This window comes from Triturus cristatus, chromosome 5_1 (assembly GCF_964204655.1).
Source record: "Triturus cristatus chromosome 5_1, aTriCri1.1, whole genome shotgun sequence".
In the NCBI taxonomy this organism is placed as follows: domain Eukaryota; kingdom Metazoa; phylum Chordata; class Amphibia; order Caudata; family Salamandridae; genus Triturus; species Triturus cristatus.
In genome coordinates this window covers 764,639,784-764,711,872 of record NC_140587.1, presented here as the reverse complement: position 1 = coordinate 764,711,872, position 72,089 = coordinate 764,639,784, and the positions used below count along the sequence as shown (strand labels likewise).

General features: G+C 43.6%; 1 protein-coding gene across 1 annotated transcript; it reads left to right on the top strand.

Moving 5' to 3' along the window:
• The first annotated feature begins 15,806 nt into the window (after positions 1-15,806).
• Positions 15,807-66,804, top strand: LOC146831443 (histamine H3 receptor-like). Its single transcript, XM_085603913.1, has 4 exons — positions 15,807-16,056; positions 16,435-16,604; positions 62,272-62,898; positions 66,733-66,804. The coding sequence occupies exons 1-4, from the start codon at positions 15,807-15,809 to the stop codon at positions 66,802-66,804; spliced, it is 1,119 nt and encodes a 372-aa protein (XP_085460039.1).
• The last annotated feature ends 5,285 nt before the right edge of the window (positions 66,805-72,089 follow it).

Below are 72,089 nucleotides of genomic sequence, written 5' to 3'. Positions count from 1 at the left end.
ATTCATGTTTGCAGTGTCACTAAAGTGGCTGGCACAATGGGTGCTGCAGTCCACTAGTGACATTTAATGCATAGGCCCTGAGTACACGTGGTACCATATACTAGGGCAGTGCTTCCCAAACTGTGTGCTTGGCTAGTGTTGATGGCGCACCAGATTGCAACAGCATACTGATTGGGAACCCCTGCAACTAGGGACTTAAAGGTAAGTTCAATATGCCAATTGACAGAATAGCCAGTTTCCATAAGTTTTATGTGTCAGAGCACATGCATTGAGACTTGGTTAGCAGAGCCCTAGTGAACAGAGTCAAAAAGGCAAGCAGCATTGATCCCCAAAAAATGAGGGTGATCATGCAGAAAAGAGGCATTTTCCTACATAGAGTATCTGACACACATGACAGGAAAGAGGGGTACATTACACTAAGCATTTTTATGGTCGGAGATTCTCCGATTTGGTGTTTACAACCGTAAAAATGCATTTTCAGATGTGCTAATCCCATTTTAGGTGTCAGAAAATGTTTTTCCAACTCTTAAAAAGGGACTACATATGCACACCTATTCTCTATCTGGAAGGGCAGTGTTGTAGGCATCCCTTCTGTACATTGACATGAGAAGCTAAGCATCAATGCTTTCCAATAAAAATCTGGTTCCAAAACTTTGCCAATTTACTGAGACCTCAAAATAGGTGATATCCTATTCCCAATAGAGACCCGTTGACCTTTGTGAATTAAAAATGAAACTTTGTTTAGGAAGATGCAGTGCCACAAGACCTCAGTCTAGTGTCAAACAAAAATACCTTTTCTTTCTAAATGCATCCCTATTTCGTTTAAGGAAAATGTACTTCATTATAAAACACAGTATCATTTATTTAAAGGCAATAAGAGATATGGTGGTCTGCTGACCCCAGTAGGCCACCATCCAAGTGATGGCTTCCAACTGTAGTGAGTCACAATTTGACACCTAAATAGTTACTATTCATGTGGTAGCTCATATTGAGAACCACTCAATTGGAATTTTAAGAACCAACCTATTAGTACATAGATTGGTTCCTAAAATTCGTTACTGGTTGCAACAATGCTGATCACAAATTGTGTCCAGTGTTTTGCAACCAATTGTATGTACATCTGGCCCGTAATATCTATGGCTTTTTGAAGGTACCTACACATTTTGTATCTCAAAAGAACGAAAGAAAAACTACTTGCTTACCTTACTGTTCAATTAATTTGCTGCAACAATCATATTTTATGGTTGTTGTGACAAACTCTACCGTACAATCTCCTTTCATACAAAATATCTATAGGAAGTTTTAACTTGGACGTTCCTTCCCTAGTAGATTTATTTATCAGACCTTCAGATTTTTAATTCAGAGGTTTTAGATGTGTGATCACGCAAGCTAAAGAGGGTGCAGAAGATATTCAGCCATCTACATGTATGTGAGGATCTTAGCATGTACTAATATATATATATATATATTTTGTTTTGGTAATCATTGCACAAAACATGCATAATATGCAGGCTAACTGCTTTTTATTGTATCTGACCTGTGAAACTGTACTTCAATAAACAATCAGCGTATGAGCACAATTTCAACTATAAGATAAAAAAAGCTTTACTCATACAATACTTATTGTCTGAATTCAGAAAAGCTAATCATTTTTAAGATTTGCTCACGTAAAGTGAATGGTTATGAATTCTATATGTATGCTGAAGTTGGATTTGCATTAGTTAGCATTGGAATGAAAAGACACCAATTTGAAGGACGGCACCAGTGATCAGATGTACGACTGTTTTTTGCAGTCGCAAAAGGGAAATTGGCCTGTGTGAAACCACAAAATAGGTCTGTGCAATCTAAAAACCCTATTTTACCGACTTGCAAAATAGGGTTTGTGACTCGCTATTAAGAAGGTGCGTGCCAAGAGCATCCCTTCCTAATAGCGAGTAGCACTTCTATGTACGATTGTTTTGCGACCGCAAGTGCAGTCACAAAACACTTGCAGTTACCACCTACCTCAAGTAGGTGGTAAGCCACTCAAAAATGAGAAGGGGTCCCCAGGGGACCCATTCCCCTTTATGACTGGCAGCAAAGATATTTTTTAACAGCAGACAGTGTTCCACGGACCACTGCCTACTATTAAAAGATGAAACAGATACGTTTCATTTTACTTTTTTAAATGCAGCCTGTTGTCCTTTAAGGTAACAGGTAGTTGGATGCATAACTCCATTGAAAAGATTAGCAAATACCTACAACTGGATAAAAGAGTAAAGATACATTTATATTGCAGTGCAATCACTCAAGATTATGTAAAGATATTTGACTAAAAGGAGATCAAAGTTTGCAAGACGTCATTAGGGAGGGCAGGTGGATAGAGCATATGCCGGAATGTGGGAAGGAATAGATAAAAGTGCAAGAAGTCAATTCAGTGGTAATGCTGGAGAAGAGTTTTACATTTAATCTTGGAATTAAGCCAAAAAATGTGGATAGGGGAGGAAAAAATGATAGAGGAAGTGATATTTAGAAAAGAAAACCAGTAGTAGCTTTTGAAAGGTGAAAACAGGAGAAGACACTTAAGATGCATTTAATAAAAATGTAAACAAATGAGATTCAGGTATACGTATGTACCTTTTAAATTGTTGAAAATCTAAGAACCAAGAGCGCAAAGGAAAGGGGATGAGTCTTCTAAATGTATTACTAATACCCAGAAGCATTTAGTGAGAAATGCGAGGACTTGAGAACTGCCTTTAATTCAACAAGCAGCTGTATTTTTCGTTGATATAGTTCTGAATATTGCTGTTAACAAAAGAGAAAGATAACAAGGTAAATTAAAAGACTTTGGGGCATATTCACAAGGAAGTGGCGGAGCGTGGCATTAGCCGCCTTGGCTTAAAGCTGCGCTCCACTCTGCCACTTTCAAAACGCAGGGCTGCACATCAACAATCTGAAATGGCATTTTAAAACTTCTAAGGGTCACCTTCCTGCACATAAACAATCAATGGCCTTTTGCTGTTTCTATGTGTTCTGCACAACCCAGAACACACAGAAACAGCAAAAACAAGTAGAAATGAAGCATTTCTCCTCGTTGCACCTGTTTGAGACCAGGTTTTCCCGGTATAATTCCAGTACAAAATACTAATCTTAGACAATCTTTAAAACATTTGACACTTTGGGTTTGAGCTGTACAGTGCATCACACATGCAAAGTCTGAAAACTTTGGAGAAATAAACACATTTCTTCTTTTTTCTCCTGCTTCACAGAGACATTATTTTTATGTGAAAAAACCCTCTCTACTATTGTTAGTAGATTGTGTTTTGAATCAAAAACTATGAGTGGTTGCATGGGACCTCCCATGTACCACCAATGGAAGCCCCCTTGATGCAAATGTTTACTGTCAGGCAATGTTCCAGTGCAAAACACTGTTTGTGATGGAAAGTAAACTCAAAATAAACATTATATGCCAGTTTGCATTATTTTTTTGTTACACAAATCTGCTGCAAAATGTTGGTTAATCTGCCCCTTGATATGCTGTCAGTAGCACCAGGCTTAAAGTGGGCGATACATGCATTGTTTGGAAAGCTCCTGCATTTCTAACATGACATAGTAGTGTTTAGAAGGGATGCTGCTAAATAGCATTGTGGAATATCATGGTAAGTGAAAAAACGTCTTAGAGAGAATTATATGATTTTTAGCAAAAAATACTGAATTTATGTTAAAACACATTGATTATTTGGTACATATCATAAAAAGTGAAGAAGATAAACCTGGTGTTGTCATTGCAAATATCTGTTATAGATGCCTGAACTAGCCTGTAAACTATAGATTACTTTTTTGTAGAATTGTCTGAGTTTTATTATCTATTTCTATGAATATGGGAAATTTAGGAAATTTAAAAAAGAAGGAAGCAGTGGTTTTGACTGAGGAGCAAAATAATTTAACAGGCTAGGAGCCCTCAAGGACTAATTAGGAGTTGAAGCAATCTTGTCTTGATTTAACTGTAAATGCTTAATTATCACCTTTCCACCTCATTCATTTGATTATGCTTTATTACACTGAGAAGAACAGGAAACATTAGTTTTGCTTCTTGCCTGTTGAAAAGGCTAAGACTAGACATCTAGTCAATGAGTAGAAGGTGCTAATGGTAGTTTAGGTAGTGAAAAAGTTTAGAATTAAAGGTACATAATTTAACCACTTATGAAAGTTAATGTCAAAGTGTCTTGCTAGTGTGTCTTCAAGAATTAGTCAGCGGTTGAGGGTTCTTCAAGTGCATACATTCAATAGTGAGTATGTTCAGGATCAAGAAATACCGCCTATTGTCCATCTCAGCTTTCCAGTGTGGATGAAGGCAGTGGCGGCTGCTCTCAGGCAGTAGTGGTGCGGCAGGGAGAGAAGGATTAAGAAAAAAAAAAAATTAACTACCCGGCTGCCTCTCCTCCATCCTCTTCCGTCAGCTGGAAGCACACTGACTCCCCTGGCCAGTCACCAGCATGACAGAAGCATTGTGATTGGTTTCAGTGGCCTGGTTTGGTGCTCAGACAGGGAGTGTGAGCCTGTGCATATTCCCCACCCAGGCTATGCAATACAGGCCAAGATGGCCTTCCAAACCATCATGCATACTTAAGTGCACCAACCCCTCTGCCCCCTGCTTGCTGTGGCAGCAGCCAAGCCCCACTCCGCTCCAAAATTGGCTTCAGCTCAGAAAAATAAAATTATAATAACATTGTGTTATTTTCAATGTATGTTTCCTTTTTTGCATTGCTGTAAAGCAGTATGGCGAACCTCTTCTGCCTTAGTGGAGCAGCCGCTGCTGGAAGGGCCAGGACATTAAGAGGATATGGTCGAGAACTTACTACAAAATAGGAGTCGGGTAGACAAGAAGGGACTGCACGAGTTGCGGATGATTAAAGATTTGGTCAAGGAAGGATGGATAGAGAAGAAGGAAGTACCAGTTGAGTCTGCATGTTGAAACAATAGATAGTGGTCAAGGCTGTTTTTTAATGAGAGGGAGACAGGATAATTCCACCGGACATGTAGGTTTGATTTGATGAATAAAAGCCATTTGGATATGACACAGACAAAACAATGCAATAAAGGTGATTACTGCAGATGCAATAAGGAAGTGAACAAAGTATTAAGGCATTGTGTTATACATGTTTATAGTAATAAGCCACCTCTTCCCTTACTCATAAATACTTTCTTGAATAGGCACCACTGCAAGGTTATGGTCACTGTCTAATCAAGAACGTCCTCGGATTGCTGCACTATCTCAAAAGAAAAAAATCCTTTCCTACTAAATGAGTGGACATAGCACTTCTTCAAGAAACGCACCTAGATGCCCCAGAGTCCGATAAACTGTGCAGACACTGGGTGGGAAAGGTGATTCACAGCAGTTTACTGGGGAACAATGCTTTGGTCTCGAGACCCATCCGCAAATGCAGGGTAGCAATCCTCATACGTAAATCTCTCCCAGCCACGGGGACAGGGACGTGGACGGATCCGGGTGGACGGTATGCGTTTCCTAAGCTGCGACTAGAGGAAGCCAACATCTGCGTAGGATCGGTCTATATCCTGACAGGAGTGAAAAAATCATTCCTTCTCCAACTGAGCCACCTACTAGTGGAGATAGGCGCCTCACAGTATCTTATCGGCAGAGACTGGAATCTGGTAAGAGACCCAGTTCTGGATAGAACGGGCCCCATCAACAGAGGTAATGCAGTGGACAGAACCCTGATGGATGACATACTGGCGGTCAATGGCCTGGTGGACCACTGGCTCCTTTGTCACCTGGCTGACTCAGAGTTTACCTTCACCTCACCGACCCACAGCACACTCTCTCGCTTGGATTATTTCCTGGTTTCTCAGTGAACGGTGCAGCTTGTCCGGGAATCCTGCATTCTAGAGGCAGCACTCTCTAATCACTCTCCGGTCCTCCTGTTAATAGAGGTAGGGCTGGCTAGACAGAGCCGCAAGCCCTGGTGCATTAATATACAGTGCCATCGGACGCCTAAGGGCAAATCTCAACTGCAAGCACCTCCAAGTGTACCTCTCTAACATCTGGGGGTCTGTAGCCTCGGGCAGGACCCTATGGGCTGCAGCAAAGGTGACCATTTCGGGGCCAGCTCATGTGGGGTGCAGGGCAAGCCAAAAGACTAATAGGACCTGGAAAAAGATATTTTGTCTTATACCCACCTCTACACTGCACAACCTACCCTACAGCACCATAGAGCCCTGGAATAGGCCCGCATGGCATTGAATGGTCTATTCACATCCAAGGCAGAATATGCCCTATAGAGGATGAAAGGGAGACATTAGGAGCAGGGGAAAAAGTCAGGGAGACTACTGGCGATGCAGCTTCATCAACGAGAGGCGGCTGTGGCCATATCGGCCATTCAGGCAGATGGAGAGGAGAACCTTACGCGCCCCCAGGATATTGTTAACAAATTTGTTCTGTACTACAAATCCCTCTACACCCGGGGACACCAGCAGGAGGGGATAGAATGGCCACCTTCCTCATGGAAACTACCCTCCCTGTCTCTCGGACAAGGGTAGAGAGCTCCTTGTTGGTGAAATAAGCAAGTAGAAGATTGCACAAGCAATAGCCAACCTACCCTACCATAAAGCCCCGAGCGAAGATGGCTTTCTGGCAGAGTTTTATCTCTGGGCAGGAGAGGGAATAGCTGTCACTTTGCATGCAGCATTTCAAGAGGCAGAGTGCAAATCATCCTCTCTAGGCCCCATTTCTAATAGAGCAGCGATATGCCGTTCTACCCAAGCCTGGGAAAGATCCCCTACTGGGCGGCAGCTACCGTCCTATCTCACTGCTGAACTGTGACATCAAAATCCTGGCCAGTGTCCTGGTCCCTTGCCTCCGTAAAGTTATTCCCTTGCTGGTCCACCACACACAAGTAGGATTCGTACATAGCCACTTCTCCCGAAACCATCTGCGCGCCCTAGCCCACACGCTCTGGTCCACCAAAGGTCTTCGGACCAATGCACTAGCACTCTCACTCGACGCAGAAATAGTGTTCGATCGCATCGAGTGGGACTACCTCTTTAAGGTAATGGAGAGCTTCGGACTGGGTGATCAATTTATTATTTTATTATTATTATTAGCATTTGTAAAGCGCAACAGCTACCTCCAACGGAGGTGTCCCGGCGCAGGCATCCATCCAGAGAGGGGGAGAGACCAGGAGAGAGGTCAAGGAGTTAGAGGGTAGAGGAAAGGCCAAACAACCATGTTTTGAGGGCATTCCTAAAAGGTAGTTCTGCCTTTATCTGACGCAGGGGGTTAGGCATCATATTCCACAGCGTGGCTGTTTTTACCGCGAAGGCTCTGCCTCCCAACCTTGCTTTTCTAAAGCGTGGAATGGCTAGGAGGTTCAAGTTGCTAGATCGTAGAGTTCTAGCATTCTGATATTTTTGGAGCCTACGTCTCAGATAGAGAGGACCAACCTCTCTGAGCGCTTTGTGGGCTAGGACCAGAGCCTTAAACATCACTCTTTTTTTAACCGGTAGCCAATGTAGGCTTTGCAGATGGGGGGTAATGTGATACCGTAGGGGCACATTTCTGATAAGTCTGGCAGCAGTATTTTGGATCCTTTGAAGTCTCCTCAGAAGATAGTCGGGGAGACCAATGAAAAGGCTGTTGGCATAGTCTAACTGAGAGGTGATGAGCGCATGGACCACCGTCTTCCTGCATTCCATAGGAAGAAAGTGAAGACACCTGCGCAGTGTTCAGTTTCCAGAAGCATTGTGAAGATATGTGCGCTATTTGGGCCTTGCCTGTTAGTTGGGTATCAATTCTAAAACCCAGATTCCTGGCTGAGTTGACCGGAATTGGTGGAGGATTTAATTCTACTGGCCACCAGAGCTCGGATTGAGGGGGGAGAGGCTGATTAAAAAACAATATCTCGGTCTTGTCAGTGTTCAATTTCAGGCAGTTATCCGTCATCCAGGACGAGATATTAAGAAGACACTGCCTGAAGTTGGTAAAAGCATTCTCACTCTGCTCTTTGAAGGAGAAAATAAGTTGAGTGTCGTCAGCATATGAAACAACACGAACACCCAAACCTTCCACAATAGATGCCAGTGGAGCCAGATACACATTAAACAGGGATGGACTCAGGGCGGATCCTTGTGGGACCCCTTGTAACAGTGTCCTAGAGCTGGAAACATGTGGGTGAAGGAAGACTTGTTGAGATCTGTCTTCCAAAAACGACTGGAACCAACGTAACACGGTCCCTGTAACTCCTAGTGAGTGGAGCCTACTGAGCAGGATCTTATGGGAGACCGTGTCGAAAGCTGCCGACAGATCGAGTAGCACAAGCATGGCACAGTTTCCTGTATCCATCGTCTCACGAATTGACTCTGCCACCTCCAAAAGAGCTGTCTCGGTGCTGTAACCTGCCCTAAAACCCGATTGTGAGTCGTGCAGGCAGCTATTTTATTCAAGAAAATCCGACAGCTGCCTCTGGACCTCCTTTTTCCGGAATCTTGGCTGGGGCTGGGAGCAGAGAGATCGGTCTAAAATTTGTCAGCTCTGTTGGATCAGCGTCCTCTTTTTTAAGAATAGGACGGACGAAGGCTTTCTTCCATTCAGTAGAGAAGATTCCCGTGTCCAGTGAGGTATTCCAAACATTGTTCAGCGTGTTGTTAACTACGGGGGCTAGAAGTTTGAGTATTCTAGCCGGGCAGGGATCGGAAGGGCATCCAGACTTGACTTTCATTAAATCCCTCAGCGAGGCGTCCGTCTCATACCGACGGAAGTCTGACCATTTGACTGAATGGCATACCAGAGGCATCGCCTGCTCATCCGTAATAGGGAAGGTAGAGTAAGTGGCCGCAATCTTGTCATGGAAGAAAGAGGCTAGTTCATCACACAGCGGAAGAGACGCCGGGACGGTGCTTTTTAGGGACTGAGGTTTCAAGAAACTCTCCACTATCTTAAAGATCTCCCTTGGGGAGTTTTCTGCCTCCATGATTTGTTTAGCCATAAAGTCTTTTACGTTTGAGGGTATGAAATTTCCTCAGTGCCTCCTTATAAGTCTCTTTAGCTGAGGTTTCATGGTTTTTCCTCCAAATACGCTCAAGCTTTTTGCAATGACTTTTTTCCATTTGGAGTTCATTATTGAACCAAGGCGCTGAAGGCCTACTCCTAGGTACTTTACAGGATCTAATCGGGGATATCTTGTCTAGGGCAGAGGTCAGCCATGCATTGAAGAGGGAGGAATCTCTAGTGGAGTTTCCGGAGGGAGTTGGAGTGGTATTGGCTAGTTCTGACCAGGTTACTGGCAGCGGCTTTTCCACAATGATGGTCCTGTCATTAGTGAAAATGAGATCTAATGTGTGTCCAGCTGCATGAGTAGGGGATTGAACTCTTTGCACAAAATTTAAACTTTTTAGTGCATCGCCTACTAGAGAGGCCAGAGGGCAATTAGCCAGTTCCATATGTACGTTAAAATCTCCTAGCACAGTGTAGTTGGAACAGCGTAACGATAGGTTGGCGATGCAATCAAATAGTAGCGGCCAGTAGGAAGTCGGAGTGCTAGCGGGTCTATAGATTAAAAGTCCTGCCATTGAAAGATTTTTGTTGAATTTAATTTGGAAGGACAAGGTCTCAATGGGACCTATCTCTGCTATTTTCTTATATGAAATTTCCCACTCCTCTTTCAGAATTATTGCCAGACCACCCCCAAGTCTGTTGTCAGCTCTGTTGGCTATAACCATTCTATAGCCCAAGGGAACAGTCAGACAGATGTCCGGATTCGACCCTTCACGCAGCCAAGTTTCAGTCAAAAATAGCAGATCCAAACCTGAGGTTTTTAGAAGCAGCCAGAGTTCAGCAGCATGCGTGGGCAGAGATCTGCAGTTTATCAGAGCTGCTTTGATGGGTTGTTCCCCATGAACAGTATCCAAGGTATTAGCACTTGGTTTTATAGAAGTATCAAGCGATTTTATTAGGGCCGGTCTAGGCAGATTACACTTACAGGATTCACACTGTGTTTCGCAGGGGTTTCCACCCTTTGCCGACAGCCTGTCCAGTGAAAAGCAAGAAGGCCTTACACAATTCGACTTGGACAGGTCGAGCAGTTGTTTCCTAGACCAAATTTTTCTCCCCCAGGGAGGATGAAGAGCAGAGTGTCCGGCACCGGGCGCGTAACGAGCGCGGATGGGCGCAGACGGGCTTGCCTTTCTGCCACTAAATGCCCCTTTGTGCTCGGCGATTGGTCCAGGCGTCACACACCCCCTCAGCCCACAGAGTCAGTGCGCATGTGCAGAGCGCAGGCACTGAAGCTCCACTACTGCGCTGTCAACAGGGATGAAAAACGGACGCCGAGGATAAAATTACATCAAACACATAAAAGCAGGCAATCAAGTAAGAGGTATAAAAGGAATTTTTAAAAAGATGCTGTGCAAATTCGCAAATGAACACCAAAGTACGGTTGCTATACGACAACCCCATAGCAAAGGTACACGGTGGGGGCTTTGTATCGCATCCGTTTCCAATTCACAGGGGAATGCATGAGGGTTCCCCCGTCTTCCCGCTTCTCTTCCTCCTGGCCATGGAACCCCTGGCAGCCACCATACACAAATCAGCCAACATTACGGACACACACACCTCCCGATGGGAGACTCCGAAATCTATCTTTATGCAGACGACATCCTACTCACTCTCACAGACCTGCACCATTCTCTACCATCTCTGCTTCACATTATAAACAATTTCTCTATATATGATAGACTCTATGGTGAAATCTTTTGTGTGGGGCTCTTCGAGGCCCACCTGGCAGCATCTAAACTGAAGGCCCGCCGCTCCTGTGGAGGACTGAGCCTTGCATCGATAGAGCACTTCACTCTAGCCCTGCAGCTCTCTCCGTGTCTCTCCTTTTCCTCTCTAAAGCATGCAGCTGTCACCCTGGTCTTGCCCAGACTAGATTATTGAATGCCCTATATCTGGACATCAATAAGGATCCATTCACAAACTGCAGTTTGTACAGAACGCAGTGGCAAGACTGGTTATGGATCTTCCCAAATTCCACTCAGTCTCTGCGTCCATCCACAAACTGCACAGGCTTCCTTTAGGCCAGAGAATTTTATTTAAAGCCTTTTGCCTCGCTCACAAAGCCTTTTATAACCTAAGCTCCAAAGGCATTAAAAGGCTTTTCCAACAATATGTCCCTACCAAGCAGTTAAGATCTGCTAGTGAAAACTGGCTGGTAGTGCCCTAGGTTCAGGAGAGCCATGTGGGGAGGAAGAACTTTCTCTGTTGCTGCTTCTAAACTCTGGAACACTCTCCTGTTGTCAATCTGCGGACAAGAGTCCGACTCTCTTTTCCGCAAGGCCTTGAAGACCTGGCTTTTTACCACCTAAGTGTTGTGAGCATCTATGCACCTGTGACCTCTGGCTTTATCCGCAGCGCGTTGACACCCTTGTGCAAAGTTTGCGCTTTATAAGACTAATATTTCTTATATTCATTCATTCATTCAGCTCTCCCAACTGGCGTACATGCTACCAGGGACCTTGGACACTCTACAATGGACACTTGTTATCTACAGAGATGGGTCTCTCTGCCTTCTATGGGACAGGGACAAGCCGCCAGGGCCCTGCTAACATGGTCTTGTCTGCCATGCAAAGGGCACATCGTCTCTAGGGTTCTGTTAGACTTGGCAGCTTTTGGTGTGTTTTCCCTGACTTTTTGCTTTCTAACCTTCCAGTTTTGACTCTCTTTTTGCTGGTTTTTTTTTTTACAGAGTTTTATATAGCGCAAACTTGACCCGGTATTGGGTATCAGAGCGCTTCACATAGCACCATTTGCATTACATGAGGACACATTCATTTTTGTTAGGCACTGGGAGATTAAGTGATTTGCCCAGAATCACAGAATGTTCAGCATCATTGCCAAGACTTGAACCCAGTTCCCCAGATTCGAGATCGACCACCCAAGTCCTTAGGCCAACTTTCTTACTGCTGTTCAGTGTTAAACTGTAAGTGCTTCTGTTGTAAATTGTTGTTATGGATTGGTTATTCCATGATCGGTCATTTGATTTACTAGTCAATCCCTAGTACAGTGCACTGTGTGTGCCCAGGGCCGGTAAATCAAATGCTGCTACTGGGCTTGCAGCACTGGTTGTGCAACCCACAAAAGCAGCCCTTCAAAGATAACTCAGACCTGCCACTGCAGGGTCAGCTCGCAGTTTGTTACTGTCATGTCGACTTGTCAAGTGCATCCACTTACCAGGCCATACCCTTCCTTTTTCTTACATATTAGTCACTCCTAAGGTAGGTCCAAGGTACCCCTGTGGGCAGGGTGCAGTGTAGGTGAAAGGTAGGACATGCCCTGATGTGGGTGACATGTCCTGATAGTGAAATACTGCCAATTTCGTTTTTCACTATTGAAAGGCTATCTGGCCCATAGGAAAGCATGGGAGTTAATTTATAACTTTCCATTGAGACCACATAGGAAAATAAAGTTTAGTATGCCTGAACTCAGAATGTTCAAATGCATCTTTTAATGTGGGTGATTTTTACATTCTGTGTTTGAAAATACCACTTTTAGAAAGTATGTATTTTCTTGCTTAGCCATCCAGTGTGCCTCTGCTAGGTTTGTGTATTGCATGTCTGGCTTTGGGATGAGAGGGGATGGGAAGGTGCAGTGGCTCCAGAGAGTCAGATGGGTCAGGGCTGGGCTGAATAGACCTGGGCTGCATTTAGAGTAGAGGGAGGAGATTTCCTTTCACCTGACTGGGCCTAGTCTGCCTTCCACTATGCCGTCTCCACCTCCTGCCAGGAAGCTGCACCAGAGAGGACAGAACTGGTTTGGACTAAGCACAGACACTCTCTGCCTGAGAGAATAAAGAATTGTGTAATATAAATACTGGGGCCCAGACCCCAGAACTTTAGAACTCTTTTGGAACCAAGAAGACTGCCAAGAAAAAGAAGAGCTGGAGAAGCTGTGAGGAGAGACTACCACTTTGCTGCGGGATTTGCTGTGTTGGCCTGCAGTGGCTGCTTGAGTCTTGGTCAGTAAAAGGATTGAACTGAACTTTCTGCAACTTCCTTTTTGTGAGTTTCAACAAGGGCTTGAGGTAGAGCTTGCCCCCTGTTCAAGAAGTCTCAGGAACAGCAAAGACTTCATGTTCTTCTGCCATCAGCACTGGGAACTGTGTGTTTAGTGCTGCAATTGAAAAAAAAGCAACCCGATGTTGTCTACGACGCCGCTGCCGACTCCGTGTCCTGAAGGCACCACAGAGGGAACCGCCACACTTTGCACTGCAACCTTTGTCTCATCGACATCGCCACATGACACCGCACTCTGCACCGCCTCGCTTCACGCCATAGCCCTGTTACCCCGACGACACCGCTCAATGCCAACATTGATGCTGCTGCTTGCACTGTGGTTCGAGGGCACCGCGAGGAGTTCAATCTGCAACACGTGTGACTTCAAGGGCCCGTCCGCACCTGCACCGACCTCCGGAACCGAAGCCTGCGTACTGCGGCCCCTCGGGGCTCATCGAGAGGTCGTCGAAGCCCTACATTTCTAAATGTACTATATTGCGGGTCTTACCGACACCGTAGTTGGCCCGCAATGCCGCGGTCAGCCAGAACTGTTTGGATTTGTTGTTCACGACGCCGTGATAGCCCCAGACAGAGCTATGGTTTTCAAGGAACTGTATTTCAGGTCTATTTTGATTACTGAGAATTTCGAATAACTGTATTGTGGATTTTCATCGCTTTGGTCTTGTTTTAAGTATATAAAATATTGGATATTTTTCTAAACTGGTGTGGTGTCCTTTTGTAGTGTCTTCACTGTATTACTGCTGGTTATCTGAAAATGCTGTACACACAGCCTCTAAGATAAGCCTGACTGCTCGTGCCAAGCTACCAAGGGGGTGAACAGGGGTTATTTTAGGAGTGTAACTCCCTTATCCTGACTAGAAGGAGGGGTCCCTACTTGGACAAAGGTGCAAACCCTTTCCAACTAGAGACCCCCATTTCTAACAGGTTCAAACCCGCGATTTCCTGAAAGCATTGATGGGCAGACATTGTCCTGGCCCATATGGAGGGTGACGGCCACTCCCTAGACAAGCTCCTCCATGACGGCGACCTCGAGACATTCGCACAATTGAGAGAGGAATGTGGCCTACCCTTGCCACAGTCTTGAAAATTCATCCAACTGCAGCACTGCCTGAGTAAATGCCTAGGCCTGCGCCCTTGGTCCCTACCAGTTTCACCAGTGGTATCATACTTGCACACGTGGGGGAAACTCAAAGGAGTGACATCCAGACAGTATGGGGTATTCACATGCCATCTCTTCTCACAGCCCCTCTCCCGAACCCTCCGTTCCAAATGGCAAGCCCCACTATCGGTTTCCTATGAGGAAGACGAATGGGCAGAGCTCTTAAAGGGCCTGGACCGAGGCAACCAGGAGGCAAGATTGAACTTCTGCTTATTTAGTACCTTGCATGCCTGGCACTGGTCACCAATGAAATTACACAGAGCAGGCCTACTCCCGCATGCTAACTGCTTGAGATACTCTAATACAAACTGTGATACGACTCACATCATATGCCAATGCCCATTGGTGCCACCTCTCTGGTCCTATGTAGGCCGGGTTCGGAGTGCCACTATGCCCCTGCACTTGCCATTAGCCCCTGCCGTTATTGTTCTGCACAACCTGCGACACTCCCCGGAGCTCTCAAAACCACAACATTGTCTCCTCCACACGGCACTGGCCACCACAAAAATATGTATTCTGCGAAAATGGAGGTCAACAACCCCACCATCACAGGAGGCCTGGCTAATGGCCATGATCCACACAGCCACCCACAAGCGAATTATTTACAACTTCCAGGATCAATCCGACCTGTTCCTCCAAGTGTGGGCACCCTTCTTACACATGGAGGGCAATAACCAAGAGAACCCTACGAGAGGGGATCCAATCCCAGCCAGAGTAGGGCTTCCAGGCGAAGATGTGTGGCTCATGGCATGAGCAACCGTCCTGTGCATTAGCCCCACCCCTCTTTCCTCTAACTCACCAGCGCCTCCGCCGACACGTACGGCGCAATCCCCCCACCCTCTCCCCTCCGCACGCACCTCATAAAGCTCAGACATGTACAGCCTACCCTGTGCCCCTCACCCCCCATCTTGGACCTCCCAATACCCCCAAAATTCATCCACCCACCCATTCTGTCATTGTTCTGATTTGCTTCTCCCCCGCACAGCTGCCTCTCCTACCCCCCTACTTCTCACCCCTCCCCTCCCCCATTCTTTATCAGTAACTATATTCTTGCCATAACCTCGCCTCGACCTGGGGATGTGTAGGTGCTTGCTTCTGGAGTCACAACAAAATGATACTCTTTTTAAATCAGTGTGTTGAATATTTTTGGAAGAATGAACGTCCTGTTTATGCATCGAATATTTCCTTAGCTCTGTTACCCTGTAATACTTTATAAGACTGAATAAAGTAACATGAAGCAAAACATAAAATATAAGAAACCAGCACAGTGTTTAATCTCTCTCTTACTGCTGGTGCATTTAAAAAAAAGAAATGGCAAACATCTTGAGGGCCGTCCATTGTACATGTGAGGCAAAACTGTTTGGGAGACTAATATACTGCACCTGCTTAAAGGCTTAGCACTAGGGAAAGAAGACAGGCCCAGAGGTATTTATAAAGCTAAATGCTGTGCACCATACCACACCCGAATTCTTAATAGAAGTAACGAAAAACACTCATAATGGTCCTACAATGCTTGTTTTTATTTCTTGCATCAAAACAACCTGTAGGCACACACACAGACGTTATTATAACCAACGTGCCAATGACTTCGATAAACACGTCACTGCCATTTGAAGGAGACGTTCTTACCATCAACGATACCCATCTTACCAGTGACGCAGCGAAGACGTCAGACAATGTAAGACTCATCAAGGATGCAGCGATGGCGTTAATGGTCAGTGTCACTGTGACTGGCAATGCGCTGGTGATTCTGAGCTTTGTTGTAGATGCGAACCTTCGAACTCAGAGCAATTACTTCCTTCTGAACCTAGCGATCTGTGACTTCTGCATCGGTAAATCATTTTTTCTATTTATTTGTTGTACTCCTTGTTGACCTAGGTCTGAACAATCATTGCATTCTAGACGGACTGTTAAATAATTTTAGCAGTATACACAGTGGCTGCTGCAAAAATGATAGGTACTGCTTGCTTCCGCCAGTTAAAAAAAGTTATACGTAGGTAATTAATTATGATGGACATATAGGGTCAGTTTCAAGTAGCAGCATATGATAACAACAATTGTAATAGACGCGCGAGTTGTTTAATGATATGTAAAGCAATTAGAAAAAAGTTTATAATGAGTCTTTGTTTTAATTCACATTTAATTATACTATTGATCTATAAAGCAAGTTGCTGCATTTTAATTAATTGCATTTCACTAATATTGTTCAGGTACTTTTTCTATCCCACTCTACATGAAAAACTACATTATGAATGGAAGGTGGATTCTTGGAAAGTATATCTGCAAAGCATGGCTGGCCATAGATTATGTGATATGCCAATGCTCAGTTTATAATATTGTCTTGATCAGCTATGACCGATTTTTGGCTGTTACCAAAGCTGTAAGTATCCATCATTTTTAAACAGTGTGTTCGTCCCTCTACAACAAACTTGCAACTACCACCTTCTTCAACATTGCATTTTTATTGCTCGCATCGTGATGATTTACAATACTTCTCTCTCCAGATTACTTATGGTGTTAGAACTCGAGGGGACCGTTTAGATTTTGGAACAAGGGTGCAATACTGCTGGCAGATGACAGATTATCAATTTTACAGTTTAGCCGAGATATCAAGCCATCCTCTAGGAAGAGGTAATTTCTGTAGGTGCATTGGACTGCCTGCGTCCTCCATATTCATGGCCTGATTACAAGACTGGTGGCTGGAGGAGCACCAGACTCATGGTGGGGCAGCAGTGGTGGGCTGCCAACCGCCCGATTATGACTCGGGTGGTCAAACCGCCATGGGAGCTGCCATGCCCAGGAGGAGGCGCGGCGGTCGAGATGCCGCAACATGCTTGGCGGGACCATCGTGGTCTCGCCAAACACTTTACGAGTTTCTTCTCTGCCTGGGTTTTCATGGTGGTTCCTGCTCCTTGAAAACCCTGGCGGAGAGGAAAAAAAACAGGGCCCCCTTGTCCCTCACGCCCTGCGTATGCACAAAGGTGGGCTCAACTTGTGCCCGCCTTTGTGCATGCACACCAGTTCCTACACGTTCCTGCACGGCATGCAGGGAACTGTTTTTACCATTCACATTGCAGTGCCTATTTTTAAAGGCACCGCTGTGGGAATGCCAAAAACGATCACAAAACTTGAGTTTAACTCATAATCTGGCAGGTGGCCCGCCCACAGCTTTGGTGGTGCAGAAGGGGGGTGGACTTGGCGCCGAACCGTTAAAATCGTAATCTGGCTCTTAGAATGATCTGTCAACACGGCATGAACGAGGACCCTTCAGTCCAGACGGCCATAGTAGGAACACCACAAAAGATGGTAAAATTTCCATCATGATGGCCAAGTGCTATGAAACTCACCTGCACACCACCAAGCAGTGAGCAGCACCTGCTGGAACAACGGCAGACCATTCACAAACACCAATGCATAGCTTTTGTGACAATGCAAAGTCACACCAAACTCATACTGCTGGCCAATGAATGTTCATTAGGTGTTCACAGATTCTTATTTTGACTTTCCTGGATGCCATTCCTATGTATTTTAAGTTACATGGACCCTCAGTTAGGGTAAAATGCTAGTGACGCTGGACAACACAAACAATCTTTTACATGGGTTTTTAGCTTGCACGCGTGATTGCATCTTTTATGTTGTTTTTACTTTCTAGTTATGTATTTTGTCAATGTCCATATGAAAGTGTCTCAACTACCAATGTCTCAAGTGTTTATTTGAAATTACGATATGTCTACATATCGCTGTGCATTGTCTTACTATGGTGTGTTGCATGAGTATATACTTGTATACACTGAATCAATGACAATTTGGTCTGATGCTGATTATGTATAATAGTATGCTTCCCTTGGTTATTTTGATCTCTATAGGAATCTAGAGTGGGGAACTCAGCTTTAGGGCGAGTAGTAACTTTGCATTTTCAAAGTTTTATGCTGTATGTCCAGACTAACTGAGTTAGGATGCCTAATGAACAACGGTAGGCAATAAATCAGCTTTTCCTGGGGCATGCACCTATTCCTGAAGACAGCCCAGGACCCATATGGGCCTTTTTCAAGCAAGGGATGAAACATGTCAACGTAAATAAGGGTGCAGAGACATAATACCCCGGCATCAGTTTAGATACATAGTGTGAGAAATTGGGTTGTTGGTGAAGGACGTGGCCCTCTAGGGCCACGTGGGTACTTATGACCACCTGCTATGCCTTCCCAAATGAAGAGTCGATCAGACAGTAGAGAATGGAACCTTACGTATTTATCGCATTTCTCTGCAGAGGAGCCCAGTCAGACCATCACCATAAGATGTTGTCGAGGGGACTGACTCCCCAACATTCACTAGTACAAGATAATCTCCTAAGGAGACTTTGGCCACGCCTCTAGTGGGAAAGTACTGGTCTGAGCCGGCCACGAACAAAGGAGGCACAGAGAGATGAGCTAACACCTGCCAGATGTGCATGCTATCAGCAGACCGAGACCACTGTGCCGAGTCTCAGAATCTCCTAACGTGGGAGCAGAGCTACATGTATACAATGGAATGTAGAAGCTAAATAATTGTCTTGTTAGCAAGTCGAGCAGTGGACTTGGGCAGAGCAAGGAAATATAATGAAATACAGTATTCTGCTAAGGCAAGCTATTCTGAATTCTTGGACTAACATGGGCTCAAAAGAGAGCAGTCTAATAAGGATTGCGAAATACAAAATGGAGTCACCCTGGCTAACTAAAACTTACATGCTGCGAGAATAACTCAGTGGGTTGCATACAAACATGGCAGCAGCTACTAACTTAGCATATAATGCTAACTAAATATAGCACAATGCAAGAATAACACAGCTAGAGGATTTTCAGACTAATAGACCCTCCTTTTAGCATTATATGCTAAGGAGCTTTATTTGACCATCCGGTAGGGTCTTTACAATTCTAAGTGGGAAGGGACAGTACATAATCATCTAGCAATCAAAGCAAGGTAATAACAAGTCAAGCATTTCAATAATCAAACAGGCCTTCATCAATAAGCATAATTGAGTGAACTTCGTGCAACATCATATTGGAGACTTTATTAATGTGACCAGAAAATCTGGGAGTTGGTGTAAGCTTAGTAACACAGTAAGTGCAGCATACCGGGAGACAGTGAATGCACAGGCAACAAGTAAAGATGATACCTGCAATACCTATCAAGACGAGCAGAATCTTCCAACCCCGGGACATTAACAAACCCCAGAGCCATCCTTTGAGAGACCATGAACCATTGTCTTCATGTATTTCTGAGGTAAGTTTCTGCAATTTCTGTATGGCAGAATAGAAAGTCGGAGCGCCATCTGGTATGTATACACAGCAGCTGCTCCCTATGATGCGACAGGCTCCACCACGATCGGCTAAGGTAACATTTAAAAGCATTCTATTTTGAAGAAAGACAAGTCTCATAGCTTGGAGCTCAACTGTAATATTTGTTTGTATGCCTGCAGTAGTATTAATGACTCCTTCAACTACTTTTGCGAGACGACAAATGTTGTGGCTATTGAACATGAGGCCCCAGAACGGTACAATACCCTTCATTATATCAGTGAATTGTTGAGAGGATGTATCAGTTTGATCAATATCATCCGGATCAACAACTCTCTTAACTCGATGCACATAAAGATCCTTATGATACAGCTTGTGATCTTTATGTTAGGTGGAAGGTGCAATGTAAACTGGAGGCAGGAGGAAGGAGAGTTAACACCAGCCTTACCACCCCCTAGGAAGCCAGGTGTAAGCTTGTTCCCCACAGATGAAATATACGTTCGTGGGTGTCAGCAAGGGCGGACTACTGGTAATATTCAACTGATAGGTATAATTACAATGGCTCTGTCCTACTGAAACATTTCCTGTCCCTTGAACACAAAATCAAGCTGTTGCATTTATCAAGCGGACGGGCATCTTAAGTGATATTACGCTCCTGGAAACATTTAAAATATTCAGTGACATTGAATCCCTGTAAGTCTAGTACTTCATTTTGTAACCAAGTGACATTTTCATGAATTGTAAATACATTCATACATGCGTCAGGATAACCTCTTTTCCATCTGTCCCTGGCGTATACCCCTGATGTACCACTATGTAAACTAGAACCGCCTCATAATCAGCTTGTGTTCATCGCATCCGCATAGTAATGCATGTATACCATAGAGAGCAGTTGAAACCAGGCCTCAGAGCTACCTAAATATGATGAGGGCAATGACACTAATAAATCATGTTTATGCACGACTGAAGGGAGTAGCCCACACACCCAACACTTTGTGGCATTAGTGGTGCTGTGTACATGATGGAGCATCTGTATGAATGCATTCTGGGTATAAGTATGTCTATGTCTTTCTTTATGCGGAGAAAATGTAATAAACAAATGCTCAGCTGGAGTTGGGGTTGTCCCTAGCCGAGTATGCACAGGGTGTTGTTCCTCTAAGTACCAGACTACCCCGAACAGTGTTATCGTCACCAAGTTAATAAACACCACTACCACCACAACCTCCCTCAAGGGAAAGTACCCTGAACGATCTTGTCCGGTGTCCAGGGCAGTGCACCTGTGTTCTTCACTCTAATCTAAAACAGGCGCCAGAGGCGCAGCACCTGCACCCTAAACTCAAGTCCTTCCCTAAATCATGTGTTGCCCTTCTGGCACACTGTCTTTCCGTCGGGGCCGCAAATTGTACCTCGTGTGCCTAGGCACTTCCTCATCAACAAACAAAGGTAAAAGCTCACATTCAGTTGGGGATCGAGACTCAGGTGTTTGTGCTCCAGGAGCTGGGGTATCCGGGGTGGCCCTTATCTCAGGGGGAATCGCCTCGAATAAGGCCTCATCATTCTCCTTGTCGGTCCGCGCCCCTCTCAGCCGGGCATCATAAAAGGGAATAAAGCGGGGGACCAGCTCCCCTTCCTGCTCAGCGATCCCGTCCTTCACCCAGGAATCGTATGGAAGCGGGGAGGCACCCTCTTCACATGCAAAGCATGCACCCAGTTTTTCCAGCCCATCCACCTTCACAGCTGTCCGAGTGGCCAGGAGCACCTGGGTGGGGCCTCTCCACCGTGGCTCCAAGCAAGATTTGCGCTGAAACTGGCAAATAAGAACGAAATCCCGAGGCCGGATCCAATGTCCGGGACCCTCAGGCAATGGCTGTAGGGAGGTTGATATCTGTTGGTGAACATGACGCAAATCTTTAGACAAGGCATACAAATAGTCAATCAAAAGAGGAAATTCAATTTCTGAAAAATGCTTGGGTCTTGGGACGCCCCAGACATTAGCAGGGAGCCTGCAGACCACCTCGTAGGGTGACAATCCAGTCCTAGAATGTGTGGTCACCCTGGATACATCAGTGCTAGGGGCAATGCACATGGCACTGCAATCCTGTGCTTTCATGTATTTTTGCCAGTGTCAGTTTGAGAATGCCATTGTATTTCTCAAGAAGGCCGGCTGATTGAGGATGGTTTGCTGCATAACATTTTTGAGTAATTTACAAGCCCTTGCACATCAAATCAATGACCTTGGCATTGAAGTGGCTCCTATTGTCACTCCAGATCACACGTGGCAATCCGTAGCACGGGGAGTATGCCTTTAAAAGTGCTTTTGCTGTTGCTAGAGCTGTATTCTCTTTAGTTGAGTAGGCCTCAACCCACTTACTGAATGTACAAACTACCACTAGTACATACTTCAAGTTATTCACTCATTCCATTTCGATGAAATCTATATGGAGAACCTTGAAAGGGAAGGGAGGTGGTGCAAAATTACCAGCAGGTGCAGGGGTACCTTTTCCAGGATTATGCTTGGGACAAATGATACTGTGTCGACCCAAATATGCTGCAACTTTAGAGATGTTCTCATTCTGCCGTACTGGGTCTAACAACTTACAAATACCTTTAGCACTAATATGCACCGGGCAATGGACCATGGTGACTACAGGAAAAACATATTTGTTCGCCAACAACCACCTTTGCTTGTCCAACAAATCAGTCCAACACCCTTCCTTGTCTAAGCGTTCTATTCTCTTCTCCCACATTGCCAATTCGTCTGCAGTGGCCTCTCTTTGTATTTCCCTCACACTTTCCACAGTGTTCTCCAACATTCCTTTGTCTGGAACCCATCTAGCAGGATCTGCCACAAACATTTTACTCATCTTTGACCTAGCTGTTTCCTTAGCTGTCTGGTCCGCGAATGCATTCCCCCTCCCAACATTGTCCACGACAGCTTTATGTGTGCTGCATTTTATTATAGCAAGTTTATCAGGGAGCGTCAGTGCTGATAACAGTCTGAGTATTAGGGGGCCATACTGTATTTTCTGCCTGTGAGATGTCAGGAATCCCCTCTCTGCCCAGAGGCGCCCAAAATTTTGTTTATGGTGAATAATCGTCAATAGATACAGGTAAGTGAACTCTGGTGCTTTTTGGACGGTGTAATTAAATGTCCAGTCCCCAGCAACTTCTCAATTGAAGAAGTTTATTCTGTTAAGTTTTGTAGCGCAGCGAAAATTCGGCAGTCTGCAGTCGGATACTAATCCTAATCCTAATACTAATTTAATTACACCGTCCAAAAAGCACCAAAGTTCACTTACCTGTATCTTTTGACGATTATTCACCTTAAACAAAAGCTACAGAACGACGATCGATTTGACATATATGTATCAATTGTATTCTATAATTCTTGAATCTTTGGAAACACCATTCAGGGGTCAACTGTTAAATATATGATAGTCCTGAATATGGTCTCATGGACAAATGCATAGAGACTGAAACGTCGACATTCACACTCTCAATGAGAAGAAGTGTTTACAATAGTGACATTGAAGGATTATACAATTGTATTTATTTTCCTCTTGTTACATTGTTTGTATAACTGTGTAGTACCCTTGATACATTTTGAAAGATAAAACCTTTTTCTATATATACCTGTGTTTTGAATATTTATTGTTTTGTGATTGGTTCATTGGTTCTTATGTCCTCACAAGGAACAACAATATTTCTTAGTTAAAATACATTTGAATAATATCTCTTGCGAGTTTATCAATAATTCTTGCAGTTAAAAATATATATCAAATGCAATAGAATAGAGTATTTCAAATAAATCCCTTGAAGGCGCCTTTTACCCGTTTATTACCCACCTAGGCAAGCCGCACATAATCCCCACCTCTGCAATCACCGGCCTCGACCAACATGCCTCGTTCCCTAACTCCAATACCCTACCCCTCCCCAATGCCCTCTCCGGCCCAAACAGAGCAAGGGTAGAACTTGCGACCAGTGAGATAGAGGATCTACTCCTCTCCTACTCTATCACTCTAGATGTTGACAAGGTCCCTATGGCCCAAATTCAGTCCATTCTAGCCCACCCAAACAGGGTACCTTCTAACAACCACAGAGTCATAAATATTGACAGTCTCAAGCAAGTGACCATCACACAGCCCCCCACATCTCACATACCTATCTGGTTGAAGTGTGCACTTCTTAATTGCAGATCAGCAAAAAAACATGCTACCGAGATATTCGACCTCATCCAAAATAATGAGCTTGCTATCATAATCCTCATGGAAACCTGGCTAAATCCCTCTTCCACTCCTAAATTAGACCTCTTGGTACGCCTAGTCATGACATTACCCGTCTTGACAGAACCACGAAACAGGGTGGGGGATTAGCCTGTATATACCGGAATACACTATCTGTCTCTTACATTGAGGCCCCCACCTCAACAGTAGCTGAATATCTGTGCCTCAAAATCTTTAGTAACAACCTCCCAATATGCAAATGGCATACCTTCTACCACCCCCCTGGCAATAGCTTACTTTTCATCGAACAACTAATGGATATTATCTCCACCAATGATGACACTCACTATCCCAAATCTACCTTGGTGATTTCAACCTTCACTGGTCTAAGCACAATGACCAAGCGGTGATCTGTCTTAACGCTTTCCTAGCAGAGATGGACCTTATTCAATTCTATGACCGACTAACTCACAACAAAGGAGAAATTCTGGACCTCATTACCTCTAAAAGTAATGCCATCACACTGTTAGACATTTCTCCTTGTAACTGGTCCGACCACTACAGCATCTTCTTCCTTATCAATAGGGAGGTGATACCAAAAAAGAGCCAGCCCAAGAAAATTAAACATTGGAAAAGGGACCTCAGGAATATTGACACGGACTGTCTAGCTACCGACTGTAAAAAAGCCCTGTCTCCCCAAGTTGACATGACTGATGTTCATGACCTCACGAACTTCTACAACTCAACTATCTCTGATATCATGGACTCAATAGCCCCTTTACAACTAAAAAACTCAGCATCCAAATTCTCCAAACCATGGTTCAATGACAACCTAAACTCAGATGTTTTCGGCTTAAGAGCAGCTGAACACCTATGGAGATCAAAACCATCTGCCTTTAACCTAAAAGCCCTTAGAACGGTCAGAAGCTCCTACAAGAAAAAAATCAAGATGACTAAGGCAGACAACTTCAGATTTCAGCTTAGACAAGCCTCTCCCAATCAGGGATAGCTTCCAAATACATTAACTCATCAGACAAATCCCCTTCCTGCTCTGATTTGGCGATCTTCTTTATCGAGAAAACTAAAGCCATCAGCATTGACCTCGAAGCAAAGAGGGCCTGTCTTACTTCACTTGAGATGACGGTTTAGCCAGTCCTCTCGGTGATGCAAAAGCTGCTCAGTAGCAGCACTAAGAACAGTGCCACTTGGAACTCCTTCTTGCCGCTCATTGAAGATGACATCTACAAAACCCTGCTTAGCATTAACCCCTCCAATCACTTTAGCGACCCTCTGCCACCAGTTATCGTCAAAGAAATCAAGGAGGCCCTCATCCCCCTATGGACTAAAATTGTAACGCTTCTTTAACTCAAGGTAAGATCCCTGAATGTCTAAAAGCAGCCCAGGTTTCACCTATTTTTAAAAAATCCTGATGCGGACAGATCTGATCTCAACAACTTTCATCCCATCTCCAACATCCCTACTCTGGCTAAGCTATTAGAGAAATGCGTCCAATCGCAACAGTGCTGGCACATCAAGACCTTCAATCTCCTCGATCAATATCAATCTGGCTTCAGGAGTGGTCACAGTACTGAATCTGTACTCCTCCACATCATTGATGATATCTTAATCATGCTAGATCATAATGAATCCTGCCTCCTAATCCTTCTTGATCTCTCTTCTGCATTTGACACTGTTAATCACGATAAACTTCTAGCTATTCTGGAACATAGGATGGGCCTCTCAGGCTTCGTACTGCAAAGGTTCTCTTCCTTCCTTCACAATAGATCCCAAAGAGTTAAGTTGAACCATACCTTATCCCATCCGTCTGCAGTTTCCATGGGGATCCCGCAAGGTTCAGCCCTTTCTCCTATACTCTTTAATCTTTTCCTGGAACCACTAGCGAATCTTCTATCTTCCTTGAACATGCTCTTCCCTATGTATGCAGACAACACGCAACTCTACCTGAAAATCAATTCATCTGAAGACCTCTTCTCGCTCAACTCATCCTTGACGATTATCCAAAACTAGCTAACTGAAAACCATCTTCTGCTGAACACCTCTAAAACTGAATTCCTTCTCATCTCCCCCCTAAACACACCCTCAAGATTGACACCTGGACGAAACACCTCACCTCTTCAACTGCTCCCCGGTTATCATAGTCTCAGCAAAATTTCTTGCAATCACCCTGGACTCACACCTGAACATGAAGAAAAATATTAGTACGATGTGTTAGGGTGCGAAACACCAAATAAGGACTCTTAGGAAACTAAAACCATTCCTACCTCAAAAAGACTTCAAGCAGGTGGTACAAGCACTTGTCCTCCCTAGGCTAGACTATGGAAGTGCAACTCTCAGTGGCTTCCCCAAATATGCCTTAGCCCCGCTTAGGGCCTCTCTGAATCCCGCGGCCAGACTGATTACCGACACTAAAAGAAATGAGCACATCTCCCCAACCTTAAGATCTCTAAAGTGGCTACCCTACGAAGCTAGAATACAATTAAAGATTGACGTTCTGACAGACAAAGCCCTTCACCACAAATCACCCGGATATGTGTAACAAAAACTTGAATTTTCAGGGGGTAGCAGACCTTCCAGAAGTACTACCTCATTGCTACTCAAACCGCAGACATTTCGTAAAAAGAAAACGAGGCTCAGAGCATTCTCGGGCGTAGCACCCAAGATCTGGAACTCTCCCACCGGAAATTCGCAGAAGCCCCTACATGGTGGCGTTCAAGAAGGAAGTAAAAACAATCCTAATGAACAAGTTCCTGCCTTTATTTGTCCATGGCTCGTCTGTTTTCGAAATGTCCGTTTTTTTTCTTCTTTTTTATCAATTATTAATGTCTTTGACTCATTGCCTTAACTTTTATGTAATGTTGTGCCTTATAGTTTTGTATCTACATTTTTTTTCATAATTTTTCTTGCTCACATTTATGTACAATCATACAAGCTTAACATGTTAGCCTCCCTTACCTCAACGTTCCCCTACTTTGTTTCCCCTTCCCATTAATGTGAAGTGCTCTGATACCCTTCGGGGTCTTGTTCGCGCTATACAAAACCTTTTAAATAAATAAATGTGAACACCATCCGTGGAGCAATATATTGTCGCATGTAACCTTTTTACCAAGTCCAGTCCCAGTAGATTCTCTCCACAATTCGACGTCAGTAGGAATGGTGAATCAACTGTACAAGGACCAATAGTCAGAGCAAGAGGCTTAGAAATGGGGCTAATGACCGGCACGCCTGAAAAACCTACCAAAATATTATTTTGGCCAGAAAAAGCTGCACCTGTGACCAGTGAACGGGAAACAGAGCTATTCATAGCCCCTGTATCGACTAGAAATTTCTTGGTGGAGCCTTGTAAATCCGCAGTAACATATGGTCCACGCTGATCTACAGACACCAAAACTGGTCCCATGCCCTGCCCCTGGCTGTCGTAGCTGTGAGACAACCCAGTCACTGCATCCATGTCATAATCTGCATGATAGTACTGTCGGCTTCGAAGGTCAAAATAATTCCTGCTCTGCCTATTGTTAGTCGCTCTGACTGCGTCTCACCTCGACCACCTCCTCCACGTCCACGTCCCCCAAACCCTCTACCTCTAGGAGTCCCGCCTCTCTGCAGCAACTCTGGACACTCATTGCGTCAATATCCCTTTTTACAGTATACACATTGGTTGGGTCCCACGGGCGTACTTGATGCGCCACCCCTATTGGACCTGGGGCCCCGCGGGCCTGGCCCCGAACCAGATCCTCTACTACCTTCCCTTGCAACCTGCTGCATCAACACTCTCGTTTTCAAATCCCTCATCTATGATGGATGGCGAGGATGGTGTCCAAGAACTCTCCGAGGCCTGCAGTCGAGCAGCAATCTCAGGGAGTAAATTAGTAATAAACCTGTTCACAAACAAACAAATGCCACCCTCCTGTGACAAATCCTGACCACTGATATCTAGAAACACCCCTTCAAATCTTGTAAAGACATCCGACACACTGTCATCCTTCTGATGACACACAGTCAACTTATCCCAATCCACTTTCTTCGGTGGGATAAGGGAGTGCATGTAGGCAATAATATGTCCAGGCAGGGCCAGTAGCTCTGCCTTGGGCTTCTCCCCTGGCTTGTGCTCCTTATCCCAAGCTCTAATCTCTTCCCATGTGCCACCCAGTTCCAGTGCATGGTCCTGCGTATGAACTTGTCTCCATATATCTACCGGAACCAACAAGCCGAAGAATAACTCTATGTCAGCTAACGTCATCACTGTGAAAGAGGCCGCCTCTGTCAATTCCTTATAGTACGCAGTTAGGTTTTTTTCTCGGGTCCATTAACTGACTCTTTAGGGAAAGGACCTCACTCCTTTTCCAAGGTGTATAGAACCAATGTTCCTGAAACCAAGCATCAACTCGCTTCCTTATTACAGTATCGATAGAGTCGCACAATTCTGGTATTTCAGGATGGTAAATAAGATGAACTTCCCGCATTTGATGTTGTGCCCCCAGTGACAGAACCTTCTGATGTAATCTGCCTCGATAACCCACTAAGGTGGACACATTACCAAAAACTTCATTCGGGCAATGTCCACAACATATACTCGGTCTCGTATCTCATAAATAATCTGAGGTGCGGTACCCTGAAAACACTGCTCCCATAGTTGTATCAGAGTGGTTGACATATGTTTAAGGGCATGTTGCTGTACGAAGGGCTCATAATCTTTCATCACACTCCACACATCCTCCACAGTATAAATCAGGTGTCAAGCCCACTGAGCTTCCTGGTGCGCTGCTATCTGTTTTTCCTCAGTGCCCACTGCAGAGCACACTAATACTTTATTCATGCGATCCTGCACTGCTGCCCAATTGGTGTCAGAGAGCCTACGTGTGGGTGTCTCAGCATGCAACAGTGTTTGTGGCGTAGCACCTGCAGAGGGAATAGTAGATACCAAAATGGGTACCAACACGTAGGGTGTCAGAGTGAGGGGTGTAAGGGGGAGGGTAGTGAATAAAGTGGAGCTAGGAGACAAGACAGGAGAGGGAAGGGACAACACAGGGGAAGCGGTGGTGCTCGTTCCTGTTACCGGCGGGAATGCGAGGGAAGCAAGTGGTGCCGAGGCTGATGCAACAATGCCGGGAATATTGGAAGGAGTAGCCCCAGAGGCCATAGCTGTGGAAGTGGGGACAGTGGGGTATATCTGCTGCGGGGCGTAGGGCGGTGGAGGACAAGAATCCAGAAGTTCCTCAACTAACTCATCTCCTTCCTCCCTAGCAACATAACTTTTATCAGTCTGCAGTCTAAACGTTCTGTCTTTGCGCTCTATACCTTTCTCTATCCATTCTCTATCATAGGCTACTGCCTTCTTCGTAATTGTTTGCGTCTCTTTCCTTCTAGCCACCTTCTCTGCTCTCATGCGCCGCTGCTTCGCTTCCTTCTGCCACACCCTAAAAGAGTTAAACATAGACTGTCGACTCCTCTTAGCAAACAATTTATCCTGCAGGAAATTAATTTTCTGTTCATGGAAAGAACCAGTAAGTGGCCATTGCAGCTTAGTATTGTCCCTCGTATATTTATTCCACAATGTGCTAAACATAATAGGGCCAATACCGTGTTTGACACATGCCAAAGTTCGGAGTACCCTCCGGCGGGGCGGCCTGGCTGTCCTCCAACTGCGCATTTTTAGAACGGCATCGGCATCCGAAACACCAAACTTACAGAAACAAGGCATCTTAACATAAGACACACACCCTGTCCCTAACAGAAAAACAACACCCACAAATGTAATACAGATAAAATAAAGAAACAAAACCGTTCACAAACCAGGACCACTGTCCGGAAACCACAGTTACTACTCAAACAAGCATTTCACTAGCACCACCACCAACGTCAGTCCACACACCTCATACACCAAAACACCAGACTCCAACCACAAGTCAGCCCGTAGACTGCATCAGACCAACACAATAAAAATAAAAATAAAAAATTGTCCAAGGACCCAACTAAAACAATTTGAAAATTGCTCCCTACAGTCCAGAGACTGTACCCAATTCAATTAAGACAGGAACCACCTCAGGCATTTTCGGGTACAGTCCAAATTTCAAGTTGGCCTGGCAGATTGTTCGCGTACAGTCCCAGACCTTTCCGAGCATGGGCCAAATTTCCAGGTGGCTGGGTAGACTGTTCCAAGGGTCCGCAAACCCGTCAAGTACAAACCAAGACGGTATTAAACCGCACCAAGACACAGCCCGTCGACTCGTGTCATCCAAGCAAGGCAGTTCGTAAAATGCATCCAAGACAGTCCGGAGAGAGACTGCACCAATACAAGAGGACAGGCACCGGCCCCAGACCTTTTGAAGAGTAAAGCCAATTACCAGTTGGTCTGGCAGATTACCTATGAACCGTTCCAGACCTTTTCACAAAGTGGCCAATTACCAGTTGGCCTGGTAGACTGCTCCCAAGTGCTTTGTGTCCCTCAAGGGTCTGCATACCCACCAAGTCCAAGGCAAGACAGTCCGCACACTGTACCAGGACACACAGCCCATCAGCTTGTGCCGTTCAACCAAGACAGTCAGTGACTGTACCAGGACACAGCCCGCAGGCTTGTGTCGTTCAAGAATGGCGCCATTTTCCCAAGAGTCAAATCTATCACCTGGTGCACACAGGTTAAGCAAGTTATTCTCCACTGCCAACTCTTCAGACCAAACGGTCAGCTCCAAGGTTTTGCCTTTTCGGGTCCCCAGCCAAGGGCCACTAGCCGGAGATCCATCTGATAGGGAGGGCAGGGCAGCTGCAACAACAAAGCTCGGTCTTGTATGTGAGGGGCCCCAATCCACCCGAATGACCAGATACCACCCTGGCCCCTACAAACCCGGTTATGGGTGAGGGGGCCCTTTTGTGGGATCCCTGTTCGGGCGCAAACTGAAGGATGTGGCCCTCTGTGGCCACGCGGGTACTTAAGACCACCTGCTATGCCTTCCCAAGTTAAGAGTCGATCAGACAGTAGAGAATGGAAAATCACGTATTTATTGCATTTCTCTGCAGGGGAGCCCAGTCAGACCATCACCATAAGATGTTGTCGAGGGGACTGACTCCCCAACATTTGCTAGTACAAGATAAACCCCTCAGAGACTTCGGCCACGCCTCTAGTAGAAAAGTACTGGTCTGAGCCGGACACAAACAAAGGAGGCACAGAAAGATGAGCTAACACCTGCTATATGGGCATTCTATCAGCGACCCAAGGCCACTGTGCCGAGTCTCAGCGTCTCCTAACGTGGGAGCAGAGCTACATGTATACAATGGAATGTAGAAGCAAAATAATTGTCTTGTTAGCAAGTCGAGCGGCGGCCTTGGGCAGGGCAAGGAAATTTAATGAAATACAGTATTCGGCTGAGGCATGCTATTCTGAATTCTAGGCCGAACATGGGCTCAAAAGAGAGCAGTCTAATAAGGATTACGAAATACAAAATGGAGTCACCCTGGCTAACTAAAACTTACATGCTGCGAGAATAACTCAGTGGGTTGCATACAAACATGGCAGCAGCTACTAACTTAGCATATAATGCTAACTAAATATAGCACAATGCAAGAATAACACAGCTAGAGGATTTTCAGACTAACAGACCCTCCTTTTAGCATTATATGCTAAGGAGCTTTATTTGACCATCCGGTAGGGTCTTTACAATTCTAAGTGGGAAGGGACAGTACATAATCATCTAGCAATCAAAGCAAGGTAATAACAAGTCAAGCATTTCAATAATCAAACAGGCCTTCATCAATCAGCATAATTGAGTGAACTTCATGCAACATCATATTGGAGACTTTATTAATGTGACCAGAAAATCTGAGAGAATAACTGAGTGGGTTGCATACAAACCTGGCAGCGGCTACTAACTTAGCATATAATGCTAACTAAATATAGCACAATGCAAGAATAACACAGCTAGGGGATTTTCAGACTAACATTGGTTCAAGCAACAGCCACAGTTCCTGACAGGGTTAACCACTAAAGTCACTAAGTTAACCTGTGCTTAATCATCTTATAGCTTGGCACATAAGCAGTGAGGCCAAATTTGACAATATGTAAAGTATTTTGCAGCACACAAATAGTAATAAAGTGCCAAAAAAACAGATGAAAAAGTTGTGGTGAAGATTTCTATGTTTGGACTCGGGCCTGATTTAGATGTTGGTGGGACCGCGATGCATTGGGATTTTTTTTTGGCGGCCTTGCCTGGTGGTCCGCCTGTCTGATTTAGATGCTGGCTGGCAATGGCGGAGAAGACCTCCACCTCCACCAGGATTTCGACCCCGTGTCTATGGTGGGATGGGCTGCAGGAGGTGGCAGCTGGACTCTAGCCAGGATTCCCGCCCTCCAGATGTGGATGTGGGCTGTTTCAAAGGCAATTTCAGCAGGAATCCCTCTTACTTTGAGTTGGCGGAATGGGATGAAAAGGGGTGAAAACTCACCTTTTTTTCAGAGTACAGCCTGTGATTTTGTCCTCTACTCCTTCACCCAGGTCCCCCCTTACCTGCTGCACCTTGACCGTGACAGACCGGCACCCTGTTTCGACTGACCTGAAGGTAGATTTTTGTGGTGTGTGCGGGTATACATTGCATTAAGCGTGTAGGTTGTGAAGTGCTATCTACTGCTAATTCCCCACAGGACATTTATATGTTATGTTCATTCCTTGGAATGTCCAGATAATGTTCTAGATACATATAAGACTTTGCCATGATCTGTGCACCATTACGAGAGTTGCCGAAAAAGAATATGGTGTTTCAGTGGTCATGTGAGTGTGATGAAAGTTTAAAAAGAATCAAGCAAGCCATTAAAAATGCTTCGGAAGTGGCCTACTTTGATCCCAAGCTTCATACAGAGGTTAAAGTTGATGCTATCCCTGTGAGGATAGGCTCCATTCTTGGCTCTCTCAGGCCAGATATATTGACATATTCTAAGAACTTTCTTAGGAGTCTGGACCCGGAGGGTGGGAAGGCATGTTGTCCTAGGTTCATGCCCAGTGTCGTGCCGGGAGATTTGGCAGCGGCATGTTCCAACTGTCATCGACCCCTCCCTCACATTTTGGCATATCCGAGTACATTTCCCTTTAAGAAGTCAGAGGGCCCAAAGAAGCGCAGTGAAGCCGCTCACATTAAATGTCTGCTTTTAAATGCCAGGTCTTTGATAAAACACAGCCTGGAGTGCTGTCTTTTTATCGAAGAACACAACATCATGATGGCATTTATAACTGAAGCATGGACGGACAATGCCTCAGGACCTGATATTGTTAAAGCCCTGCCCACTGATTTTCTATGCCACACGCTGGACAGACCTTTAAGAAGAGGTGGAGGGTTGGCTGTTATATATCATAGTAGCCTTGAGCCCACATTCTCGAAAGCCTCCAAACAAGCCTGTGAAGCTCTCTCACTAAGTGTATGATTCTCCCCCGGGATACTTTTAAAGCTATGCTGATATACCGTTCTCCAGGCCCAAGAGGCACTTTTCTTGTCTCGATTCGTTCTCTTCTGGAGGAAGGGATGTGCGCAAACTCCTTCACTATCATGGGAGACTTCAACTTCTATCTGGAGAACTTCTTAGATCTGGACAATATGAGACTGGAGCAATTAATTAGCAGAGGTGGTCTAGAGCAATGGGTAGTTGGCCCTACACATGTTGCGGGGCACACCCTGGATGGCATATTTTCTAACAACACCGGTATTGCCACTCACATGGTAAGATCATGCGGCCATTATTTTTACGCTTTCTTCAAACGCCTCACAACCAGTCTAAATCCAAGCCCAGGGAGAGCATTGCTACACGGGCCTGGAAAAACATAGATAGCACTGATATGGGGAATATTTTGACGTTAACTACTCCAAACCTGCCAGCTAATATAGATGAGGCTACGGTGTTGTTCTCGAGGTGGATAGAGACTACTTGTGATACATTTGCTCCAGCTAAGTTACACACACCCAAGCGAGCCCAGCCCTCAGCACCTTGGTTTTCTGCTAACCTGCAAAAGCACAAAACAGACTGCAAGAGGTTGGAGAGGGCCTGGAAGAAAGGGTACAACATTAAAAACAAAGAAGAGTATAAAGAAAGCCTCATTACTTATAAAAAATTACTCCTAGAAACTAAAAAAGCTTACTTTGCGGGGCGGATAAAAGAGGCTAAATCCTCGTCCAGAGAATTGTTCAGGACCATTACTAACCTCACAAATCCAACCAAAGCTAGCTCGCACAGTAGCCCAGCATTGTGTGAATCGCTAGCGTCCTTCTTCCTTCATAAGGTGAAAGTTATCTTCTCCTCCTTTTCCAACTTTTAGGAGAGGAGGGTGATGCAGCAGCTAGCCCCAAGCCGGAGGCTACCTCAGGGTCAGACAGGCTAGAGGGTTTTAAACCTCTGGAGATCACGGAGGTCATAAACCTTTTGCTGGCATCTTGGTCAGGGTCTCCGCAGGACCCTTGTCCAGTGGTGGTGTTTAAAAACATTCCTGAGGTCGTGCCGACCACCCCTACACACTTGTTTAACAACATCATTGACTCAGGCCAGTATCCCAAAATCTGGAAATCCGCTTCAATACTTCCACTGATAAAAAAAACGAATTTGGATAAGAACGATCCCAACAATTACAGACCTATATCTCGACTCCCGTTGCCAGCAAAGATGATAGATAATGCCATCAATAGCTAACTCAGTACTTTTTTTCAGAGTACCAATGCGCTTGATCCCACTCAATTTGGCTTTCGTGCAGGTCATAGGAAGGAGCTAGCTCTTATTAAAGCCACGGAGGAGGTTAGAGCAGCGGTCGATCAGGGATGGGTGGCGGTCCTGATTTTACTGGACCTGTCAGCGGCCTTCGATACGGTCCATCATTACGTTCTGATGGACCGATTATCGAAGGCGAGGGTGCAGGGTAGGGCCTGGAGCCTCTTGAAATCTTTTCTGGTAGACAGAATTCAGACAGTAGATTTGGGGCGGGATAGATCTAAGCCTTTCGCCCTCCCCTGCGGGGTGCCACAGGGGTCCTCCCTCAGTCACACGCTTTTTAACATATATGTCAGTCCGCTGGCAGCACTGATAAGACTTTTCGGACTGCCACTTACATCTTATGCAGATGACACACAAATGTTGTTGTCCATACAATGAGGGACTGAAGCAGTTATGGCCTCTAGATGTCATGATTGCCTGAAATATATCTCTAGCTGGATGGCCTCCAACTGCCTGTAATTGAACGCAGGTAAGACCGAGGTCATTATATTCGGGAATAATCCCAATCTTTGGACACCTGACCTATGGCTCAAAGTAATGGGCAAGCCGGCAGCCCCCACAGTTAAGGCCAAGAACCTTGGAGTGATCATGGATCACAAACTTGACTTAGGAGACCAGGTCAGTGGAGTTGTGTCGACTTGCTTTTTCCTCCTTAGAATACTGAGGAAAATTAAAGTTTTCCTTCCAGATGAGTGTTTTAGGACAGCGGTCTCAGCCCTCATTTTGTCACGGCTGGAATATTGCAATTGTCTGCACCTGAATCTGAAAAAAAAACATCTGTACAGACTCCAGCTAGTGCAAAATGCAGCGGCTAGACTGCTAACAGGCATACCAAGATTTGTCTCAGTTTGAGATGGACTTCGGCAACTGCATTGGCTGCCAGTAATAAAACAAGCACAATTCAAAGCTTTGTGCACTGTTTTTTAGTCACTGGTGGGTTGTGGTCCGGAATTTTTGAGCAGATGCTTTGAATGGTATGTTCCTGGTAGAGCGCTGCGCTATTCCGAAGGAAGGCTAGTAACTGTCCCTAGAGTGAAAAAAGTTAGTTGGGGCAGCAGCAGCTTTTCCTTTTGTGCTGCGAAAGCCTGAACAGTCTGCCGCTGCATCTGAGGAATGACCTGGAGCACCTTTCTTTTAGAAAGGGGCCGAAGACATGGCTATTCTCGGTATAGACATTTTACCTTTGGATTCTGTGAGTTCAGTACTCAGCGCCAGGACACCTTTGGGTATAAGTGCGCTTTGAAAGCTCCTATAACATGACATATAACAGTAGAGACTGAGTCCAGACAGAGAGTTAATGATCTTGCAACTACTGTTTTTTCCACCTCACCTAGGCAGATCACTGACACTTTGACTGCCAGCTCCTGGTTCCCCATGATCAGGGCCGGACTGGCCGTAGCGGGCAACGGAAAATCCCCCAGTGAACTGCACGGGTGGGGGCCGTTTTTGTTACAGGGCCGTTTTTGCACCCCCAACCCCGCTCCCCCCGGGAGGGCCTGCCAAGCACTTTGCCAGGGCTGGTTTTGGTTCCCAGTCCGGCCCTGCCCATGATCCGATCAGTACATTTGATCCAAGCGCCACAAAGACTCATTTAAAAGTTATAAGTGTGTATGTATTTGTAATTCTTTATGTATCACTTTATTCATTTATTTGTTGGAAAAGTTGTAACTTTTTATTTAACAAAGGGGGAGATGTAGTGTTGTGTAAATAAAGAATGATGGATCTCTTTTGGTTCTTGATGGACTCAGTAGACCTGTGACATAAGTGCTGGATGGTAATGAAATGAATGTGGATTTAGAACGTGGAGTTCTTGCTTACACTCTGAAGAAGAAAGACATAAATAACTATTCTCCGTGTGTGGTGTAGTCATTGGCGAGTGCCCGGTCTGGGTAAGACAATACATAATGAATTCCTTGTATCAGAATGATATGGTACTAGCTACTGAAGCAGGAGAGTGAAAGAAATTCAGACTTGAGAAAATATCTAGGGGCATATTATCAAGACAGGCGATAAAACTATCGCCGCTTTAGCGGCAGAAAACTGCCGCTAAAACGGCGATAATGGGCTTGATAAAATGCCCTATGGAATTCCAATTGAAGCTCAGGTTAGATGTCCTTCACATCTAACATGAAGCACGGAACAGTAGTAGAAGCAAAACACTACTCTCTCCTGTGCCTTTTGTCTTCGTGGAATAAGTAGAAAGACAATGGTCTGAATTCATCCAACTTGTGTTATATTGGGGAAGATTCATTGATGACAACCTCCTAATTTGACAAGGAAGCAGGAACAAGTACAGAGATATGTCACATTAATTAATCAAAATCCTTTTAATACCAAATCAACCATGCAGATTTCTAAAGAACAAGTGGAGTCGTGGGCACCATTTATATCAATAATACTGAACTGCAAACAAAACATCAGTGAAAACCAACAACTGTGAACTCAGTTCATTAAACCAAATGCTCTCCATCCAAAGTCTCTCATTCCGGGAATATCAAACTATGAACTTTTTAAAGCAAGACGAAACCGCAGTGAGGATGATGTCTTCACCACCTTCACCTAGTTAAGTGCCTCTTTGACCCAGGATATGTAACAAAAACATTTAAAAAATGCTGAGGTCAGACAACTGAATAGATCAACACTGTTACCCACCAAAAGTCATTGAAAGGAACCCACAACAATAAGATTAATAACTAGATTTCATGAACGCCAACAATATCTACATAAGTGCTTACAAAAACAATGGTACTTTCTCAGAAACAACATTACACTGACAGACATCACAGAAACCCACAAATGGGATTAAGGTGATGTAAAAAACTAGGGGAATGTGAGGATTTGGGCATATGGTATGGTTGGGCCCAGTCAGGCTCTTTTGTAAATGTTAAGCTGAATCCTGGGTATTTGAGACTTCGAGCAGAAAGGCTGAAACAAAAGATTTAATGTAAACCATTTAAAAGCACCAAATAACGAAATAAGAAAGTAACACTATAAGAAATCTGACATCAATTTATAAAAATAGATTATATTTGTATGAATTTTTAGAGTCCAAAATGATCAAAATTCACTGGAGGGTTACAGAGGTATAGATTTTCAAAGGTAATATAAATATCAGCACTTTTAGTCACAATCGCAAACAAGCATTAGTAACTGTAAAATTCGGAAACTTTTGAAAAGTTTACAAGAGTTGTGTTCGGCTATTTCAGCCCCAACAGGGCAATCAGATTTGGCATGGAGAAGGACAGGAGGGCCACTAAGGAGCATTTGGAGACTTATCTTTGTTACCAAAGCATTCTCCAGTCCAGTTCTGAACTTTATATCATGACTGCCATAGACTTTAACTGAGTCATTTTGATGCTGGGGATGCAGGAGATGGACAATGCTCAAGGATGATCGTGGTGCTGTGAGGTCAACCGGAGTGTCCTTGTGGTTACTCCTCGGTCCACGGGTCAAGTGGGGCGACTTTGGCCACAGATGTCGGAGTCCCTTGAAGTTCTCATTGAGCCAGTAGAAGGTCATCAGTGGCTGGGCTACCTGTTTGCTTCCAAGGCAAGTTCAGAGGTATCCTTTGGTGGAGGTTAGAGTCCCTTCTGGGTGACCAATATGGACTCAGATGACATTTCTGGGTATGTACTTTGGTCATCAAGGATTGGTCTCTTGGGACACCCAAAGTCAGTGAGTGGCAATTGTCCAGAAGTGGCTACTGACATGCAGAGTTGGGCTACTTCAGCTTTGATGGCCCTGGTGCTGGTTCCAGGGGGATCAGCCAACTGACCCTTGGAGTAATTTCTTTGGTCTAGGCCATGGAAGCGACATTTTCTTAAGCCAGGAGCCACAGTCCTCTCTTTGCTAGCCCAAGGTGTGGTAGGTGGGGTCCAGCAGATGATGCAACCTCTCTTTGCCAAGTCCAGGGGTAAGCAGGGCAGTCCTTCTTCAGTACTTTTTTCCAGTTCCACATTGAACTGAGGTTCAGGGTGCCAGGAGTGCCATATTTATGCTCAAAAAGTGCCATCACTGAATGATGCAGTCACTAGCCAATGGGCTACCAGGATCCCTTCCACCCTATGATGACCTTGGCTCTGTGTGGCCTCTTGCAATACCAAAGTGCAATATTCTACCCAAGAGTTCTGAACCCCTCCTTGGATGTTAAGAGCTCAGTAGCCTACCCTCGACATGTGGCTACCTGTGAGCTAAACGTCCAGAGGAAAACCGGCTTGGTTTCCCTGCTCTGTTCCCACTGCCAACCTGTCTACCTGAACAAAGAGGCAATCTTTTGGGATTGTGATCGTCATTTGTCCACCAAAGATGGCTATGCCTTTGAAGCTCGTCTTTTGGGCGAACACCCTGAGTTGCTTCCTGCAAGGGAGGGGTACCACCTCTCCCCACAGAAGGATCTTATTTTCCTGCGCCTCAGAGTCGTTTGCACCTCTCTCAAGGAGGGCAGAAGGCTGTCTGGTGGCCAAAAGCTGGATGAACTGGGCAATAGAGAGGCAACTTTCTAAAAGTTGCCTTTCCTTAAAAGTGACATTAAATTTGACTTGGGTTTAATGCCATGATTAATTTGAAACCACGAAGTACCCATTTTAGTAGTCCCATTCAGAAGTTAGCCAGGCTGAGGGGTCAGCTGGTAACTCTGTGTTAGCCAATGGGGCTAGTAATTCTTCCACAGCAATTGAAAGTTTTGCTGTTAGGACATATTAAAAATATATGCCCAATGAATAATAATATACAGCTCCCTGCATTAGGGCTTGGTGGGCCTTCGTTAAGGGAGAGTTGCATATGTTGTTACGGAAAGTGGGGGTTTTACCATTGGTTTAAATGGCCAAGCCGGACGAGCAGTTTTAAAACTGTTCTTTCAGGCTACAGTGGCAGGCTGGGTCCCATTTTGGATGTTTCACACACAGGGTGTCACAACCAGTGCTGCAGGTCTGGGTGGACACTTACCTGCCTTTGGTAGTACTCTGTGTACCATGTACTACGGACTTACAACTAAGTCAGTCTATGCCAATTGGGGATAGCCAACTCAATATACGTTTTGTAATGGGTTAGAACACTGGGTACACTGAGAAGACTGGCACTGAGGTCTGGTTAGCAGGCCTCAGTGCACTCTCAGAGAGAAAAAACAAACAGCATCAGTCCAAAATTGTGGGAATGATCATGAAAAAATAAGCATTTCCTTACATTTCCCCCCTCCAGATAAAAGTGATGAGCAACTAACCTTTGTCCTGATAGTTCTCATCGTCTAAGTGGAAGAACCTGGAATGGCCATCTGCAATGGCATAGTCAGTCCCAGGTCTGTGTTCTACTGAACAGTCCATATCCTGTAGGGAAATGGACCACCTTAACAGTTTGTGCCTCTCATCTGCATCAACCATCTGAGAGGTTTGTGGTCAGTTTGAACTCTGTAGTGGCTCCCAAACAAGTAGGACTTCAGCTTCTTCAGTGCCCAAACCATGACAAAGCCGTTCCTCTTAATGACACTTCAATGCTGCTCTTTGGGGAGGAGTCGTCTGCTGATAAAAGCAACCAGTTGATCCTGCCCCTGGTCATTTAGCTGTGACAGTACTGCCCCAATGCCATGTTCTGAGCCATCATTTCAGACAACCAGCTTGTTCCTATAATCAGGTGCCTTTAGGGCAGGTACTGAGCACAAGCTTCCTTAATGGTGTCAATGAACTTTTGACATTGGTCAGTTCAGATAACTTTGCCTGGTTGCTTCTTGGTTGTTAGCTCTGCCCAAGGTGCCAATATGGTACCATACCCTTTAAGAAATCTCCTGTAGTACCCAGTCAGGCCAAGGAATGCTCTGATATGGGTTTGGTCATATGAACTTCCCAGGTCGGAATGGTCAGGATTTTGAGCAGGAGAGGATGTACCTGGCCTCCACCTGCTTGGTGGCCCAGGCCCACAAAGGAACTGTGCCCTATCTGGCACTTACTTGCCTTGATAGTCAGCCCTGCTTGCTGTAAGGCTTGAAGCACTTCCCTTAGGTGGACCATGTGATCTTCCCAGGTGGAACTAAACACAGCAATATCACCCAGAAAAGCTGCAATAAAGTCTTCCAAACCTCAGAGAACTGTATTCACATGTGCAAGGTGCATTTTACAACCCATCAGTTGAATTGAAAGTGGTCTTCAGGAGTTGAAAAAGCAGACCTCTCCGTGGCTCCAGGTGTGAGGGCTATCTGTCAATAACATGAAGTTAGGTTAAAGGTGCACAGATATTTTGTAGCCCCCAACTTAACATTGAGCTCATCAACTCTTGGTATGGGGAGACAATCAGTCTTGATGACTGCATTCAATCCCCTGTGGTCCACACAGAATCTGATCTCTGAAGAGGCTTGGGCATCAGAACTACTGCGCTAGCCCAGGCACTGCTAGAGGACTCAATCACCTTCAACTCGAACATGTTTGCAACCTCAGCTTTAATTATATTTTGGCCTGGTCTGACACACTGTAAATTTTAATTTTGATAGGCAAGCTGTCCCCGGTGTCCACATCATGGGTATACCATGTTGTTAAACCTGGGTTCAACAAAAAGAGATCTGCAAACTGACTGAGCAGGTATTAACAGTCCTTTTGCTGCTGTTCTGTCAAAGTGCAAGAGAGAACTACTCCCTCCAATGAGCCATATTTAACATTGGTAGACAGGAGGCTAGGAAGAGGTTCACTCTCCTCTTCTCCTCCATCTATCACCATGAGTAGTGTGATATCTGCTCTGTTGTGATGGAGTTGTGATGGAGTTTGATCCTAGTCACATGTATCACCCTATAGTTGTCTGGGGGTTCCCAAGTCCACCAGATATGTGAATTCACCCTTCTTCTCCAAGATAGGGTAAGGCTCAGCCCACTTGTCTTGCAGGGCTCTAGAGGCCACAGGCTCCAAGACCCACACCAGTTGTCCAGGTTGGCATTCAACCATGGAGGACTTCTGGTCCCACCAGTGCTTGATAAGCCCCTGGGTGGCCTTTAAATTTCTGTTTGCTTTCTTCATGTACTCAACCATTCTGGAGCGAAGGCTAAGCACATTGTCCAAAATGTCGTGTTTGGGGTCCTAGATAGGTCTCTCTGGGCCTTCTTTCACCAAACTCAAGGAACCTCTTACATGGCGTCCACAGAGAAGTTCAAATTGACTGAAAACTGCTCCTTTCTGAGAAACCTCCCTGTATGCAAACAGCAGGCATGGCAGCAGAACATCTGATCTGTTTCCGATTTTCACCTGTAAACTCATAATCATGCCCTTTATAGTCTATTTTAATCCCTCCACAAGACCATATCCTTGGTCATGGTAACTCATCCCCATGACTCTCAGATATGCATGCAATTTGTGGGACCTAGCTGAAATGACCTCCTTAGGTAACCTAGCCCTGGTAAAGATGCCAAGCAGGGCTCTAGCTACTGCAGGAGCAGGAACTGTCCTAAGGACAATAGCTTCAGGGTATCTGGTGGCATGGCCCACTACCACCAAGATGAACCTATTCCCAGAGGCAGTAGGTGGGTCTGGGAGACCAACAATATCGATCCTCATCCTCTCAAAGGGAGTTCCCTTCACAGGCAATGGTATAAGGGGATCCTTTGGCTTGCCACCTGCATTGCCACTGGCTAGACAGGTGGCACAGGAGCAACAAAACTCCTTAATCTTTTCTGACATTTGGGACCAATAACAGTGGTCGACCAGCCTTTTTCCAGATGTCCAGCAGAGGGGATGTCATGGGCCAGGTTAAAGAGGAACTCTCTGTACTGTTGGGGGATCACACCTATCCTGGTTGCCCCCGGTTTTGGGTCCCTTGCCTCAGTGTGCAGGGTTCCCTGATCCTGGTACACCTTATGGGTACCATTTACATCTCCCTACTCCAGTTTGACAGCCAGCTGTTTCAGGCTCTTAAGAGTGGGACAAGAGTTTTTTCTCCAGGCATAAGTGCTTTCTGGAGTGTCCACCTGCTCCTTGGAGCTCTGCAAGTTAAGGAACATTTCTCAAGGAAGCAGTCTCCTGTTCAGACACTAGGCCTTCCCCTTGAGGGTTAGGCTTCTCCTGCGTCTGTGAACATTAGTCAGTGGCCTTGCCTTTCTTCCTGTCCTTCCACTCGGAACTAGGGCTCTGAACCATTTTACCAGGCTCCAAGGTCCCTTGACTTTCCCTTAAGGTCTTTTGTGCTCTAGTGGAGACACATACCCACTCAGGCAGACCCAGAATTGCTGCATGAGCTTTCTTCACATCTGCCTAGGCATTAGTTTCAAGGTTGTTGCCGAGTAGAAACTCCATTGGGATGTCAGGGAACACAGCTACCTTCTTACGGCCATTAACCCTTCCCCACTCAATGTTCACTATAGCCATGATATTTGACTTCATAACATTGTCAGAGTTAACTATCTGGTGCAGCTCATCAGGTATGGTCTGCCCTTGGGAAACCAGCTAAGCCATCACTATGGTGATGGTGACTCCTGTATCCCTCAGTGCCTGGATTTTAGTCCCAGTGGTTCTTGGCTACTACCTGTACTTTACCAAGCTGGCAGGCAAGTGAGCCAAGGGTTTAACTTCCTCCCCACCCATTGAGACTAAGGTACCTTAAGTGTGTCCCTTGTAATCCTGAGGGACAACTTCTACCCCATCCCTACACTGGCAATGCGCTTGAGATGGTCACCAGTGGTGACTTCTTGATGCATGCAGAATTTCCCCTTGTGTGCCTACAGTCAAAGCACACACACAGCCTTTGCAGGATCAAAGTTCTTTCCCAGGTACCCTCTACAATTTGAATGGGATGTGCTTCTGGGCTTCCCTCCTTTGGAACCTTTTCAGGACTCTCTGGGTGTTTCCAACTTGTTATGCTTGGCCCCATCCTTCCCATGAAAGGGGCCTGTCCTCCTTTCTAATGATCACCACCTTGGGACTTTTTGGGCACCCTAGTGTGTACCCATTCATCAGCAATCATGCCCAATTCTCTAGGAATGGATAGCTTAGGCTCTACTGGATGCTAGTGTAACCTTTCTGAGGTGTAATTGATAAGTATGTGTTCCTTAACCACCAGGTTGTAGACCCCCTCATAGAAATGCACCTTGTAACCCTTTATCCAGCCTTCCAGCCTTCCAGTAACTTCACAGAGGTATCCACAAAGACCACCCATGTCTGAGTGACCCCTTGTGTGTGTTTCTGAACTTTTGTCTATACTCTTCTGGGTTTAAACCAAATAGCTCGATGAGGGCCCCTTTCATGTGAGTATATGACTCTGCCACCTCATCTTTTAGTGTCCGCTGCCTATCTCTCCCTACTGTTTGAACTAGTTTCCACAAAAGGACTCCCAATGCTGGCTACCCACCCTTCTCATCCTTAGAGCCCTCTCATATAATGCCAGCACCTTTACATATTTAGGAACAATACCCTTGGGCAGCCTAGGGCTATAGGCACGCCATGCTTCTTTGTTGCTGCCACCATGTCCATGGGGTTTCTGCCCCAGCTTAACTCTCTTCTCCTTTAGAGCCAATTTCCTTTCTTCTAGAGCCAGCTTCCTTTCTTGGATCTCTAAGAGACTGAGTTGGGTTTCTAGGTCCTTGGGCTCCTTATTCAAGTGCAGATCATTAACTTCCAGGTTTGGAGTCATGCTTTGAACAAACTGAGGGGGTCACACTCTCATTGTCTCCCACCTTGTCAAAGAGATCTCTGCTATCCTCCTCATCCCCACTGTCAGAGGTGATCTCTTCTGCCAGTTGGGCGAGGGCTCTCCGGGCTTCATCCCAAGCTCCGAGGACCTTCTCCAGGTCCTCCTTCTTGGCAGTGATGCCTGGGCTGATTGTTCTATCCCTGCACACCCTTAAACCATTGAACCATAGTGTGGGCAGTATTGCCAAGTCGATGTCCATGTTTTCTATTCCTTAAGACCTTGCAAAACCTTTTGCTAACTTTTGAATAACTTGCAGTCAAATTTGTGACTTCTTACTCCTAGTCAGTAAGTTCTGGAAATAGGTGCCTTGGATATACAGTACTTGGCAAAACTTTAGAAACATCTCATTGTCGACTTGGTGGATTTTTTGATGGTTACGAACGTATTAATTGGCTGGTACAGCTAAACACAAGTTCTGGATCCCACCAGTAGACACCAATGCGAGGATTTGGGGGTATTACATGGTATGGTTGTGAGACCTTACCATATAATACACTCACACTCCGGTTTGCATACAAAATAGGAGTACTCTCCTTTGGTTATGGTTACCAAGATACAGGTGTTGACACAGTATTGATAGAAACAAACAGACATGCCTAAAGAGGATTATTACTAGTTATGACTGCTCAATTAATACACTTTGGATTGTAATGAGTTCACAACGACAATAATTTATAGTAGGATATATGAAAGTACTGCCCTTATGAAGTCAGAGGTGTATGTACTTAATGACGAAACGCATGTTGGATACTGGATTTGACCAAAGTGACTACAGAATTTATTGAGATTACCTAAATCTTGTGTGAAGAAGATTGAATAAAAAAGACAAAGAAACACCATTGGACTTATGTACTGACATTTTGAAAAGTGGGCTGCTCAGGCTTCTTATTAATTCATTTAAGTTGGGGATTTTAGCCTTAATGAGGTTGGGGGTGTTATTGGCCACTCTTTTCCCTTTGGAGCACTGTAAGATAAAGTGATATTAACATGGGAATACTTTGTTTGCCCAACCGATAACCTTGCCACAGTGATTGTTTTCACTCAAAAAAATTATGTTGAGGTCAGTCAGGCTCATTTGTAAACCTTAAGCTCAAATCTGGGTAACTATGGCTTCGAGCAGCAAGGCTTGAACAAAGAAACAAGTGTAAAGCATTTAGAAGCAGCAAAACTAAATCATACATTCACAGAATATGAAAGGATTCTGACACCAATTTATAAAAATAGATGATATTTTATTAATTTTAGAGTCCAAGGTGAAAACAATGCACCAGAGGGTTCCATAGATATAGATTTTATACAAGATAATATAAATCTCAGTACTTTTACACACAACCGCAAACAAGCATTGATAACCGTAAAGTTTGGACTCTTTTGAAAACCTTTTAGGAATTGTGCTCGGCTACCGGATCATTAGTAAATGCCATGAAGACATAAATGCAGATTACATCATCAGTAATCAGAATATTTCTAAATCCCAAGTGAACAGCAAAATCTGTAGAGAAATTAATGGAGTCCTTAGCGGCAAGTCAAAGTCATCTTAGTTATAATAGTCATACTCCCAAAGTAACCTGACAGCATCGCTAATACCATGGAGAAAGTCCCTAAACAAATGGACAGACTCTCGGGAAGAAATAAGTACATCTCTCTGGCTTACCCCGACAACCAGGGGTTTTTACACACATTACAAACATAAGTAATGAGCAAAAGCTGCAAACTTACAGTGGTCTGACTAGTGATAACACATTTCTAACCAATCTCGTGTTAACACGTCACTAAATCCCATAATAGCATTTATCTTCGTGTTCAGGAGTCTCCAGCACCTTCTCTGATGTTGTTGTCTGGAGATGCAGAACATTATGATATATTAGTCAAGCATTAGTTCATACACTGATGTCTTCTATCAGGCCTGCCATCAGGAAGTTACAGCAGAAGGCATCCAAAATATTACATATAGTACACAATGAAAGTTTTATTCACAGTAGATTGCACTTGAAGGAAATAACCAGTTACATCACAGAATTATGTGCTCTGCGAAGTCTGCAGAGCAGTAGAGAGAAATGACACACCGGGGACATTGATTGGGAGGGAGATTGCGCAGGTGCAGTTTGAACAGAACATCAGAAATCTACATCCATTTTAATAACAATGGTGCCTTAAGAAAATTTGGCACAACTTAGTCACTTATTCAACACACTTCTAAGTATATTAGCAAATCGTTTTAAATACAATATTACTCATTTTTGGATTAGGACTAGTATTCATCATACAAATCCTTGGTACTCAAAATTATTTGTCATGCAAAATTAAATATTTTTAAAACTTTAAAATAGGGAAAAATTTGACTACCCCTTACTAATTTAAGGCACTTGGTACTATCCTGCTGATCCTTCGCATTGCCGAGAAATGACCCAGAATCTGCTTTTCCCATTGTTAGAAGATGCAATTATGATGAGCCCTGCCAGCACCCCAACCACTTCAAGGCTGGTTGCAATATTTCAGGCTAGACTTGTGGGATCCTAGGGAACTTTAAAATTACCCATCGTGAAGATATGGCCCACAATCTGCCCTTATCTGCATTGGCAGGTGAAGTATGGTCAGCACTGCAATTAATTACAAATTAAACTACCCTCTTCCACATTAAGGATGGTTGCAATGTCTTAGGCTATCCTTATTGATCTCTGGGCAATTGGTCCCATCCGCTGACCCTTCAAGTTGCGTTAATACGGCTAGCGTACTGAACTCTACGGAATTTGTCACATCTGGTGACCCTTCCCTTGGTGAAGATATGAGCTACTATCTGCCTTCAAAGTAGGCTAAGCCCTACCAGCCATGAAAAATCAAACTACTCCATAGACTTGGTCATAATTTCTCGGGTTAGCCTTGCTGATTTGATTATTTCTCAATAAAAAGGAGCCTTTATATACCTGCTGGCACGTAAGCTACATTATTCCACAAGTACAGCTTTGTCTCACATACCCAATGTATATTAATTATGTTCTAGCCTTTATAGCTCTAGTATGAATGAATGAATGAAAGAATGGGTAAGAGAACTTAAAAAGCACGAACGTTCATTCAGGGTCGACTTTAACACTGGGGGGTGCCAAGTGCAACAATCATTTTTGTTGCCCTCACGCCACATGAACGCGTCCTCGGATTCTCTCAGTACCACTGGGCAAAAGTGCTACTCATCTTTCCAAGTTATTGCTAAACACAGCACCCCCTTGAGGTCAGCGCCCTGTGCTGCTGCATCGGTCACACTGCCATAAAGCCAGCCCTGCGTTCAGTACCTCTGATTCCTGATACTCGTGGTCGTGATTTCTGAAAGAGAAAGTAAACACAGATGAGCTTTCAGATAGTGGCAATAGATGCATAATTGTCTCTTAGGCTGTTGATATTAAAGTGTGAAGTCCGCAGGTGTCACAAAGAGGGAATGAGTACGTTCCATATCTATCATTTGTGGAAGTGGGAATTGGAACCCAATGTACAAGAAAGTCGCACAACAATAGCTATTTCTGCTTACTGAATGCTTTACAACCTGACCTTTATTTTGACTCTGATATAGTACTTTTTTGCAGTACAAAAGGACCATTCGGTAGCATTTGAATAATCCTACCCCATTAATATTAGACTCCCATTCACCTTGCAGAAACAAATTAGATACAATGGGTATACTTTAGGAGTCAGAAAACTATTTCTGAATAAGCCTTTTTCACGTGTGTTAATTAACCCTAGACAGTGAACTCCGCTTGCGGAGTTTGCGGAGTTTTCCGCGTTACGCGGAGCTCATGGAGTTCCGAAAAACTCCGGTTTGCGAAGCAGAATTTTTTTCCTCGTTTGCGTCCACCAACATCAAGTTGGCGGGCGAGAGCGAGGAAAATCCACCTCCTGGCGAGGTTTTTCCTTGTTCGCGATCATCAACATCAAGTTAGCTTTCCAAGCATGGAAAATAAACCGCCCGATGAGATTTCTCAATGCGAGGGGGTCAGGTTTCTCATTACGAGTGGTCACGTATGCTCGCGACTGCTCGTGTTGAGAAACTGCCCGTTCGCGTTGAGAAAGCTGCCGCTCGAGTAAAAATCTACTCGAGCGGCAGAAAGAAAAGCAGCGCTCGCTTGCGCTGTGCATGGTGCCGTTTTTTCTACCACACTACGCCGCTTGCGGAGCTTCACGCAGCGGAGTTTTTTTACCACTTCGCGGAGTTTTGCATAGCACAACTCCGCAAACTCCACCCAGGGTTAGTGTTAATGGGGATGGGGGCGTCAGGGTGGCTTATTGTGCAATGGGTTCCATATTCCAAGTGTTACCACGTAACTATCTAATATCTATCTTTCTAGTTTGCAATTTTCCATTGTCTATTTATTTGTACTTTGGTATGTGTGTTTCTATGTATATGTTTCTATGGGCCTCACGTATCAAAGGGTTTTACTCATTCTGTGTCTGTAGGGAAATGCGTTGTGTCTCCTCTTTTATTTCCATAGTGAATCAACATATGGGTGTTTGTTTCTGGTTTGTGAACTTGATGAGGAGTCTTTTGCGCAATTACAATTTTTTAGGTCTGAAAAAATCTTAGAACAAATGATCCGTGGTACAAAATATAGGGATCCTGGCGCTCCACGCAGCTGAACGGTGCTGAAGGGTGGAGAGAACCACCAGCCTCCCCAAATCTAGTGGCCATAGGCTACAGAAATACGCAATAACAATCCCCAGCACACGTTTAATAATCAACAAATACTGGATAGCAGTAGCACACTTAAGTCCACTAGAATACAAAATAAACAGCACAATAAAGTTCCTTGGGGCAGATTTATGAGCCCCTTGCGCCACTTTTGCGTCACTTTTAACATGGGAAAAGTGACGCAAAAGTGGCGCAAGGGGCTCATAAATCTGCCCCCTTGTTCCTTAATTTCTTTTCTTCAGGTTCCTTTTCATTCAAACAAGATCTTAGCCAGCCAACATGTGTTTCGTCGCCACAGTGGGAATACAAGCCCGCAACTTTTTCAAGGCTAAGTAGAGATACAGAATAACTCACCAATGTATTAGCGTCTTGACATGTCATGTCACATGCACAATTCCTCACTACCACCACCGTGTCTAATTCAAATGGTGTACAAAAAATCTTTAATGATATGATATCAACCTGCACCTTGTGACACACCGTAGTTCTGATGTGCTTACTCAGGATAGTAGCCTTTCTACACATTTAATATACTATACATTTTCCCTCTTGTTATACAGATTGTTAAGACAAGAGACATTAGAGGTTAGTGATTACTCGTTGTATAGCACAGATTAATGTGTAAGGTAGGTGATTATTTTGGGTGGAAGAACGTTCTGTTATTGTGAAGTTAAGCACTCAGGCACTTTATGTTTGGGAGTGTGTCACGATAGAGCATGTCACGACATTGGCTGGTCCAATGCTCGGACGCCGGATATGGAGTAATGGTGAGATAGATTCATGTAGAAAATAAATACACTCACATTGCACATTTCTGTTGTTCTATCTGCCCATCTTGTGAATATTGGCACACCAGATATTCTTGTGTTTTGTACACTTGGCCAATTATGTCTATTTATTTGTTGTGTGTCACAAGGTGCAGGTTGATATCATATCATTATCATGTGCCAACCATCCCAATCAGCATATATCACACATCACTATAGTAAGCTAACAAACTCACCATCATAACTATGCACAACCAATATCATAGCCGATGCATCTACCAACATATGTCTACATATCCTCCATCATATGTCTACCAATTCAATATTATACACCCAACACCCACCATCATAAGTACACACAACCAACGTTAGAATCCATCATATCCTCCTTCATATGCTAACACACTCACTGTCATATGTTCACACAACAAATATCAATAATAAACACACCTACATGTCTACACATCTACCACCATAGGTTAACATAGGCACCATCATACAACCATATAACCAACATTGTACACCAACTCATCCAGCACCATACATTTACAGACTATCATAAACCTACACATGTTTTATCATATGTCCAAACAACTGACCTCATATAACAGAATACCCATACACTAATAGACCCACAAAACAGCAACACATACGTCATCACACACTAGCATCATCATACATCAACAGTCAACATAATTTGCCAACACACCCCATCATATGCCAGCACATATTTCCCATCATAAGTCAGCACAACCCCATCATGCACCAACAATCGCATCACTATACCTCCACACAATGACTATCATAAGTAGATGCACCAGAGATATGCAATTTTAAAAAGTAAAGCGCCTAAGAGCAAAAATCTCCACTAGCGGTTATCAGGTTTTGTGAGAACAGTAAACATCACAAGTTCAAACCGACTGGGATGGAGCGCTGGCCAGAAACAGAGGCCAGGCTAGTCAAGCTGAAAAAGTTACCTTCAGGAGTAAAGCACAAAATTGGGTCTCCAGGGGGTCCACAAGAAGCAAGGAGAGTGTCGCAGATGGTCGTTGCTGTAGCACAAAGAGCAAGCCATGTTTGAAGACAATCATCACTGTAGCACGAAGATCCTGTCAGGCGCTGTGGATGATCGTTGCTAGAGATTCACTTTAGTGATCACTGTGGGCTGCCGATGCTGTAGGGTGAAGTGCAGATCTTGCTTTGCGGGGCATCTCTGGTGTTCATTGTGGCACATAGAGTGAGGTTCAATGGTGCTTCGCATTGTCGAGTGGTCCAGGCAGCAAGATATTAGTGAGAACAGACCAAAACTTCAGAATTTCCCCTTTACTTTGAGAGAGAGCTCAACACCTCTTAGGATCAGTAACTCACTCCAACAGAGGCCAGCAGAGCTCAAGCAGGTCAAGTTGCAGGTCCAGGCAACAGGTCAGAGAGGTAGTTGCAAGGAGACTCTGGAGCATGTCATGTCCCACTGGCTCAGAACAGGAGGTCAGTCAGTTACCCCTTGGAATACCTCCAACCTGGGGTGAAGGATGCAGGTCCTGTCTTCCTTCTCAGTAAGCAGGGTAGCATGGTAGAAGAGCAACAGAGCAGCAGGGGCAGTCCTGGGGCTCACTTAAAAGTAGAAGTTTCTAGAGACGTACATCCCCTAGAAGGGCCTGGAATTTCCTGTATCCCTGCCCTGGCAGCAGCTTGTCTGGGGGCACTATAGACTGGTGTCAAACCCTTTGTGAGTGTGCTCAGGCAGAAGCTTTGTGATGTGTAAATGTGCTAGGTGACAGCTATGCCCATATGAAGTCAGAGATGGGCTATCCTGGAAACAACTATCCCCCCTTTGTCTCACTGGGAGCAATACACAAAGGCCAACTGCCAGCTACACCTAGTCATGTCACCCAGGATACTGGCAGCAGGCACGAAACAGTTAGGATAAGAAAATGTCAACTTTCTAAAATCACTGCAGCACTCGAGACACACACTAGTGTTAGCTTGTCCAGAGGGGTAAGACAGATGAATAGGAGTTTTATAATATGTTTTTATTTTGTGGCAGGTTGAAATCTTGGAGATCACTACATTACAGTTGTGGTTCGCAGGACAGACTTTTGTCGCTAGTTAACACCAAAGTGACAGGTGAGAACATTAGATAGATGGCAGGACAGCCATTTTGTTAAATATGTCGCATATCATATTTAAGCAGAATTTTTTGCATTTTAGAACGATCAAAGGACATCCTTCAGGTGTTCCTTTTAACACGTGGCTGGAGCCTTTAATGTATTTGTGGGCAGCGCGCTATTATCTAAGACGAATTTAGGTAACGTGATCTCCCTCTAAGTCTAGTGTGTAAGGCATGGATACCCCCACTAGAATGAGAATTAGCACAATATGGGTGGAATGTCCCACTGTCACTATCAACCACTTAATTCACATTATCGGCACTGTTTTCTTTCTTCAGTCTTCTTTTTTCTTGGATGTGGCTATTCACTTCTCAGTGGCACCATAAGGATGACTTTTACTGCTCAATTCGTTAAGACTTAAGATTTGCTTTCCCGGATAATGAGAGATTTGCAGAGTTATCAATTTGTTGTACATGATGTAACATATATTTAAAATGTATATGTTCTGTTGTAGATAGCCCCTGACAAAGGGTGTCGAATACACCCGAAATGCATTGGGACTGATTTTCTTCATGATTGTCAAGAAGTTGTACTTCACACATTGAAGTTTCATATGATTTATGAACTCTGCTTCAGAATAAAAGGAAGCGTTGAGAAGAAATACGGATGAAGTTATTGTCTTATGTTGACCTTCAGATGCACTGAAATATTTTTGTTTGTGTTTACACTGAGTACTTTTTTATTTTTTTAAACTGTTAATCAGTATTAAGTTCGATGTATAACATTGATGATACACTAATTCATGAGTGCTAAAGGTAGTGCTCTCTCTGTTTAGGACTGTTGGGCCCTAGTTAATTTTTCTCTAACTTTCTAAAAGAGGCATTTTCAAAATGGTGATGTAAAATCCGACTTCATCATTAAAGAGGGTTTTAAATTATAATTCTTTAGACACCAAACTTGACAGTCCTATTGCCTCCTAATTGGAAGTTACCACTTATTAAATGTAATAAGGGAACCCAATATTACCCTATTGGAGATGCAGCCCTCATAGTACTGAAAAATGAATGTAGGAGCTTTCCATCACGTGGGCATGTAAAACTTAAACATATACTTCCAATTTTTTTATGTAAATCTGTTTAATTAAGAAAGAGAAGAAGAATCAGCATGCACACAGAATGTCGCTTACAACCCTTTGGCGGGCCGGCCGCGTGATGAGCTAAACGATCAGAGGGCAAGGGTGAAGCATTGTGAGGCTATGCATGGATATTGGATTACACAGCAAGTCACCTACAACCCAAGCAGGGCTGGCCGCGTAGTATGACAGTCAAATGCGGTAGTTGCAAGTTTTAGGGCTTCTCCAAATGGGAAGAACCATAACAAACAAATGGACTCAAACATAAAACAATATACCAACAAAAGAAGAGGAAAAGTGAGAGGAGGGGATAAGCCCCCCAATACTCTAAGAAGATATAGAGTGAAGAAAATAAAATAGACAGAGAAAAAATAGACGAAGAGACGAGGAGAAAGAGAAGAGGAAGGGAGGGTGGGACACAAGGGGTGGTTATTGCAGAGAGCGTGGCCGGGATGACAAATCGCAGATTGTTGACATTGGAGTCAAGGGAGTGTGTCGGAGATAGAGAGATGTATTGCATCTAGAAAAAGGCGTAATCCCGGAGTTTCGGATCATTTCTGTAGGATGTTCCATCCTACAGAAATGATCTATTAGTGGTTGCCAGAGTTTGGTAAAGTGGGTGTCTCGGGACTGTAATCGCGCAGTGAGTAATTCCATCGCCATGATATGCCACAAGCGAGTGAACCAAATAGTGACTGGGGGAGTCTCAGCTTTTTTCCAATATAGGGCAATGAGTTGTTTAGCCGCGCCCAACATATGAAGACAGATATGCCAGTCTCTACGTGTCAGAGCATGTAGATTATCAGGCTTGATACCCAAGAGAACCGTGGCTGGAGTTTCAGGCAGGGGGAAGCCAAGAACCAATTTGATGTGGCTGAGGATCTCTTTCTAGTATGTGGCCAGAAGTGGGCAAGTCCATCAGATGTGAAGGAAATCTCCGGGAGAGTTCGAGCTTTGCTAGCAAAGCGGAGAGGATGTAGGGAACATTTTATGTAGCCTGTACCTCCAACTTTTTAAATACACTGCACCCTACCCTCTTGGCTGTGTAGGGTCTACCACAGACTTGAACTAATTGTCTTAAAAAGGGAGATTTGGGCCTGGCAAAAAGGTTTATTTTGCCAGGTTGAAATGGCAGATAAAAACTTCACACACAGGCTGCAGTAGCAGGCCTGAGACATGTTTAAAATTACTACTTAGGTTTGTGCCACAATAAGTGCTGCCAGCCCACTAGTAGCATTTAACTTACATGCTCTAGGTACATGTAGTACCACTTTACTAGAAACTTACAAGTAAATATTTGTGGCAATTAGTGTAAGCCAATTTCACCAGGTTTAAAGGAGAGAGCACAAGAACTTTAGCATTTGTTAGCAGTGGAAAAGTCGGTAAGGTAGGTAAATTCCTAAAAGCCAACATAAATGGCTTCAGAAAACAGGAAGTAAGGCAAAAGGTTTGGGGATGACCCGACAGAAAGGGCCAAGTTAAACATCATCGTACTCCAAAATATCCAACATCATGGACCCAAACAACTGTCCCCGAGTGTGGACAAATACCAACACAACAAGAGTGGACCAAGCTGCAAAAGATGTGTGTGCTCTCTCTCTTTCACCCATCCCATTTTCCACTGTTTTTGTCACTAACTCCATTAAACGTTGCAGCAGTAGTCACAATTAAGTGAGGAGGTGGTGGATCCCAGTTGTTCCTGCAGGACCAGCGACTGCACCATTCTAGTTGGTGTATGTTGTGCGCTGACAGAAATAATGTCTGTAAATTTGCATTCATGTGCTTGCATAGGTTTTTGCCTGTGTTACTTTATCACATTGACCCTGATTCTTAATTTCTTGCCCACATTAAATCTATTACAAGTAACAGGCCCAGACCCAACATTTCCATCTAACTGTTGCCTAATATGTAACTGTCCCAGGCAAGCAAATTGAAAGAGCAAATATTACCCTACACTTTTGAAACTCTCCTCCTCTCAGTCATCCACACAGTATTCTGTACCAGTAGGGGGCAAAATCAGGGATAATTGTAACATAGGACTATATCAAACCTACATAGGGTTCTAATGGGACAACAACCCTTCTATTATTGGATATATCTTCTGATTTTAAATGGTTGATTATCCTGTCCTGCTCCAGAGACTCATATCAATAGGGATCTGAGGCTTCATCTTCCACTAGATCTATTCCTTCCTGATTATTATATCCGTCATTCACTCTTGCTCTCACTCTACTAATTGGGCTTGTCCTATTCCCTCAAAAGAAGTTCTTTAAGGCTCATACATGTCAAACCACTACAAGAATATACATCTTCTTTCAAACCCACTGCTACAACTAACGTGGATAACACACACATGTTACAACTAACTTTTTCACCCATCCAGGTTGGACTTTTGTGACATTGGTTGATGTCTCATAGCTCTAGGCCATTGGATGTGAATGGATTAGCACAGAAGTCATTCACATTACTAGCCTATGGTAAAAGGACCAACTACCCATCATCTAGCAAAAGGAGCTTAGCCTAACAATTAAACCATCACCCTAAGTAAAAAAATCTTAATTTGATAATGCATACAAACATCTGTTTGATACCTTAAGGCATCAAGTTACTAAGGTAACATTTTACAAGATGAGATGCCTAAGTCGAATCTTCCCCTAAAAAGAGTTTCAGCAAAAAAGTTATTTAGTGTTGTAGGCTTTCAACTAACGCTTGTGAATGAAATATACCATAGAGCACTCACCAAAGTGATTGTAAAACTAAAGCTTCAATAGGGAATCAAGAACACAGCTTTGAGAATTATTAAACTTAATGTCAGGTCACACATTTCTCCTGTACCTCAATCTCTCCACACAATGCCTCTGGCAAGATGCGTACCCTTCAAAGCAATATGATTATTTCATCATGCCATTCAAGGTTTAGGAACTACACTTCCTTCACCAAAGACTCTGGATATAATATTAGTGCAGATAGCCTCTTTCCAGACTAGCTCTACTTTTACTGTCTGTGCCTTCAACAAAGTCAATACAGGTGGAAACTCCTTTTTGGTCAAAGCAGTTACTCTATCTCCCTGCAAGAATGACAATGTTTTGTAAACCTATTAACTTTTAAAGATCACTAAAAATCCTGCTCTTGCAACATTCCAAAATAGTTAGGTATCTACATATTCAAAACCTCTATTATTCCTCAGTTCTGCAACACCTATTGCTTATGCAAATCAACGCCTCCACATTATGTTTTAGAGCATGTCTCCACACCTCATACACATCAAATGACCCTGCCTACGCAGGTCAACCTACAATCAACCCTATATTTCATCCCTGCACTCTACAAAGGATGTGCAGGATCCTGATGCCCATTGGAGCACTTTGCAACGCAGTCAGTGGCAGGAAGCTCTATATAAATGCAACAATACAATTCCTCTTTCAGCTCCCTCACTCTCATTTGTTATTAATTCCTAGTTCCTTTTTTGTGTGCCTCCTGCCCTCTCCCACATATTTTATTCATGGCGGGTACTTTGGTGTTAGTGCCCCTCTTAAAAATTACCTCACCAGTGGTGGAGTAAGGGGCCAAAATATTGTATGCCTGATGTGGCCAATTTATTCAAACTGTTTTTGTTTTACTGGTATCGCTCCCCCTGCCCCTCTCCCGTACACACATAGGACAACACACACACCATCTGGCACCTATGTTTTATTTTTATATTATAAAACACTTACTAGGCTTTCTAAGCCTCAATGTGCTCAGTGAATATTAACAATTCCACACAGCACCTTAAGGCCCTACAAACAGGAGTACACAATATCCCGCATTACTCAGAATGATGCATGGATGGTTGGTCAACATTATTTCAAATACTTTATTTTATAGTTTTCAATAAATTGTTGTAATATAGATATATTTACTCATTCACATATACATAACAATAACGTACAAACTGTCAGTGTGACCAATCCTCCTCTTTGTGCCATGGCATGCTACACAGTGATTAGAAAGTATATTCTATTACGTCTTCGTACTCGCCCAAAAATCGAAAAGTTAGCTGCTAAGCCTCTGATTTCTCTGAAGGTAAACACCATTTCTTTCCCAGTCATTTAGAAATGAGGGTGTTTATTAAGGGGCAGTTAAAGGTTAGGTGTTCCAAAGATCCAACAGTAGCATTACCACAGCAACAAAACCTTTCATAGTTGGGCAAACTGTGATACATCCCCAAATCTGCTATGGTGGCAGACACCCATAGGCACAATTTCAAATGTAAAAGTTCTGATGGGTTGTCTAGGCAAGATTGGTATATTCTGATTCTTGGAGGAACAAATTCCAATTCAAAACAAGTTGATCTAAACGTGAACTAGTCCTTTATTCGCACTCACACATAGGAGTGGGTATGAGAAAAAAAACCAAGGGGTGGCACAGCCAACACGTGTTTCGCCCCCTACATGGCCTATAGGCCTGGGGCTTCTTCAGGGCGGGTATTGCTGGAAATAGAAGTTTCAACGATGTGCTAGAGAGATAGAGTAGGATTCTCAAGTCTTGGCTAATGCCTGGTACGAGCGTTCTGTTTGATTCAGTTCTAGCTAGAACTGAATCAAACAGAACGCTCGTACCAGGCATTAGCCAAGACTTGAGAATCCTACGCTATCTCTCTAGCACATCGTTGAAACTTCTATTTCCAGCAATACCCGCCCTGAAGAAGCCCCAGGCCTATAGGCCATGTAGGGGGCGAAACACGTGTTGGCTGTGCCACCCCTTGGTTTTTTTTCTCATACCCACTCCTATGTGTGAGTGCGAATAAAGGACTAGTTCACGTTTAGATCAACTTGTTTTGAATTGGAATTTGTTCCTCCAAGAATCAGAATATACCAATCTTGCCTAGACAACCCATCAGAACTTTTGCTAAAATTAGGGGGATAGGGGTTTCCCCCTGTCATTGGGCAAGAACCAGTACCTCTCGACCAACGCTTAATACCTGGCGAGTAAGGGATAGGGGCCTTTCTCCCCTCCTTTGAAGAAAAACAATTTCAAATGTAGTTTACTATCTTTATCAGTAAAGTACAACAAATGTTCTCAAGGGCGTCCACGTTTTCCTTTGTACGGTGATATCAACATCTGCTTTGATTCCCACTGGAGTATTTCTGCTTTTAAAAAAACCCGAAAAAGTCAGAAATTAGCCCACACCTGCCATTCTACCGACCGAACATAGAAAGCGAATTATTTTCTAAGCTCTTGCTCCAAGAACTTCATGTTTAGTGGTGGAAGAGACCAACCTTAGCCCTGTGACACACAATTTTAGAACCTTGAGTGTCAGAGATCTAGCAAAGTTCAAGACAATCTGTGAGGCACACAAGCTTAGTTCAGGACAGACAGGGTAATTGGGGGTGCTTTCTCTATGCAGGGCAAAGGGTTTCTAGAGAAGAGGTTAGTATTAAACAAGACAGTACCTGGAGTCAGGGAGGGAAACAGAACAGAAGAAGGTAACAACAGGCAGTGAATAGGGGACTGCATGTCTTTATTGAAAACTATAAAGCTAACACAAGTAAAAACAATATGATAAAGTCATGGAAACAATAGACAAGGTATCATAAATGATAGTTTGTCTGCTCCTCAGAGTTGATCTCTCTGGGAGGTGAAAAGGATCCTACAAGATGGCAAGGAGCAGATTAAGTTCCCACAGTTCAGCGAGACACCCAGCAGCTCTTATGAAGGAGCTCTGGGTGTCTCTCAACGCCAAAGGCACAAGCTTTGGGGTCTAACTGGCACCAATGGAAGAAATGAAAATCAGGATAAACACCCAAGAAGGCAAAGGAAAACAATGGCTGGAAGGTACACAGAAACAGGAACTGGGCTCAGGGAAAATCTGCACTCACATAAGGGTCAGGACAGGAATGCACAAAACGTAATATACTAGAAACCTGCACACTATCAGAACAGGAATATAAAGTCGGAACAGGAACACAGAAATAAAAGAGAAGGAATATAATAATCCACATTTGTAAGGCGCGAACAATCGCCAGCGCCGGGGATCGAACCATGATCCCCAGAATCCGGAGTCAGTCGCCCTGGCCGCGGCGCCACAGCTCTTCCACCAAGAGATATGCATATACAATGCAGGTCTGGTTGTCTTCAGTCAGAACTATAAACAAGACAAACACAGGACCAAGGAGGCAGGATAAACAAGAGAAAGACAACAAACACAATAACTAATCAGAATAGGAACATGTAATCAAACAACAATGAAAACAGTAATCAAGCCTGCAGTATAGTAGGAGGATCAGTAGAGTTCAAGGAGGCTCAGTAGCACGGTCAGCTGTGAGCCCCTGCACGCTAGGCTGACAGGGCAGTAACAGCTGGCAGGTCAGTGGAGGAGCACAGGTGAAGGGAGAGAGCCAAGTACAAGGAATCAACCAGGGGCAAGGAATCTGGGAACCATCAATTAAGGGAAATCAGTTCTGAGACTTGGAAAGAAGAAGACTATGGAAAACAGCAGACAGAAGACAGAACACAGGAAATCCAGCAAAAGAGAACAGGTCAGAGCCAAGAGCAAGAAAAGTCCAAAAGACAAGTTTAAAGAGGTCAGATTTAGGATTCAGGAATCAAGATAGAGAATATAATACCACCATCATGACTTGATCAGGGCAGACTTGGGAGACTGAAAGGACTACAGGAACCATGATGAATCAGGAAGATAATGCAAAGCCTGGATGGGTATATGAAGTGGATCTGGGAATGCAGTGTAGAAGTGTATACAATCCTATTTAGGGATAAAGGCAGGGCACTGGAAGGACTTGGTGAGTGCCACTCAGTGGCCAGATGGTAAACTCCTAACACTGAGTATCAATCATGCCCATGTCTTTATTCCTGTGCATCTGCTTTGTACCTACCGTTCTTAAATATATATTCCTATTAATGCAACCCGGTTAATTTAAACCTGAATTGGATGAGTGTATATAATGAATTGAATGCACCATTTTTCCCATTAAAAAGTCAAAGAAAAATTATGCAGTGCAGGGAAATAGGACTGGAGAATCTAGGTCTTCATTGTTCTCGGGCAGTTAATCCTTATTCAGGCGTAAACTGGAGTTTGCAATTAAATCAATTGTACAATGTAAGTGAAATTACTGTACATGGTGGACTTTCCCTGCACTAATTTTGTGAGTTAGGGCCTGCTGAAGGTTCTGCAAGGCAAAACACAACACCGCAGAAGCAGGGAACAAATAATGTATGCTCTATGATTGCATAATCACCATGAATATGAGAAAAACTCGGAATGGTAATATATTATTGCACAAGGTAAATAGTACTGTACTTGCTTTATTGTTTCTTACCCGGCGCGATAATGCCTCCTTATAAAGTGGCGGTGTCAGAATGAGTCCCTACGTCAATTAGGTAAGTGAACCTGCATTCTTTTGAGGCAGCAGATGGTCAGATTGTAGGATGTGGAGGACATTCTCATTCCATAAACTATCGGAGGAGCTGACTCAGCACCATTCGGCATGAGAAGCACCAATAATCCCAGAAACTATTAAACAGTGCTTGGGGATGTAGAATCACACAGACCTTGTCATCTTGTTCCTGGTGTTTCTCATTTGCACTCCTGGTCCCGTATTATGTAATGGGCGCACTGTCTCTGTTTGCACCATGATGCACCTTTAAAAGGGTGTACCAAACGCAAACAAGGAGAGTGCTCCCTATTACAATCAAAGTGCTGCCCCCAGGGCAGCCTCGAACTCGCTGCTGCCCTGGTTGCAGCACATTCAATGAAATACAGAGAGACTGATAACAAGTTGCTCTGTAATTCACAGTGCAGGTGGCAACCGGCCTGCACTTTAAAGAGGGAGCGGAGATTCCTCTGCCGGAGGATGTCTGGGGTGTGCATGGGACCTCCTTTCACCCTCCCAGAGGGCTGCATGCAGAGACTGCACGCAGTGCACCACTTTTTGTAGCACACTATCTGTGCATCTCCTGAAGGCCTTTTTGCCTCAGCACCTGCGTCCATAATATGGTGCAGGCGCGGAAGCAAAGTGATTCCCTCATTTGCATGGGTCACGGCCTCATGCCAGTGATAGAACACCCTCTGAAAACAGTGCTGGGTCTATAAGTGTGCAAGCACAATCAATTTTACATCAGGGGCTGCAAAAGCATGTGCAACTCTTCCTGTAATGCGATAATGTCATGGGGCACACACAGTTCATTCATAAGCCAGTTTCTCCCTCTGAACACTGTGTGTATGTAATACAGCTCCTCCTGCAGTTTTACAGATTCAGCATGCACATTAATTTTCTCCTTCTCTAATTTAATGCTTTTCATTGTTCCATACAACTCAAAGTGGTTTATAGGGTTTTTAGGACTCGCCTGACCCAGCGCATGCGCTGGTCTGGCGAGACATTTGGTGAGGGCTCCAAAAAGTGCTACCATGGCCAGCCTAGAGCTACAGTGCATGTGCACACCGTGAGCCAATGCTTCAATAGATTGCAGCAGTTAAAACAAGCATTGGCATAGCCAATAGGTCTCGCTTTTGGGACCTTATAAGTATTTAGTTATGCAACTGTTGCATGGCTAAACACTTATAAGGTCCCAAAGGCGAGACCTATTGGCTATGCCAATGCTTGTTTAGATTGGCACAGTTGACATGGTTTATTTGGTCTGATGTTGGCCATGATCTTTTGATTTTACTAAAACAAAAATGTTTAAAATGCATAACTAAAGGGGCTTTCAGACAGCCTTCTTCATCCATTAGTCTGTTAATGTGCCATTTACATTTTTCTTCTGCTCACTACAGTGCACTGCATGTGGAAAAGGGTCAGTCCACTTCACCCATTGGCTACCTTCTTTGTGAATGACAACATGCTGCTCCTTCACAAGCAGCACATCCAGTTCAATGCCAGGGTGTACTATGGCAATGTGTTCCTTTTGAGAACAAAAATATTTTAGTTTTTAGCCATTGAAAAGTGCTGAACAGTTCCGCTAACAATAAAGTTTTGCAAAATACATAACAAAACAAGCATTGACAAAGCCAAACCACTGGTGGCTAAGGCAGACCCATTGGTGTTGCCAGGTCCTGTTTTCACATATGAGAATGGAGTGAGGATTTAGAGGTTATGGCTGCTCCTGAGTTTTGCTATAGGTCATGTGGAAGTACTATGCACCTGTACTGTGCCTCATATTAGAACGCTCTGGTACACTTGCAAATTAAGTGACTGGAGACCGTGGACCATATTTAACCTGTGCCTGAAGATTGACTGAAACTATGACCCCAAAACAGGCAACACATTTTCCACTCATAAGATCATTACACAAATGCGGATTAACCGTCTACACAAACACATTCTAAATCGGGTGGGAGGAGCAGAAAAGGGCTGTCCAGCAATTTTACCCATTTTGACCGAAGCAATCTAGATTAATTGACTGTGATATTTTTTTTAGTGCCTAAATGCACACAATTTTCTTATCTATTATTTTTTAAAGGTTATCTACAGAGGACAACAGCATAACATCAGAAGCGCTGTTTTGAAAATGATGGTTGCTTGGACACTCGCCTTCCTTGTGTATGGCCCAGTGATAATATTCTGGGAATATGTAGCCGGCTACAGCAACATTCTAGAGGGGGATTGTAATCCTGAGTTCTTCTACAACCAGTACTTCCGGCTGTTGTCATCCATTATTTTCTTCTTTACCCCCCTTGTCGGCATTCTTTATTTCAACCTGAACACCTACGTTAATATCAGACACCGCACAAGGATGAGACAGAAATCTTTGGTCATAAACACCACAGACTCACGTCCTATTTTCACCATTGCATATTTGCCAAACTGTAATGGCAACAAAAACTCGCCTTCAAAACAAGAAAGGAAAGAGAAGCATGACTCTTTTTTTAAACATAGTAAACTATTCAATAACCTCCTGTCCAATGCATCTTTCAGCAGAACTGTTGTTTTGGAGCACCGTGTAGGAAACACACCAAGAACATCTCCGCCTACCACACACAGTGCATTGCTGTCTGCAGATATCAAAATTGCGAAGTCCCTAGCAGTTCTAGTGGGCACATTTTGCCTTTGCTGGGCGCCCTGCTCCTTGCTTATGATTGTACGTGAAGTATGCCAACAAGATTGTATACCAACAGAGTGGTCTGATACCGCTTACCTCTTCACTTACCTTAACTCCTCACTCAATCCCTTTATTTATCCATTATGTCACCCAGCCTTTAAAAAAGCTTTCATTAAAATATTGTTCCCTGCGATATGTAGATGTAAAAGTGCCTCAAGGAAATCTGGGAATGCTAGAAAGAACATGTCAAGGGAAGAATTTTAAGATAGGAGAGGAGGATGAGTGAAGTACTGGTGCAAACAGAATAAGGGATAAGGAAGAATAGTCTTAGCCATGTTTTTGTTTTGTAAGAAATGGTTGGCAGTCCTCGAGAAATTAGGTATAAAGATCAAATGCGAATGTTTTATATTTTTTAATAGTAGCAAAATAAATATACTAATGTATTTTTTGTTATGTAAAATTCTTTAAAAAAAATCTTATTATGTGAGTTATATTTGCAGCTATTTGCTTTGGAATGAAGTGTTTTGCAATTATTATGGATTTTTTAAGAAGTGCTGATTCAGTAAATTCAGCTAATTAATAAAGACAAATCTGGGTCTGATTAAAGTTTGTTGGATGAGTCACATCACAAATGTGACGGATATCCCACCCGCCTTATTACACATACATTATATTCTATGGCACTTGCAACAAGACAGACAGGACATCCGTCATGTCTGTGACATAGTAACCCGTCGGCCAAACTCTCTATGAGCGGCATCTCTCAAAGTCTGAAAAATGATAAAAGATTGAATAAAGAGCACCTTCAGTAAAAAACATCACCAAAAAAAACACACAGATAGAAAGTAAAATTAGAAAATACTGTTGGTAAACAAGACTAAACAGAAATAAGACAATTTACAGTTACAGTATTTTAAGGTATAAAAGAACAAAGGAGCTGAGCAGGAGAAGTTGAAGTGCTCTTCGCTCTGGAATCAATGTAACAACATCCCACACAGATGTTTCAAAGATTTAGAACTACATCTTTCTTCGATGCAGATATAACATCTCTGACGAAAGCAGTGTGGAAGAAAAGCAGGGACATGATAGGACAGCCACTCAGAAGTTTGGAATCAAGTGCATTTTGATTCCAGATTGGCAGCAATGACAAAGTGTACAACAAGGAACCAAAACAGAATGGACTCTATATCGCCAGTCGGAAGAGGAAGCAGTGGGGTTGGAAGACAGCAAAGAGGCTTAGCGGTAGAATTAAAAAGTGCAAAAATGAACATGAAATTTGGTGTATTTTAAATATAGAATCAGTGCAGTTGGCGGCACCCTTCATGAAATACCTAACAGCAGTAAAAACAGTTTTGGATTCCGACAATTCACACTGAACTATAATCCATAACGCAGCGCTAACTGTTTTAGAGCTTCATGTTTATAGTTGCTAAAGTGGTGATTAAACCTTTCAAACTTCAGAAAAACAGAGTGAAAAAATAATGTATACCCCTATTTATAATATTGGAATATATACACTTTATATTGTTTTTGTATGGCCTGATTGCAATGATTTTAATTAATTTTGCAATAAGAATTATGTAATGTGGGACGTCCAATGCAATCCAATTAATGTTTACGGGGAAGACAATTTAAAAATTATGGTAGCACAGAAAAAACACTGTATTACGCCCATTTCAATATAATCAGAGAATTGCAAATACAACTTGAAGACATAAAAAAACATTTAAAGTTGTGTAAGCTCATCTTAAATGATGATGCATGTAAATAAAGACTGAATTACCATGTTAAGAACACAGGGGATTTTACGGATATTCTTAATAAAGTATCAGCTACTGACCCCTTCATAATCTCCAAATATGAAACCTACTATTTTCAAGTGTCATCTCTACTTCTGGTATACCTGTCAACAACTGTATCTGACAATGTAATCATCTCCCCTGGAATTAAGATATACATCAGTGGCAAAAGAAAGAGAGAATAACGCAGGAAGGAGGACAGCTCATTGAGTGAAGCACTGTCTGCTGGGATATGTGTGCAACACTATGCATGCCTGTTTGTGGCCATTACACAGTCAATTACTAAACTCAAAGAATGCATTATGAAATCTGTTTGTGTATGAGGAAACCAAATGACTTCCACGGTAGTAAGAACTTTATCCAAAAACACAGTATTAGGAGGTATGAGAGCGATCACATGGTGGAGAAGAAATACATATTTGGGGGAGAGGAGACAAGCTAATTGAAGTGAATTCAAAGAGGGGATATGCATGTACGAAAAAGAATGGGGAGCTTAGAAAGTAGGAAAAGAGCAGGGTGATGAGAAAGGGAAGGACAGTGAGACTAGTGGGCTGTGCCGTAGTTAGAAAGATAGTGATAATGGCCTAGAAGAAGGATAATGATAGGATGGGCTGATTGTGTAAGGATAAATGAAAACAGTGAGGAGATATCTCAAATTCTCTATGGTCTTATTACACACTTTCTAAGCTTTGAATGATTTAAAATGAAGGCAACATTTGACTGACTTTTTTGACTAGCTCAATGTGGCATTCAGCAAGTGAGGGAATCAGGCATGGGACAGCAGAGCATGATGAGATCCTCTCTCCAGCAATGTGTCTCTTTAGCAGTATCTGTCACCATCTCAATCCCTGTCACATCCCTATTCTGAGTCACCACCCCAAACTCTGTAACATCCCCTTTCCCTGCCATGGTCTACATTTCGGCTGATACATTTGAGGAGTTGTGGAAATGAAACAAAAAAGCTATATAAGGGGGAAGCAGAAAGGCATGCTGTCCCCTAAGTTTAGAGAGGAGGAGTCTAAGGGATAACTACTGTGAAGAAACCTGATGAATATTGTTTTAACCAATTTTTGCGAACTCCCGGGACTCTCAAGGGATCGCGAATACAAAAAGGAGTAGATGAGCTCTCAATACATTCCATTAGTAGGAATGCATATTGTGGTCCTTGTTTTAGAGGTACGTACTGTAAGGAGCAGATAGTTAATTACTATTTTCAAAATAAAGTTACAATCTCGAGAGACTCCTTCGGATCGTATAAATAAATAGGGGTAGCGAAAATCCAGTGTATATAAATTATACCTATTACAACAGGATATGCACTTTCCATTCTAAAACTATGCTCTCTCGGGAGGCTTGTGAGCGTAATGCAGCAATCACTGCCCCTTTGGAGTGGATACGGAGGACTTTGCCCCTGGCTCTGGCAAGAGGCCCACAAGAGTCAACCACGCTATGTATGAGAGCATCATGGCTCTCTCGAGTGTCCCACATGAGTCATCAAGAAGGGAAAAAAGGAGTGTATAGTACAAATAACATATACAATGAAAGTATATGGTAGCTATGAAAAAAGCTTTTCAAGTAGCATTTTTAACAACTTTATCTTGTGATTTTTTAACATTTTTAAAAATGTTTGTATTTTTTTAAGGATAGAGCATGAACAAGAAACTGGGAGCAAAACTAACAACTCCTTCAAAACAAAGGGGAGAAAAATGTAGAAACAACCACTGCCTAGATGGGCATTTATGATCCTGGACAAGCCTGTTCCGTGCACCCCTTGCTAGTCTCAGAACAAATAAATGGTCTCCTTGCTATGTTCATATAAGCAGAATTGTTATCTGCTTGAGTGGTGAGTACCTGGGCAGGCACAGTGTCACCAGGTTGAAAGGATGTGGATGCCACTGATGAGTTATGAAGCTTTGCAACACAGGCTAACTCAGCCCTAACAAGGTGTTGAGGGTCCATTGCCCTTAAATGTCACCACATCTTAGTGGTACTCATGGAATTTTGCTTGTTCCGGCTGCCCCTGCTGAACATTTTTTGCATATGTCACAAATTACATATTCACAAGAAACTTTCTTTCCACCAGGCCTCATCTGAAAAAATTGGCAAACCAAGAACTCCCTGGGTGGCAGAGGTGGATGACTTGCAGGAACAGTAGTAGCTGCCGCGGTCCATGCAGGTAACAGCGATGGGGCCGTGTAGGGGTAGATTCCGAGGGACGATGCCGTGGGAAAATTAAATAAATAATAAATGTTCCCTCTGCATCATCCCTTGGAATCTCCCCTTACACGGCCCCACCACCCCACCGCTATTACCTGTACAGATCACAGCTGAGGAGTAGTGTTCTCATCTGAATCAAATGATGACATTCTGATCACAGAAAATCAGCTATGTCAGAGAGGTAGCCAAAAATGTCTAACCACAGCAAAACCCAATAGGTGAATGGAGCATAAAAAGGAAGGAATATTTTTTTACTAAATAAAGACATCCATATGAACAAATCACAGTCCTTCCTTGGTATGTCTTCCCTATCTAGAGCGTTTTGCAGGTGTTTCACGAGAGGCCCACAAGATCGTAAAAAGAGAGAGCTTTCTTAATATCTCAAATGCAATAATACATTAATGTTTTTTCTACTTTGAGCAAAACTTCTGATGTCTTACTTTATTCAGAACATAAAAAATGCACTCTTACTAACTCCAAATGTACGTTCTCACGAACTGATCGTGAGAGACGGACAAGGAGTACAGTCCCATCATGCGCCACCCAAGGTATTGTGGGTTCCGCTCCAGTTATCGTCTTGCGAGAGCTGTAAATTTGTAAACAAAATATGTAATACAATATACAATATAATTACTATACTGAATTTAATATTAAAAGATTAGCATTCAATAATAACTGACCACATGAGAAAGATCTCTGTAACATAGATCAAAACAAAATTTACAACCCTACAATCTAGCAAGCCTCCTGCAAGTCATCGTCGAGTCTCCCATGAGAGTGATCTCACACCTTAAAAAAGGATGTACATAGTGAAAACATACAGTTTACAGTACTGGAAAAACTTATCACTGTCTTTTTTAAATATAAATATGAAGTGTATGTAAGGATGCAAACAAAGACTATGAAAACTTTGCTGGGAATATTTCTGTATATATGAGATACAAAAACTAAGAAGTTGAACATTCTCAGTGCTCAAACAATGTTGGAGTAGTTAGTTTCAATGTATTTTTAAAATATATATATATATATATATATATATATATATATATATATATATTCACTGAAAAAACCATAGGTTTCACACATGTTATAGTTAGCTGGACATTTTACTGATAAAAAACCAATGAAATTCCCCCATTATAGTTAATGCAGGCAACTATAACTCACGCGACCGCAATCCTCTGCTGATGCTAATACTGTATTTAGACACTTATTTGCCCATGTCTTCTTCCATTAAATTTTAGCTATACATATATTGCAAATATTTTTTTTTCATAAAGAAACATATGTCATCAGCAGAGGATTGCGGTCGCGTGAGTTATAGTTGCCTCCATTAACTATAACGGGGGAATTTCATTGGTTTTTTATCAGTAAAATGTCCAGCTAACTATAACATGTGTGAAACCTATGGTTTTTTCAGTGAATTTGCAAGGTTTTTTAAATGCTAATTCCTAACTATAACGTGTGTGAAACCTATGGTTTTTTCAGTGAATTTGTACGTTTTTTTAAATGCTAAGTTACTTTACGCCATTCGTGGCGTGCGCGCCCACTTAACGCAGTTCGTTCTGTGCGCGCACGGTGCGCTTCGCGCACCGTGCGCCCACTTTACGCAGTTAGTGCCGTGCACGCAGGGTGGGCACACGGTGCGCTACGCGCACCGCGTGCCCACGTTACGCTGGATGGGCCATGTACGCACGATGCGCTTCACGCACCATGCGCACATGGAGGACATATTATGCGCTTCGCTGTGAAAGGTAAGCTTTTTCATTTTCAACATGTGTTATATGCCATGCACAAATGGTGCCCTTCGCGCACCGTTTGCACACGGGGTGGGGAGAGTGTGGATTGTTTTTTTTTTTTGTTTTTTTTTACCGTACGCGTAATCGGCGATTTTTCGTAAAAAAAAAAAAATGGGTTTTTGCCCATGGGGGAACTGTGGGGACCTATTAATCAAGGCTAGGTGGTAAGGAGCTGTCTAAACAGTCCCATTACATGTTTTTGGCCTTTGTTTTTCATCACCCCTTAAGAGTGCGAGAGAGAAAATGGCGGCCGCCGCTTCCTGGTTTCGACCGATTCGAATGTTTACTAAGATCTAACAGCCAATCAGAATCGCGCTCGCGCACGTCACCGTACGCGTACGGTAAGCGCACCGTAAGCGCACCGTAAGCTGGCTCAGATATATATATTGATTTAAAGGCTATTTTCTCAGAATCTACTGAACAGATTTACACCAAACCTACAAATTTCAAGGAACTCTGTTCAGCCGTTCGGGCTGTAGCTGTGTCCAAAGGTCCTATGGAAAAATGCATGGGAAAAACGCGTTTTGGGACCCCCCTTTTATCTCAGCCCCCGCTTGACGAATCCCCCCGAGACTTTCAGGGTAGGAGCGGAGCGTAGCGCCCCACCTATTTTGAAATATTCGCGAGGATTCGTCGACCGGCGCCAAAGTTATTCAAAATAGAATGTTGCGGTTTTCCTATGGTAAGAGGGTCCTAACTATAACTACCTACTGGCGACCGCCAGTAGGTAATATATATGTATATATATATATATATATATATATATATATATATATATATATATATATATATTTTAAAATCTTAGAAATTCACTGAAAAAACAAAGGTTAAAGTAATGTTATAGTTAAGTGTAATAAAGGTATGAGTTTTCAATTAAAAAAAACCTTAGAAATTCACTGAAAAAAACAAATATTAAAGTAATGTTATAGTTAGGTGAACTTCTCAATCACAACGTTAACATTTTGAACTAAAAAAAATGGAAATTCAGCAGTTATTCTTAGTATCACTAACTAAAACTTGCACCCTCGCCATGCACTGTTTATGAACTCACATATGACATCACTCATGAGATGTTCTATGATATCATTTATGACATCACTGATGACATCAATAAACTCATTTAACTGCAGAATTTATATGTTGTTTTAGTTCAAAACATAACTGTAATATTCATCATCATCATCATTAAGTCTTTATTTCAATTAAAGTAATCATAAAAGACAGCATAAACGGTATTGGGTTAAAATGCTTAAGATAAGAACACACAGCTGTAAATAGCAATCATAAAAAATATCGCTAAAAACATTAATTAGTACTAGAGTTTGTATCATATAAAAAGGCTCAAGAGTACAAAAACCACAATAAATCCATAGAAATACATCGATAAAATGTGTGAGACAAAATAATTCAACACCATTGTAAGTTCATTAACAGGGCCACACTAAAATAACTTTATGTAAGAATAGTTATAACTAGACTTGGGTTTCTCTTAGTTTTTTGGAACGGATAAGCCAAGCCCATTTAAAAAATTGCGCCATAGCAATAACTATTGGTTCGTTAGTAAATGTCTGCCAAATCCTTAGCGCCTCCGTGGCAGATCTAGTACCTAGGTTCATACAGATAGGTTTCAACCATTTAGTCCTGGGTAACTTATAGGCCGGACACACAAAGAGAACATGAGATTTGGATTCCATCTGGGCCAAGCAAACAGGACAGTAATCTGGCCCATGCAGAAGCCATTTACTTGTAAAGGTGTTAATCGGAAGAGAGACAACCCTAAACTGGTGGTATAGTTTCCTATCCATTGGTTTTAGGATGACATCCCAGTAGGCTTCCAGGCCAAATCCTGTTTGTGCGTCAAAAAGTCCCTCGACAGGGTGGACCTAATAGCAGAGGAAAAATAATTACTCTTAACCATATCCCAATAGGCAGCCTTAAACTCCCTTTTTGTTGGGAATGGGTTTTCTTCAGGGTGCTCTCATAGACCACTCATCCCCATCCCCCACAGGGTGTTTTTTACATTCTGGAGCCATTTGATCTTACCCAAACAACCAACCCCTTGAAATTCAGAAGAGATTTGGCATATTGGGAAAGCTCGGGAGTGACTCAGAGCCGTCTCCAGAATGCTACTGGTCTATATCGGGCTAAATCCTCAATACGTAAGCAACCCAAATCCATAAAGAGGGGCAACAGTGGTGAAGATTGCGGAAAATTCGTGATTGCTCTGACAAATTTATTCTGGGCTCGTACCAAGATGGAGATGTTCTCATAACCCCATAATTCGGCACCATATAGGATTGAAGTGGTGACCTTGGTGGTATATATTTTAAAAACAGGGGCTATGGGCTTGGTAAATGAGTGGCTATGTTCTTTCACAAGAGCTCCTGCCAGCTGTACGTGTTTTAAAGCTAGCAAATCAATGTGAGATTTCCAGTTAAGCTTCCTGCCTGAGGTAATCCCCAGGTACGCGAACGCATCTGTTTGTTCTAAAAGGGCATTGTTCATGTACACACTGCTTTGAATGAACTTGTGTTTGTGAAAAACCATGAATTCTGTCTTGTCCACATTTACTACCAGCCCATGATCTTGACAGAACACCTCAAACCTGGATAAAGCAGCCTGCAACCCTTCTGTGTCTTAGATAGGATCAAGGTGTCGTCTGCGAACATGAGCAGTGGTATCCTCAGCCCCGCCAAACTTGGGGCATCAGAATGACATGTGGAGTAATAGTGGACCACCCTGTCAATAAACAGGGAAAACAATGTGGGCACCAGGACGCATCCCTGGCGCACCCCTTTAGGACAGGGAATTTATCGGTGACCTCACCCTTTGAGCCCCACCTGACCTGTGCATAGTTCGATGTGTGCAATTTGATTAACATGGCTAATAGCTCCTGTGGCATCCCTGCGTCCGAGAGGACGCTCCACATTTTATTACGTGGGACCAAGTCGAATGCAGACTTAAGGTCGATAAAAGCTGCATAAAGGGATCCTCCCCCTATGTTAACTACTTTCCAGTAAATCATAACAAACCTAAAAACTTGGTCGATGGTCCTAGTAAAGGGGCGAAAGCCGGCCTGCAGTGGTGATAAAATCTCATACTCCTCAATGCACGCTTGGATTCTACTGAGGACCAACCTGGCAATTAGTTTCTGCATTGAATCAATAAGGCGGATAGGCCTATAATTGCCAGGTAGCGAAGGATCACCCTTTTTAAAAAAAATCTGCTCCAGACCATGTATCAGGGATGGGTGCACCACTAGCTATCGCGTTGGCTAAAAAGGTGATGTAGGTGACCCAATTCTCTTTGTCGTGCTGAAACAAGTCCGCCGGTAAACAATCCGGACCTGGTGCCCTTCCTTTCGGTATCAATGGGAGAACCTTCTCTACCGCAGAGCTGTCAAACGATAAAGTGGTAGGGGTGA

Coding starts and splice junctions, on each gene's coding strand:
- LOC146831443 (XM_085603913.1), top strand. CDS start 15,807: ATGACTTCGATAAACACGTCACTGCCATTTGAAGGAGACGTTCTTACC. Junction 16,057..16,434: donor GATCTGTGACTTCTGCATCG/GTAAATCATTTT, acceptor AATATTGTTCAG/GTACTTTTTCTATCCCACTC. Junction 16,605..62,271: donor TTTTGGCTGTTACCAAAGCT/GTAAGTATCCAT, acceptor TATTTTTTAAAG/GTTATCTACAGAGGACAACA.